The sequence below is a fragment of the Chionomys nivalis genome, chromosome 5, assembly GCF_950005125.1.
Source record: "Chionomys nivalis chromosome 5, mChiNiv1.1, whole genome shotgun sequence".
Classification (NCBI taxonomy): domain Eukaryota; kingdom Metazoa; phylum Chordata; class Mammalia; order Rodentia; family Cricetidae; genus Chionomys; species Chionomys nivalis.
This window is the reverse complement of record NC_080090.1, coordinates 8,927,256-8,999,344: the sequence shown is the minus strand read 5'-3', so window position 1 is coordinate 8,999,344 and position 72,089 is coordinate 8,927,256. Positions and strand designations below refer to the sequence as shown.

The 72,089-nt window shown below is 40.9% G+C and overlaps 1 protein-coding gene across 1 annotated transcript; it reads left to right on the top strand.

Moving 5' to 3' along the window:
- The first annotated feature begins 14,030 nt into the window (after positions 1 to 14,030).
- Cenpf (centromere protein F) lies at positions 14,031 to 61,027 on the top strand. Its single transcript, XM_057770857.1, has 18 exons — positions 14,031 to 14,090; positions 15,961 to 16,153; positions 17,127 to 17,323; positions 18,386 to 18,507; positions 18,880 to 18,971; positions 20,988 to 21,279; positions 22,337 to 22,539; positions 29,402 to 29,527; positions 30,811 to 30,939; positions 33,252 to 33,374; positions 39,619 to 39,754; positions 41,481 to 44,866; positions 46,483 to 49,317; positions 50,222 to 50,374; positions 50,764 to 50,923; positions 52,174 to 52,644; positions 54,172 to 54,353; positions 60,283 to 61,027. The coding sequence occupies exons 2-18, from the start codon at positions 15,992 to 15,994 to the stop codon at positions 60,481 to 60,483; spliced, it is 8,970 nt and encodes a 2,989-aa protein (XP_057626840.1). The 5' UTR covers positions 14,031 to 14,090; positions 15,961 to 15,991; the 3' UTR covers positions 60,484 to 61,027.
- The last annotated feature ends 11,062 nt before the right edge of the window (positions 61,028 to 72,089 follow it).

Here is a 72,089-nt window from a genome sequence, read left to right as displayed (position 1 = left end):
CTGATCCTTCCTATTCCCATCCCCACTCGCCCCCAGTTCGCCCTCGAAATCTATTCTATTTTCCCTTCCCAGGGGAATCCATGCCTTCCACCTTGAGTCCCCATTGTTACCTAGCCTCTCTGGGTCTGTGGATTGTAGCACGATCATCCTTTACTTTACAGGAAATATCTGGTTATGAGTGAGTACATACCATGTTTGACTTTCTGGTTCTGGGTTACCTCACTCAGGATGATCTTTTTTAGTTCCATCCATTTGCCTGCCAATTGCATGATGCTATTTTTTTAAAAGATTTATTTATTTATTAAGTATACAGTGGTCTGCCTGCATATGTCCCTGCAGGCCAGAAGAGGGCAGTATATTTCATTACAGATGATTGTGAGCCACCATGTGGTTGCTGGGAATTGAACTCAGGACCTTTGGAAGTGAAGCCAGTTCTCTTAACCTCTGAGCCATCTCTCCAGCCCCATGATGCTATTTTTTTTAAACAGCTGCATAATACATCATTGTGTAAATATACCACATTTTCTTTATCCATTTTTTCAGTTGAGGGAATTCAGGTTGTTTCCAGTTGGTGCTATGAACATAACTAAGCAAGCGTATTTGTGGTAGGATGGAGCATCCTTTGGGTATATGCCCAGGAGAGGCATAGCTGGGTTTTAAGGTAGGTCAATTCTCAATTTTCTGAGAAACCACAATATTGATTTTCAAAGTGGCTGTACTAAATGCAAGTTTGCATTCTCATCAGCAACGAGGGAGTGCTTCCTTTGTTTCACATCCTCACCAGCATGAGCTGTCACTGGGGTTTTTGTTTTGTTTTGTTTTGTTTGAGACAGGGTTTTTCTGTAGCTTTGGAGCCTGTCCTAGAACTCGCTCTGCAGACCAAGCTAGCCTCGAACTCACAGAGATCCACCTGTCACTGCCTCCTGAGTGCTAGAATTAAAGGTGTGCGCAACCACCGCCTGGTCGCTTGTGTTTTTGATCTTAGCTGTTCTGATAGGTATAAGATGGAATCTCAAAGTCATTTTGTTTTGCGTTTCCCTGATGGCTAAGGATAAACATTTCTTAAAATGTTTTTGTGAGGAGTTTTCTAGATTAGGATGATTGAAATAAGAATACTGTTGTGAATGTGGGTGACATAATTTCATGAGTTGGGGTCTTGGACCGAATACAAAGGAGAGTACACTAAGCACCAGCACCCACCTCTCTCCGCTTCCTGACATTGCTTCCTGTGTCACATCTGTCCAAGAAAACCAAGTAACAACTCTGGAGTTTGGTTAGCCAAGTACACCTTCTCCATTTTGTGACTACAGACCTCACGGAGGACGGAGATGCTGCTGTTCACGTCACACATCCTGCATGCTCTTCATCTGCTTTACTGAGATGTCGAAACATGTGCTTAATGTTTTGGTGAATTTTTAATTTTGTTTCTTTTTGTTTTTCTCCTCAGAAGGTTGCTCTCTGAAAAAACTTTGACAAGCATTACTAAAAAGTAAATAGCTGTAGGTTTACCCTACCCCATGTGTGATAGAACTAGAACAGATGCTTGAGCCACACTTAGACACACATCTTCCACATTCACTAAACCTCTGGTTTCTCACATTTAACACTGATGCCACCTCCAGGCGCGCTGGCAGCCTGCAGGTTCTTTGTCTTCCGCCTCAGCGGTGGCAGCTCACCACTGTTTGATACACTAGATGGCCAGTAGCGGCAGCAGCGGCAGTACTTATCCTACATCCCCGGGGACCAGTCTTGCCCTGTCTAAGCTGACTGTAGGTAGTTCCATTTCATCAGCCAACAAGGCGGCATAGGATCCTTAAAATGTAGGAGCCCTGACGAGATGGCTCAGTGGGTAAAGTGCTCATGCCTGGGATCCCGAGTTGGGATCCCCAGTGCCTATAAAAAAATCCGAGCAGGGCAGCCCCAGAGCCGCATTGGAGACAGTAGGGTCTTGGAGCCCACTCACTAGCAAATCAGTCTAGCCAGTAAGTGAACTCCAGGCTCAGCCAGAGAAACAAAATGGAGCATGATAAAGGAAGATACACGGATACACAAACACACATGCAGGGACACACACAGGGGTGCACATGTACACACAGACACAGAGATCACAGGCACACACAAAGAGACACAGAGAGACACACGGGCACACACAGGGGTGCACATGTACACACAGACACAGAGAGATCACAGACACACACAAAGAGACACAGAGAGACACAGGCACACACACTGACACAGAGACACACACAGGAACACATACAGACATACAGGGGCACACACATAGGCACAGAGACACACACAGGCCTCCCCCCCACACCAATCATGCATATGCATAATATAAAATATTTAAAAAGAAAAAGGAAGTGTGAGTTGCCTAAGGACAGTCTGAAGAGGTAACCACTTGTTTGATGTGGAACTCTGCGACCATGTATGTATTCCACACTACCAAAGCTGTGGGAGGGTGCAGAAAGATTAACGTGATTTATTAAGTATACCCTGGCTCTTCTATTCCAGCTAATAATAATGTCATTCATGTTTAACTGGAGAGATGATAGGAAATTTGGGTAAACTGATAAACTAGCCTGCCTCCATCTTTGGCTTGGAAGGCATCGTATAAAGACAAACTAGGTTCATTCCTATCTGTGTTTAAACCTCTGTCTTGAGGATCGGGCTATGCCCCATCTGTAACCTTAACTACAAATGGTTCTGTACAGCCTGTTACAGGAAACAGCAATCATGCCTTTGTTTCAAAAAATTGTTATGGCTGGGCAATGGTGGTGCATGCCTTTAATCCCAGCACTCGGGAGGCAGAGGCAGGCAGAGTTCTGTGAGTTTGAGGCCAGCCTGATCTATAAGAGCTAGTTCCAGGACAAACCCTGTCAAAAAAAAAAAAAAGTGCTATGACCACTTTGCAGCCATGCCTTTGCCTCAGGAGGTTGTTGTGACTGACTTGTTACACTTATGCTCTGTTTCTGTAATGCCGTTTATTCGCCTTACAACCCCCCCCCATTTGGAAACCCCCTACTCCTGAGCTACAAAAACCCTGTTCTTCCTCATGTTCTATGCTGATCTCTTGAAACCTGAGTTAGGGAGAGACACCCTGTGTACGTGAATATAAAAGCTATATTCAATTTATTTGGCCACGATTTAGGTTTGTGGTCTGTCTCCTCACATCTGTAGGGTTTGACAAAACAGTCAGGAACATAGATCTGCTCTGCGAACCTTACAGACACTTCATGCATCTCAGTACTCCAAAACAATCTGAAGCCATAACTCACTATAGACTTAATCATTTTAGAAGTATGTTTTCCAGCCAGGACTGGGCTTCCCTGTAATCCCAGGATCTGGGTGTGTGAGGTAGGAAAATGGCAGTAAGTTAGAAGTCAGCCAGGACTATAGATCAAAAACAAGACAAAAGCTTTCTACCCCATTCCTTGGGACTCTGAGGTCACTGCTGGTTCAGAGAAGTCCTTCGCCTTTTACTCCAAGCTGTTTAACCACGTGGGCACAGTGGTTGAGGAAATAGTGTGCTTTAGACATGATGTTTACTGAAACGAGCCATCCACAAATTGACGTTTAGCTCAGCCATGTGATGACAGACCGTCCTGAGCACGCCTATCTGTCCAGTGTGAACATGTCATTGTCCTTTAGAAAAGCTGGACTTGTAGAGATCACTTCCTTTGAGGTACAGGTTTCCAAGTAACAAAGAAAATAACATAAAACATAATTTCTAAAGTCCTGTCTTAAATTTAAAACTTTTCAAAGACAGAGGCACTAGGCAAACTCTTTTCCCTTCAAAATTCTACTAAAATGTTTTAGTTAGAAATACTCTTTATATGGTGATGGGGGTCAAACAGGGATTGTATATGCTTTAGGGCATGCATTACTTGTGAGGCGCCCCATCAAGCCATGACATTTTAAAATACAAATTATTTTACTCTATAGAAAATACTATTGTAAGAGTCATGTGTTAAGAATTTCTGTGATTCTTTAATGGTGATATTTTTTAAGGGATTTTACTTCTTTATTTCCAGCTAATATTTCTTTAGGGACAAGCTTTAAGTAGCCATCAGGACTACAGGTTGCTGCCTTTTCTATCCCTTCCTTTGAACCAGCGAGTGTTATTGTAGAAAGAGGACGGACAGGAGGAAGGAGGGACATGGACAAGGAAGGAGATGCTGCAGGTGCCAAGGAGACCAGGCTGTTGGCCGAGACTTTCTGTGTGACAGAGCCACCTAGTGGTGAGAAGAAAAGAGGGGTCTCCCAAGTTTGGTTCCCTTTTCAAGGACTTCACATCTGAGTGGTGCTTTGCTGTTTGTGACCAATTCACCCAACACATATGGAGTGGTGAGTATTTACTTTGTAGTAAGATGTAATTAAATCACATACCTCTGTTGCATATTTAATATTTATTCCTAAGCCCCTCTATCCTGCAGGGGCTCAAAAGATTTTTAATTAATCTGGTCTTGAAAATAGTTTCTTGCCATGAAGTGCTTGGCCTCCCCGTGGAAGCTTAGGTATGATGGCGACAAGCCTGAGCCCTAACGTGAAAGAGGACAAATCCGAGGAAGCCCCTCAGTGACTGTGCTTCTGGCTTCCCAGAGAAGGCCGCTGAGGCTCCGATCCACGGCAGGAGTGGTTTGGCGGCATCGTGGAGGCGACCCCCTTTCCTACATGTGAAAACCGAAAGCTTTCTGTTTGCTCTGTGTTCTCCAAACAGAACAAGACAGACTTGGGTGCCGGAAGTTTCTTTCGTGATAATCCAGGAAGCAAAGTGCTGAGGAGGAAAAGGAAGATCCTGGAAAAGCCCACGGAAGGGTCACTGTCACTGCTGGTGCAGTGAGTGTCCGGGCTTGGTTCTTCTTGCTCTGCCACCATGCGTGTGAGAAGGGCACCCACCTGTTGGCTCCCAAGTCCACTTGCTGAGGACGGCCTCAGGAAGTCACAGCTGCTCCTCGCTTCCAGGCTGCGCTTGGTGCTGGTATCCAAGAACGTTCCGGAGACACCCAGAGCCCTATGGCTTGCACGTGAATGCTTGCGGTCTGACCCCGCTGGTCTCTGTTCTCTGACGTGATACAGCGTTACTATCTTCACCCACCTGGAGAGCCTCACAAGAGCGGTCTTCCTAGCATGTCCTCACAGGGGACGGGAGGGGCCATCAGGAGACCCACCTGAGATACAGCCACTCTTCAGCTCTAACAGCACGCACTCCCCCTAGTGGCACGCAGACCTGTGAGGGCAGTGGGTCTAGAATATGTGGAAGTTGAAAAGTGGACTAGGGTGGGAATTCTAGAGATAATAGCTTTCTGAGTCCACATCCGTGTTGGGGTGGGGTTGTTCATTGATGCAACTGTCCAGGTCACCCATGCTCTTGTAAACAATCCCTCATCTGAGGTCCTTAAGCCAGTAAACCAAGAAACTCATTGGTTCAGTAAGTTGGACTCACAATGAGACCTCTCTTTGGTCCGTCAGTGTCCTATCTGGGGTGGACACACATTTCTGTGGCTCTCCCGGGGAAAGTCATGCAATACTTCCACACGGCAGCAGGACACATCTTTGGCTAACACCACAATGGGCCGTGAGGATGCCGCAAAAATGATTGGCTGTGGTCTACCTTAACCTGTTCAGATCCATTTTCCTCTGGCACTGTATTGATGGCGGTTGCTGTAAGCCAAGGAAGACTTGGTTGAAGGGAGTGGATGGGGCTGGGAGGTTGGCTGAGTGCCTGCCACTCGGCCTGACAACCTGAGCCCTGTAACAGGCATCAGGAGCCTGACTGGTGGCGCACACCTGCAATCCAAGATATCTTCCAGAAATTCAGAAGGCAGAGATAGGAGAATCATCTAGAAGCTCACAGGCCAGAGAACCTGGAGAGCACAGCCAGGCAGAAACAAGAGAGACCTACCTCAAGAAGGCAGACAGTGAGAGTGGACACATATACTGTGGCAAGCAATGCTCCTTCCCCAACAAAATGTTTTAAATAAAATAGTAAAAAATAAAAGTGAGAGAGAGCGAGCTGGTATAAGAAGCGTGCCTCTGCCGCACAGCTGTTTATGAGGTCATGGCTGACACACCAATTCTTGCAGCTCCCACCCACACTAGACCTCCCTGCCCATGACCAGTGTCTGTCTCATTGGCTCCTCCACAAGGGATTCTGTCATACCCTCCCCTCAGGGCTGGCTTTTGGTTGCTTTTTTCTTTGAACCATACTGTTTGTAAAAGCTTTTTCACAAGATACAAAGCTTCAGACCTATTTTCTCTGGTGGCATCTGTCACAGAGAGAGTCGCTTAGGACAAGTCAGGGCTGACAAACCTCACGCTACCGTTATAGCTCCTTTCTCTGCTGTTTGCATGCATGAGGTAGCAACACGTGTTTTGGAACCCTTTCGTGGTCTGTCATTAGATGCCTCCCCCGACTCCACAGCTTACTCAGTAGAGCCTGAAGTAGGGTTATCTAGGTGACAGTGAAAGCAGCCAAGCCTCCACTGCTGGCCCCAGGCTTGTACTTCCCAGCTTCCAGGATGAGGCTGGAGGTGCTGACAGCACACAGTTGGGAGGGAGGGCTGCTCTCTGCTCTAGAGGGTGCCATCCTGAACTGGTGCCTTTGCTGGGCCTTTTGCTACTGTAGTTTGGCAGATGATTCCAACTTGGTTTCCATATTAATTTCACAGAGATACTAAATCAAAGCACCCAAATCATTGCAACTCGGAAGAACAGATACTGTCTCACAGTTCTGGAAGGAAGAAACCCAAGATCAAAGTGTTGGCAGGACTGGCTCCTGATGAAGCCAGCAAGAGAGACACCTTCCATGGTTCCTGCCCAGCTTCTGCTATTCTATAAGCCTTTCGGTATCCCCAAAACTATAATTATTTTACATGCTTTCTGCATTTCTGACTTTGAGTTTAAAAGTCCTACTAGATATTAAATATAATTTAATTAACTATAATAATAAGTATATTAATATTTAATCTCTGTGTTGGTTATTTGGGAACAGGCAGGTGGAGAGAAAAGTCCACTTACATGCTTGAAACCCCATAAATAGAAGGATAAGGGGAGAAGAGGTGTCAGAATTTGGGGGAAGCTGAGAAAGGTAAGATACACATGACACAGGAGCAGAGAAGCAGTAACGCAGAGATCCTGGGCTGAGAATGTAGCTCAGCAATAGACGCACTTTCCCGACATGATCAAGACCCGAGGTGCTGCAAATCCACCACAGATGCACAGGAACAAACATAAAACAGAAATTCCAGACCTCAAATAGCTAAATCTTGGATCTCTGATTCTGGCCACGCACCACTTGGTGTGTTTGCAGGGTAAAGAATGGCATCGAGGGAGAGGACAATCCCGAGACCGAGAGAGAGAGAGAGAGAGAGAGAGAGAGAGAGAGAGAGAGAGAGGGAGGGAGAGAGGGAGGGAGGGAGGGAGGGAGGGAGAGAGGGAGAGAGAGAGATATCCCTGAATGACAGTTCTCAAAGCTCACTCAGGCTGTGTGATTTCTGTACATTTGCAATCTCAGCATATGGGAGGCAGAAGCAGGAGGACTTCTCTGCAAGTCTCAGGTCAGCAAGGACATGGAGCTTCTGTCTCAAGAAACAAAAAACCAAACCAAAACAAAAAAAAACCCACTGTTCTAGTCTGCTTCCTGTTGCTGTGATAAACACCACGATCAAAAGCATGTTGGGTGTTGTGATGAGGTCGCTTGTTGGTTCCTGGCTGCTCAACCACAAAATAACCACACAGAAACAGTATTATTTAAAACACTGCTTGGCTCAATAGCTCTAGCTTTTTATTTGCTATCTCTTACATCTTAATTTAACCCATATTCATTAATCTGTGTATCGCCACGTGGCAGTGGCTTACCAGGTAAAGTTCCCAGCACCTGTCTCTGGCAGCGGCTCCATGGCTTCTCCCTGACTCTACCCTTCTTTCTCTCAGCATTCCATTTAGTTTTCCCTGCCTAGCTCTGTTCCCCTATAGCTCTGGTACAGGGCCAACACAGTTTCTTTATTAACCAATGGTAATCACAGCATATAGAGGAAAATATCAAATCACCTCCCCTTTTCTGTTTAAATAAAAAGGAAGGTTTTAACTTTAACATAGTAAAATTACATACAACAAAACAGGCATCAAGCAAGAAATACAGTTATAATATTTATATCTACTTTATCTTTTATCATATCTAAGGAAAACTGTAACTATAACTATTTATTCTTTAACTCCATCAAAGACTCCAGAAGGATATAATAGTAAACAGGAAGTGCATTGTAAGCAACTTCCAAAACTCTAGAATTGACAGAGACATCTTGCTGCCTGAACAGTCACCCAAAGTTCTTCTGTACTGTTAGGGCAACCATCTTTAGTCTACAGACCCATCATATCCAGCAGACTTTTCCATAAAGAAGAAAATTTCAAAGACAGTTCCACCTATATTGGTAGCTTGTCAGTCACTTTCTTCTGTGTTGTGCAGAATGTCTGGCGGAGTCTTTCATGAAGCAGGAACCCCAAAGGATTGTCTTACACTTTGGCAAGGTCAGCAGTAATTTCTCTGTGGGTCCTGCATGTCCAGTTCATCAAGCAGTCGAGGCAAGAGAATTTCTTGCCCAAATGGCTAACCAACTCCATGAGGAGCCTCTTCAATGCCCATCTTCTTCTTGAAGTAATCGGTACTGCCAGGAGCAGATGTGTCCCATAGTCATGAAAAATCCTGTTTTTAAAACAATTTAAATGCCATATTCTGAAGGTCTCTGAAAGATTTGAAGAATACCTATCTAACTGAAATAAATCTCTATATATCTAGAAAACCCAACCAACATGACTATAAGGTTGACTATTATAGATGATTATCTTTTAACCTATATTTCTTGATTATACATTAACTTCTTAAATGAGCCGCACAAACACAATACCTTAATCAAGAACAAATACACACACACACACACACACACAGTATAACAAAATTGACCTTAAATTTGTATCACATCTCTATACCCTTTTAAATGTAAAGAAACATTTATAAACAATATTTTGGAGTATGGGCATAGTTTTCTTCAAACTGCTTCCTGCTGTTTATTGGGCAAAGTAATTTTTTGAGGGGTGTTCAAGGCAACCGTTCAGGGGGTCTTGATCCATCAAATCACATTAGCCTGGAATGAATCCACAGGTTTTCATTCTCTGTGGAAACAAAAGAAGAACCTCTTTTTCAAAGCAACATATCCTTAGACCCAAATTCTGAAATCAAGATACCTTTATAATATACATGCTGGTTTAGCTTAGCAGCCCATACTTCCTCCAAACAAGGCCTACCTATTCCAACAAGGACACTCCTTGTGTTTTCATGTGGGTGCTGGAGATCAAATACAGGTCCCCAGTCTCACTAGGCAGGTATTTATGGACTGAGCCAACCCATTAAATGCCGTTTCTGGTTTCTGAGACTCTTCTCTTCCCAGTGAAGCCCAGGATGGCTCTACGTAGCTCAGGTTGCCCTCACTTTCCTTGCCTCAACTTCTAAATGTGAGGATTACAGGCACCCACCACTATACTCAGCTATACAAAAATGATTCTTAAAAAGGTCAATAAAATTAAAGCTGTGCTGAAGGAAGACTAGGTAACAAGAACATAGGCTCACAGAGAATCGCAACATGTTCATTAAAGCCATTCAAAGGATGATAACAGTAAAATTTGAAAAGTTATGCATCAATAATTTTGATGACTTAAGGCAACTAGAAAAACAAATAGAAAAGTTTCTTTTAAGAAACAAATTATCAGACTAAACTAAAACTAAAAAATAAGGGAGTATTTACCAAAACAAATTTAATTCCTAATTTAAAGCAGCCCCAGAAAAAACTACAGGCCTAAGTATTAAGGCATAAATAATAGAAATCCTACACAAACCCAGAGATGAGCAGAAAAATATTTCTCAACTAATTTTACCAGGTAGATTATGTGAATATGATGAGGCAAAGACTTGAACATAAAAGTTCCAGGAACTTCTTAAAATGGTTTTCAATCAGAAACAACGAAGTGTCTCATGAACGGATAGACTGTTTTTATGTCCATGCAAAGCAACAATACTGAGAAATAAAAGAAACCCCAAAGTGGTAACAATAATGATGTCTGTGTAAGATGCTGAAAGAAACGGACTTCAAACAGTGCATCTTGTGTAATTCCAGTCTCCCGAAACCAAAGGAAACAGCAATGTCCTGTAAATTGTTACTTACTGACCACGGAGTCAGTGACTGTCTGATTCTGCGAAGTGGGGGCTAGACAGCTGGGGAAGGGACACTGTCATGTCAAAAAATGTTTGCACTGTGACTTTAAAAATGTTGAAAGAAGTGTATACACTTGTTAAAATTCATTGTACCTCATAGATAAAATATGTGTGTTTTGTGTAAATTTATTATGATAAAAGATCTTGATGTATAAAAGGGGTATAGTACAATAAAATAATGTGTTGTTATAATAGAAACAACTAAAACATATGGACACATAGAAGTTGGAATTGAGATGGAAAAATATATTCTACCCAATACCAACAATTGGTTCTAAATAAAACCCAAATAAGCAAACCAAAATCACCACACTATCACCCAGCTGGGTGGCGTTCTTGGGACATTGACAGTAGTGGGAGAGAGAATCTCATAATTATTTGGGCAAAAGTGTTCACTATGAAATGCCTTGAGTCTTCAAATAGATAAAACTATGAGATTAAAAAAAATAAGATGTTGCTGAAATAAACCATATTATCCCCATGATTCAGAGAGACACATCTTTATATAAAAGTGCTTTTGACTAGAACGTGTGTAACAGTTATCCTAATGATTCTCTGAAGAAATGCAATGTAAGCAGAAACACCGCCATCACAGAAGCGGAAGGTGGAACAGAGAGGACAGGTGCATGCGTGTTTCGTCTGCATGTATGCCTGTGCATCCCCGCTGCCTGTGGAGTCAGAAGAGGCTGTGAGCTACCAGCTGGGTGCTACTGAACCCAGGTTTTCTGCAAGAGCAGTAAGTGTGCTCAACTGCTCAGCCACCTCTCCAATTCAAAAATATTTCCTTTTAAAGGGAAATATTTAGGCATTCTAGGAAAGTGGAAGTAGTTAAGATCATTTGGAAGGCATCATCAAGAAGGGGAACTCCGGAGAAAAGTGTGCTACCTAACTCAGTTGAACCTGGCAAAATAGAAATGTTTCCCTTGGTTGTTTGGGTGACAGGAAATTCTGTGTGTGATATCTTAAATTCCCTGTGAGCTATGAGATGAGTTCCACTCTGGAGGGTGAGCATGAAGGTAGAGTTAAACGAGGTTGGAAAAATTCTAAGAGGTGGAACAATCTCTGGGGAGTAACATGGAGGCTGAGTTATTAGTCACGTTCCACGAGTATCCACAGTCTTAGGAGTCTTTTCCCTCCCTGTCCACACAGTAGCGCTCCCAAGAAACACGAGAGCAACTGCACAGATGCATGCACACATCTGGGAGGTGGAACCGGGCAATGGGGTTGGTTTTGGTGACAAATGCTGCAGTTTAAGCTGGAGAAGAAAAGACGGGAGGGCTGGTCATAGAAAGCAAGTGGTGGATGAGTGGTTCACAGATGGCAACTTGGATCTCTGAGACGGGACTGGCAATGATAAAAGCTAGGAGGCAAAAGCTGGTTGTCTAAGGACATATTGTTAACTGGGTGGGGCCCATCTTTAAACTTCCAGCACCCCAAATACCTGAACAACTGAAGACAAGAAATATTATAGAGCTTCTAGAATAAATTTCCTCGTATCAGAAAATTTTAATTGCTTACTATAAAACAATGCAGCACAAGACTCGGCTATCCAGTGGTAGGTAGACAGTCATCTGCTAATTAATGCAGAGTTTGCACCCAAACTTAAAAACCCTGTATTGCTTTTCTAGTTCTGTTTCCTGAGTTGAATAATAAACAACAGAGTGATTATCGTGAGTACCAGTGGAACAGTACCTGGTGTTGTGGTCACATTGATTCAAATCCCAGAGCTAGCAGAAAGCAATCGGATGGCAGCAATGCCCCTCAAAGGCTTCCTTTCTGGCTGTTTTCTTCTACTTGAGGATTCAGGGAAGGCAGAGAATCAGCCCCAACCCCAGATTGCAGTTTTAACTCCAAAGTTGATCTGGTTTACAAACTACGATGTGCAAAGGCACAAGGGAGTTTTCACTGGGGTGGCAAAGATGAATTGGATTTTATTCTAAAGGAACTTTTGAGTCTGATCTGGAGGAACAAAATCTAAGACATGGAAAACCCCTAAAAGTGAAAGTTTAAAACTAAGCTATGAGAAAGATCTAGAAAACAAATAAGAGTGGTTGGGAATAGGGTGGCTATCTTAGTCTGGGTGACTATTGCTGCGATGAAGAAACGTCACCAAAGCAACCTGGGAAGGAAAGGGGTTATTTAGCTTACACTTCATGATTACTGTTTATCACTGAAGGAGTCAGGACAGGAACTCAAGCAGGGCAGGATCCTGGAAACAGGAGCCGAGGCCATGTATAGGTGCGCCTTATTGGCTTGCTCAGCCTGCTTTCTTACAGAACCCTGGACCACCAGCCCAGGGATGGCCCCTCCTACCATGGGCTGGACTCTCCCCCATCAATCACTAGTTAAGAAAATGCCTTAAACCTGGGCCTTACAGAGTCATTTTTTTTCTCAATTGAAGCTCCCTCTTTTCAGATGACTCTAGCTTGTTTCAGGTTGACATGAGACTAGCCAACAGGAGGGTTTCTGAAGAAAGCTGCCTTTGAACTGGGTACTGAAGGATCAGGACAATTTCAGGGAAAGGGGACACAGATGCAGGCTGAGCTGCAGGGATAGTCCAATGGAAGGTAAAGGGGACAGAGGGAGTTTGGAATTTATGGAGGGGAACGTGTCAGCTGCAGTTTCTAGTTTGTTCCACCTGTAGAGGCTTATCTGTTGGGGAAGGGCTTACGGATCTCACCTGTCACGGAGAACTTAACAGATAAAGGCTGATGAGGGAAGACTAGTCAGAAACAAAACTTGAGTTTACCCACGCTCCTGTAAGCAACCCGAATGAATTTCAAGGACACACACACAGACACACACACACAGGGTGAGGGAGGGGGAATCGAGCTGGAAAGACTAGGTTTTAGGGGAGAGGAGACATACGTTATTCATGAAAATGCCATGAGGGAGAAACACTAAGAAACTGTGTATAAACATTAAAGGATGCTCATTTTTGAATATGGAAACACACACACACAAACCTAGGCTTCATAAAAGGGTTGGAGTACATTCAGTTTTAAGGGTCTTGTGAATATCCGAGTCTGATGGAAAGTCTTCCCCTCAATTCTCAGCCAGCTAATGATTCATATTCATTTTGAAAATATGAGTGAGAGGTAAGCAGTTAAGTGAGATTTTGGATGCACGTCTAGATTCATTTTCAGATTATTTTGTTATTCTGCGCCTCAGTACAGCTATTTATTTTATTTTTGACAAGGACCGTGTATATATCCCAGGCTGTCCTGTAATGCGCAGATCAGGCTGTCCTCCGAACATCCTCAAGGCTGTCATGATAGGCGCGCGCCAGCTGACTTAAAACTTTCATAGTGATGCTCGCCTCAGAGAGCCGAGCCGGGGGCCCTGGCCCTACGGAGACCGTGTGAGCAGCCACCCGGCAGCAGCAGCGGCAGCAGCGCAGGCCTCATCCTCCTCCCCTGCTCGCCCAGCGGCCAGGCGATAGAACCCTGTTCCAGCCTGCGGCCGGCGGCTCAGCTCACGAGGCGCCCGTCTCTAGGCAACGCCAGCGCCTCGGACGTCTGCGCAGGCTCCGCGGCGGCCACGCTTGTTTTCAAACAGCTGTCCAAAAGAGCCAATCAGAGGCGGCTCACGGAGCTCGAGGGAGCGGATTAGTCGGAGGCGTATCCCAACGACCAATCGGCGTGGAGGGGAGCTGGGCGGGACCGGAAATGAGCGCGGGGAAGAGGGGCGGCGGCAGCGGCGGCGGGCAGTTTGAACGACGCTGAGGTGGACGGCGAGGAGCGGCGTCGTGTGAGGACGGGCGCTCGGCGGTGAGGAGCCCCGGGCTGACGGACCCCGGAGCCCCGTTCTGTGAGGGACGCAGGTGAGCAGTTCCCTCTCAACCCGGCCTCCCCGTTCGGCCCCACGCGCGGCCGCCTCCCCGGGCCGGAGACCCCCGCCCGCGGCGCGCCGCCCCTCATGGCTTCTAGAAACTTCCTCGTCACTCGGCTTAGGGTCACCCCTGGGTGCCGGGCCGGATAACTAGCGCGTGAGGAAGAACAGCCGCCGTAACCCGGCCGAGCCTCCTCGGGGGCCAGACGCGGGGCCCTCCGCGTCTTGCTCGAGTCGTGGTGACCTCCCCCGCCATCCAGAAAATTATTCCGCTGCTACTCCATAGCTGTAATTCACCGCAGGGTAAATGTCTGCCATGCGGACCCTGCGAGCCTCAGAGTTTCGTCTTACCTCCTCTCCCATTTGTTGGTTTTACTACTGTGGCTCCAGGGATAGGATTTAGATGTCTCAGACCTGGATTGTCCGCACCTCCTGGCGATTCGGCGATCGCATAGAGAAACCCTGTCTCGAAAAACCAAAAAAAAAAAAAAAAAAAAAAAGTGTACGTGTGTGACTGCAAACGTGACGTAGCTGTTTGCGAAATTTTGAGTTAGAAAAGCAGCCTGCCGGTTTCCCTTGCTTGTTTCTCGTCTCTGGGCTGTTCTCTCTTGTCTTGTTGGCGTGCACCACTTTTTGTCTGTCTGTCTGTCTGTCTGTCTTTCCGTCTTTCCTTCCCTCTCTTTTCGAGATGTAGTCCTGGCTTTCCTGAAACTAGCTCTGTAGACCAGGCTGACCTCGCACTCAGCTGACTGTCTCTGTCTCCCGACTGTTGTGGTTAAATCTTGCGCCTCCACCCCCGGATAAGGCTGTGGCGTCTGACTCTCATGATTTCGGTGACTGGCTGGATTGTTAAAACAAGTTAGTGCATGATCTTTTTGGTGCATTGTACTCTCCACTCTTAAATGGACAAGGCATCTCTTAGATCTTAGAGCAGGGTAAATTGTAAATTGTCCTTTGTTCGTTGAGTATTCCTTTCAGCAGTTCCTGTGAGATGTTTGTTCCTGTGAGATGTTTGTTCCTGTGAGATGTTTGTTGTGGAGTTACCGATGTCTTCTGAGATCTGGGACAGGACCCCCCCCTTTCTTTCCCCCCTGGGCAGGAAAAACAGTTTTCAAGGCTTGATACCCGCCCTGTCAGGGTCCTTGCTTCTCTTTATGTTTTGGATATAGTTTTTTCAGAATATTTACAGTTAGATACTGTTTGAACATTCATGCACAGAAGGGGCTCAGAAGGCAGTAATCTGCGGTTCTTTTTGTATCATAGGCGAACTGACATAATAGTTAATATGTACGAAAAATGTACTAGGAGATGCCCTTTCGATGATCTAGGATGTTGCCAACTTTTGCAAATGAGGAAACCAGGACACAAAGAATAACTGAGTGATTGGCTTAAGGTTGCGTGTTATTTAAGTGACAATGGTGCTGCTGAAATGTGCTTTGTGTCACTGTATGTTCCACTGGAGTGTACCTTTACCGCTTCTGTAGTAACCTGGCATCCACTCTTGGCTGGTATGTGTATTAATTTAACAAATACCAGCCTGGAAAGAGCTGGGCATCTTGTGAGAAACTGACTGGAAATGATGCACTGCACTGTTTAGGGATTTCAGAAAAGGCCTGCCTAGGGGTGTAAAGGATGAGTGATGGTGGCGTGAAGAAGGAAAAGAACATCTGTGAAATAATGGCGTGCTTTCCTCTCATCTAGGTAGGGGCTATTTCACCTGGAAACATTACAGCAAAACATTTGTTTAAATAAAGCACATAGCTATGTAGGAGCTTAAAACTGAAAAAATAACAAATGAAGAGAAACCAAATAAGTATGCTAGATAATCTCTGAGTTTCCTTAACTGACTTTATTCCTTTCAGTTTATTTATGAATGCTTGAGAAATAAACAGAATGAGCTGGGCATTGGAAGAATGGAAGGAAGGTCTCCCTACAAGAGCTCTTCAGAAAATTCAAGAGCTTGAAGGACAGCTGGACAAACTGAAGAAAGAAAAGCAGCAGAGGCAGTTTCAGCTTGACTCTCTGGAAGCCGCACTGCAGAAGCAGAGGCAGAAGGTATCAATCACTTTCTGAAGCAGTTTGCTGCCTTTGGATTGGTTCACTTGTAGAAAAGCGATCTTGTCATCTCCAGGTGATAATCATCTTTCCCTCAGACATTTTAGATTGCCTCTGGTTTCTTCATCTGTGGCTTTATTGCTACCCACCTGCTGATATTTAGGGTTTAATTTCATTTGAACATCTGTTTGGGAAATGGCTTTTTTGCCTTGTGCAGTAAGGTCAAGTGTCTGAACTTCAGATCTGAGCTGTTATGGTATTTTACAGTTCAGATGGAGAGAGCTCTCAGACAGTGAGCTTTTTACTTTGGTGTTTTCAACATCATCCCTTCAGGGAGTTAAATGAAAACATAAGACTTCTTTAAAAAGTCAACCTGTTAGCCAACTCTGTGGTAGTACAATTATGGCTTCTAATATAGTTTTGTTCATGGAAGGTTTTATTTTTGTTCTTTTCTTAAAATAACTGGATTCCTCAGTGAAACTTGAAAGTGAAGTGTTTAGGACAAGTTACAAGGCTTATATTAGAATTCTCTTCGTGTGTGTATGTGTTGTGTGCGCCTGATTGTATGTGCACCATGTGTGTAGTGCTTAAGGGCTCAGAAAAGGGCATCAGATCCCATAGAACTGGAGTTCTAGACAATTTTGAGCCATATCATACGAGTGCTAGGAACTGAACCCAGGTCCTTTGCAGAGCAGCAAGTTGCTCATATCCACTGAGCCATCACTCCAGCCCTTTATATTCAAATTCTTGAAGGGATGTTAAAAGATAATATAGTATGTAACTTTATAGAACTTTTCTATCTATACACTCAATGTTTTGATTATTTAAATTTGTTTCTGTAGCATCACCTCCCCCACCCCAGGGTGAGGTTTATTACTACCATGCCTCATAAAGTTAGTTTTAGAGTCAGACTTACATATAATACTTGCTAAGTACACAACAAAATTATTTTCTTGTCTACAATCTCTGTTAGGTTGAAGATGGAAAAACAGAGGGTGCAGACCTGAAAAGGGAAAATCAAAGATTGATGGAAATATGTGAAAATCTGGAGAAAACAAGGCAGAAAATTTCTCATGAACTTCAAGTTAAGGAGTCACAAATGAATTTTCAAGAAGGTCAACTGAGCTCGTGCAAAAAACAAATAGAAAAACTGGAACAGGAACTTAAGCGGTAACTGAGTAATGTTTGTGTGGACTTCAGTGCCCAGTGTCTCAGACCCCCAGCTGAGAGCCTGGCCAAAGGCTGAGTGAGGGACTAGGCTCTCACAGAGTTGTTAATACTTGCAGGGCTAAGGGTCCCAATGTACAGAAAGACAAACACTAGAGGGCATCAGTTGCCACCCCTTGCTTTTGCCAAATAGTCAGGGAAACTAAAGTTGCCAGAGGCCCTCACTTGCCTACCTATAATTTCTGTCTGGATGGAACAAAAGAGCCCCTAAATGGATGGATACCATTTCTAGCCATATTCCTTTCTTGCTGGCTATGTTGACTTAGTTTGTACATCTTTTAAAAATGTCATATATCTCTATATTAAGTCTCTAAATTTTTTATTACATTTATTTGTGTGTTCATGCACATATGTGGAAGTCATTGGACAGCTTTTGGTAGCGGGTCTGGCTTGGTGACAGATGCCTTTACCTACTGAACCATCCTGTCCACCCCAGCTCTTTTGTTTTGAAATGATATAACTAATGTCTCTGGTTTCATAATTACAACCTATGTTTTAAGAATATCACTTAACTTGTGCTTCTGAAGTTCTGAGCTCTTTTGTGTTTTTCTTTGATTTAGATGGAACATAAAATTTGCTTGGACTGCCGGGCGGTGGTGGCGCACGCTTTTAATCCCAGCACTTGGGAGGCAGAGGCAGGCAGATCTCTGTGAGTTCAAGACCAGCCTGGCCTACAAGAGCTAGTTCCAGGACAGGCTCCAAAACCACAGAGAAACCCTGTCTTGAAAAAGCAAAAAAAAAAATTTTGCTTGGACTGTATTCCCAGTCCTCTATACTTCTTTGCTGCTATAGTACTTATGATAATCGGTCCTCATAATATTTTGATGACAGGGGTACTACATTTTACATCTGGCTTAAAATTTACGTCTCACTAAATGTCTGTTGGATAAAAGGATTCTTAGAGGCAAAGTTTTGCATACGCTTTGTTCTCTGGGAATGTATAGCATTTGTGCTTTGTAGCCTTTGCTTTCATCTAGCTTATTGATCTCGGGTTCTTTTGAACAGGTGTAACTCTGACCGTGAAAGAAGCCGCCAGGCTGCACAGTCTGTAGATGTTTCTCTGAATCCGTGCAGCACACCACAGAAACTTGCTACAGTTCCACTCACACCAAGCCAGTCTTATATCGGTAAAGATTTTTATTTGGTTTTAAATTCTTCAAGAGAAATGAATTAGTCCATATTTGAATTCAGCTTTTAATTTGGTATTTCAAAAATATCCCCAGTTGCACGTTTGTTTACATGTTGAATTATGTTGAGCTGTTAGGAGTAAGCAGTAACCCTTACATTTTACCTTCTGCAGTATGTTTTAAAAGTTTCAGAATATGGAAGACACCTTAATTTTCATGTTTGAGTAATGTGATTAGGATCTTGATATGTTGTTTCAGTCTTCTGTTACATATTAAGGTACTTATTTCAAGACTTAGTGCAATCATTGCTGATGTGTTCATTCATGAAATGATTAGTTGACATAAAAATTTTATTTGATTGTCTGTGTTTAGGTTCCGCATACGAAGATCTAAAAGAAAAATATAATAAAGAAGTTGAAGAACGGAAAAGATTAGAGGCAGAGGTTAAAACTTTGCATGCTAAAGTAAGTTCATGTGGTTCCTGCAGAAGAAGATGCATCTATAGAGACCCTTTTCTGTAGCAAAGAAGAGTGATCTGCCTTGTCTAGGGCTGGTATATTTCTCTCACATTGAGAAAAACTACAGGGCTCATTGTTGGTGATTATTTTTGCTTGTTTTAAAATAGGGGTAGCAAAATGGCTCAGCAGGAAAAAGCACTTGCTTTGCGAACCTGACTATAGGTTCAATCTTTGGAACCCCATGTGGGAAGGAGAAAACTGACTCCCCAAAGTTATCCTTTGCATACATACACAAATAAATAAAGCTAGATGGGAAAAAACTGGACATTGTAGAATATGCTTGTGATCTTAGCACTGAAGAGACTGAGGCAGAAGAATCTTGAGTTCTAAGCCATCCTGACTTACATTAAGACTTTGTCTTGAAACAAAAGGTAAAGACACTAGGTGAGGTTAGTTTTATCTACAAATATTAAATGTTCATGGGGCACCAATTCTTTATTAACCCTGAGAATAAGGACTGTATTTGGAGAGAGAAGAACTAGGGAATTATTCTTTTGTCCTGATACTTGCTGGCTTACTCCTCTGATGGAAGGCAGTTACTATAAGAACTGTGAGTTTATTGGTAAAATTCTCACTTCAGAGGAGAATGTTGGCAACACAGTGTCCCGTTTCATTTAGATAGTTGCCAGTAGGTTTTTTGTTTGTTTTGTGTTTTGAGACAGTCTCCTGTCTTAGACTGGCCTCAAACTTACCATGTTGCTGAGGAGGATTGCCTTGAAGTTCTGAACCACCTTCCTTATTCGCACAGTATTGGGATCACAGGTGTATGCCACTAAACTTGCTTTATGCTGTGTCGTGAATGGAATCTCAGGCTTCATGTATGCTGGCACAATACCCACTCTGCTGTGTCGTGGATGGAATCTAGGGTTTCATGTATGCTGGCACATAGTCACTCTGCTGTACCCTTAGGTATAAACTCTAGTTTTGAGATGGGTCACTAAGCAGAGAAGTGGGTGAAAATGTAGGATTTCAAAACCTGTGCTACTTTAGAGGCCACCTTCACATCTGATCTGGAAGACTCCTTCACCAGTGCTGTGCATGTTACGTCATTTTCTAAAACAGTAACAACAATAGAAGCCTCCCAAAACAGCTTAGTTTGGTATCAGTGGTACATTACTGCCAAACAGAAATTTGGTGAGATGACACAATTCAAATAGCTTAAGGTAGAATTTATAAGTATGTAACTAAATATTGAGGATCAAAAGGTACCTGTTTCTTTACACATCCTTAAACCTTGCTTTGAGGTCACCAGGACTGTTGTACCAAAGGCACTATTTACCAAGATAAATAAAAGTAAGATTCTTCAACTTGTTCTAGAGACATGTGCTTTATCATTTGGTGCTTGTTCTGCTCTATAAGGAATGTGAATCCTATAATCATTGAACGTCTCCAGTGTTCAGAAAAGTGCTTGCTATAGAATTACCACAACATGCAAGTGTTGATTATAAAACATCCACATGATGTTTCTGGACTGCATTACCAGATAATGAAATGTGAGATTTGTGACAGTTCTGTAGGTTGATACTTAGTGTAAAAGTACCTGGGCAAAGGAAATCCAATTTTAGAATTTAAGATGAAGGTGAATAATGGTACGTAGTACCAAGATTTAACCCTTATGAATTGATGGCACCTCAGTTGGTATTTATTGCTTGTTCTTCAGTGATGAGAAGTCTGACTGTTAAGACATTGTACTACTGGGTCTTGGGATTTATGATGCCCTACACCTGGTTAGCATTCAATATTAGTATGCTGTTCAAGCATCATCGTCATGGAGTTGTGGTTTTGTGTTTTGTCTGAAAAGAAATAGCCCTAAATATTGAGATTTCTAGGTTGGGGGATATAGGTCTACAGTACTGTGATTACCGATCATGCTCAGGGCCCTGGGTTTGATCCCTATCACTGGGGGGTAAAAAGATAAATTAAAAAGAAAATTGAGATTTTAAAGGACTTTTATTTTTACAGAAAGTGAGCCAGCCTGTTCCCCAAGCCACCATGAATCACCGGGACATTGCAAGACATCAGGCTTCTTCATCAGTATTTTCTTGGCAACAGGAAAAGACCCCGAGTCACTTTTCATCTAGCTCTCTGAAGACCCCGCTTAAGAGAGATGCCTCTGCTTCTCACTTCTGGGGGGAAGAAGAAGTGACTCCTGACAGATCAAATCTGCAGATAGAGAAGATAGGGAAAAGAGATTGCAGCAGCAGTGACAATCCCAATACTCAGCTTCTGGAGCAGGTTAAGGCCCAGAATCAAGGTAACTTTCTGACATAAATTTAGTTTAAATGGAGGTTTTCCTAGATCATTTCAGTTTGGGATGTGCATTGTATATTTTGTTAGACACATTGGTAGTTCACTTTCCAGACTCATGTTGTGAAACTTTCCATTTCTGTAATGACAAATGACATGACAGTTTTGGAATGAACTTGTATTTATATTGAAAACATGGCACTGTGAGCTGTTAAAGTAGTCTGAGAGGCGTTGACTTATTTTCTCACAAGCAAAGTGAGTAGGTTGGTTACAAGTCTGCACTCTTCATGTTTCTCACCTGGCTCTGTTGAGACACTTAGAATGGGCCTGTGGTCTGAGCAGCCTTGGCCAGAGGTGTGGCATGCCAGGCTGTCCATATGGGAGCAAACCTGTAACCTTGGCTGATTTACCATGCTACAGCTAACAGCCAAGCATACCAGGTGGTGTTTTGGAATCTACTCTTTGGACTATGATGATTTCCAGGGCTGTGATGTATTGAGAGTCATCATCAGTGCTTGCTGGTGAGAGCTGTCACACTGCCAATGCCATTGGAGCCAGGACTATGTGTGCAGGGAAAGGGAGGAATATGGTTGTTAATTTGGCAGTATAAGAGGTTTGCACTGTCTTGATCTTCAGTGGAGGCAAAGCTCCCAGGTACTGTAGGAAGGTGAGCATCTCTCTGCCTAGCACAAGTTTGCATTGACATAGGCATAAAGCAAATAATAATGTCTAGTGTCTAAAGTCAAGTGATAACTTTACACAGGGCATTGCTTTTGGTAAGCACTACACCTCCATAAGGTGCTGCTTGCTCTGCTCCTCCGTGAAGACACAAGAAGATGTATTTCTCTGCTTTCAATAGGGTAGTTAAATATACATGTCAATGGGAATGCCGACTGTTGAAGTTAAATCCAATTAATGTAGTTTCTACATTAAATCTAATTTAATGTACATTAGAGTTATCTCACCAAAGATTTAAGAGTAGGTAAAATAAATAAGTTGTGAACATTTTGTGAGTATATGTATGTCTTTGTGTATCTAAATTGGAATGTTTTTTGTGCTTTTAGACCTAAAAAGCAAGATGAATGAGTTGGAACTACGCCTGCAAGGACAAGAAAAGGAAATGAAAGGCCAAGCGAATAAATTTCAAGAGTTACAACTACAGCTCGAGAAAACGAAAGTGGAATTAATTGAAAAAGAGAAACTTTTGAACGAAACCAGGGATGAACTAGTGAGAACCACAGCACAGTATGACCAGGCAGCAACTAAGGTACTTGACTTTCCAAGAATGATTGAGAAATTGTCATCTTTTATGCCTAAATTTATAAAGTAACTGTTTGTAAAGGTCTTTGAAAGCGCATGCTGCACGCTGGCTGATGTAGGCGAGCTAGTAGGCTGTCTGTGGTTGGGTAGATAAGGGGACCTGTCTTGCTAGTGTCTTTCCAGCTGAGTGACACTGAGCAAGTCACACAAATGGAATCGGAGGAATACTGAAGCTGTAGGATAGTTTCTGGACACAGGATGGGATTTCTTTCCATGATCTGCTCTGGGACTCAGTAGATGCATGCTAACAAAGACTTTTCTTAAGGCTTTGAGTGAGGTCATTATTTGAGGATCTGTTACTTTATCTCAAACCAACCTCTGGTCTGTTTTTTTCTCTTATTTATTAGCACTAATAACACTAAGTTATTTATTGAGTGCTGCTGTATGTTCAGTATTATTCTAGTCTTGGGATGTGTAGAGCAGTAAAAGTTACTGCCCTGCAGAGACAGAGTATAACAGCAATGAAATAAATCTAGAGACGAGTAGTATAATAATATTTTAAAAAATAATAAACACACTGCTATGTAGTAACATGGAGAAATGAATTACCTTTCAAAACCAACTATGATGGATTTGGTGCTTTCTGGGCCCAATCTCTCTTGTCATTCTATTTGAAATACCCACTTTCCTGTGATTCATGTGTTTTCTTGCCATCTACTCTCTTCTGGCATCTTCCTCAGGGCTCTTTTAGTGTCATCATTTATGTTCTTGGCTTATGGCTCTTTCATTTGACTATTAAGAGTTACAGAGAAGCCTGAAAAACCATGTCTGAGGTATCCCTATGGATTTCTTTTTCCTTGCTAAAGGAAAAAGTAATATTTCTGAGTTTATAGGTGAAAATTACTTCCGTAGACCTGGGTCTCTTTGCTTTCCCTGGGCAGGTTCCTTTTTCTTCCCTAATTACAATTTTGTTTTAAGATAATTGAAGGTTCATATTTAAGTTATATGAGGTAGTAACTTACAAATGTGGCAGATTATACTGATTGGTTTTCAGATATTTGAATGAACCTTATGTCTTAGGAAAAGTCCCACATGATTATGACATGTAACTTCTACATAGATGTGAATTTTATCTCCCAATGACTTTTTAAGGATTTGAGTATCTAACTTTGATGAGAGATATTTATTGTTTGACATTTTCTTTTTTCCTTCCATCTTTATAAGATACTTGTTAACAGGATAATCTTAGATGCATAAAATGAACTAGGAACTGTTCTGTTTTCTGCAAGAAAATGCCATTGATATATTTTTCTTCATGGATTGAGTAGAATTCCTCAGTGAAATCAACCAGGCCTAGAGGTTTCTTACATACAAATTTTAATATTTTAATTTCTTCAGTAATTAATGGAATTATGTTTTTTCTACTGAGGGAATTACAGTGATTGCAATTTTTATCTCAGTGGTCAAATTTCTGTCCTATTTTCATTCTAGCTATGTTGTCTTCTTTGAAGTATGTTATGCATACAATTAGGTCATGCTTTTTTGGTTCACTGTTTAATTGGTGAATTTAGCTCATTTATATTTAATGTAACCATTTGCCATGACTTAAACCTGTGATTTTCATTTTGCTTTTCCTTTTCTGCTTCTGTTTTTTATTGCTGTGTTTCTTAACCTTTCAGTGGATTACATAAATTTTTACAGGCTTCATAGGTTATTGTGTGCTCATTTTGCTAGCTTTGATATGACACATTTGCCTCCCTTGTTTTTTTCCTCCTCCATTTATAGTAGTCTTAAATGTCTTTTTAGCTTACACTTAGAACTAATGTTTTACAACAATTGTTAGACATTTAAAAATGTCAGAGATTAGTGCTTTCTTGTGTTTTCTTCTTTTCTAAGTTCTTCCAGGGTTCCATTTTTGATCTTTACCTTTCTGCTTAAAGTGCTTCCTGTTCCATTGTTAGGATATGTGTGCTCTCCACAAGCTCCTAGTTTCCCTTTATTTAAAGATGTTTTGATTCTTCTTCATTCCTGAAGGGTATTTCTGGTTGAGGTTTGTTTTGTTTTCTCCCCAGTACTGTTACGCTTATGGACTCTTAAACTCTCTTTTATTTTGCTTCTGCCTTCCCACTCATAAGTTTATTTCAAACTAATGTTCAGAAGCAGTATTTTTGCTGTGAGGTAAGAACATGTCTACTCTTTTTTCTTTTTATTTGAAGTATTATTACTGATAACAATACTTTTGTTCTATGATATTTGCCTCGTTTTTGGTGAGAAAGGTTCTTTGTGCTACCTGTCATATTTGGTGAAGTCTCTAATCAGATTATTAGTTGTTTTGACTTGGAGAGTGCTGAGACTCTGACTCTGGCTTTCATCTTATTACTATTCCTCCAGGTCCTTAATATTCAGTTTTATTTTAGTGCCTTTTGGATTCCCTTTTCTCCCCAAGTCAGTTTCAAGTCTACCCAACTGAAAATTCAGTTCAACTTTTTCTTTTTGTGCCTAATATGACTTTATTAAAGTTGTGCTGACACCACATTATGTTGTGTGTCATTAGAATTGCTTATTAAATAAAGCAGAGCTAATATACTCTTCTTGTGCTCTCAAGTGATTGAATGTTGTTTGGGTCTTTTTCCAACTAGTTACAAACTATAGTTGAAGGCTGGAAGGAGTTTTAGGCTGACAGCTGCTAACTTGGAACCTAGCACTCATACTTTACAATTGAAAAAGCTGAAAAGAGTGCTCAGGATCATAAACTACATAGTTGCAGGAACTTGAGCTCTGTGTACTTAGGAGCAGTGATTTTCAACTGGAAGATTACAACCTGTAGCCTGAAATTTCTGTCCTGCCTGGTCCCGCAGCCATTTAGTCCCAAAGAAACATACAGAGGCTTATATTAATTATAAACAGTTTGGCCTATTAGCTCAAGCTTACTATTAACTAGCTCTTACAACTTAACCCATAATTCTTAACTATGTTTAGCTACGTGTCTTGGTACCTTGGCTCAGTGCTACATTTTCATCCTGCTTCCTCTGTGTCTGGGTGGCCACTACAGACTGAGCCTTTCCTCTTCCTAGAATTCTCCTAGTCTGGTTGCCCCGCCTTTACTTCCTGCCTGGCTACTGGACAGTCAACATTTTATTAAACCAATACAAGTGACAGATCTTTACAGGGTACAAGAGCATTATCCCACAAGGACGACACCAGGGTGATGAATGAGCCTTTCACAGGAGTCACATATCAGGTATCCTGCATATCAGATATTTACAATTCATAACAGTAGCAAAATTACAGTTATGAAGTAGTAACAAAATAATTTTATGGTTGGGGTTCATCACAACATGAAGAACTGGATTAAAGGGTCACAACATTAGGAAGGTCGAGAACCACCGTGTTAGAGTATTATAGAGCATACATGACATCTAGTGGGCATTTACTTACACATGGATTGTGCATCACTGGTCCCACAGTAGGATTCAAAATATGTTTGAATGAAGCACAAATGCCTTCAAGGGTCTGTTTTAATGTCCTCATCTAAAATGAAAGGATTGTGGTCCCTTAGGAATACGCTGCACTGTGAAGGAGTGCCAGTAGAGGGTGCCAAGAGTTTGTTTACATTGGTGCTTGGTTTTCTTTTTTTTTTTTTTTCTGTTTGATATTGTCACCCATCAGATACCAGTCTTAGGTGGTTTAGTTGTTTTTCCACAGTCTAGAACAGTGGAGGACACAATGAGTTCTCAATCATTAGTTGTTAAGTTTATGTTGATTGTTAAAAATCATATAGTAGTATTCCTTGGGAATTTAAAAACTTAAATAATTATAGCAATGAAGGTATCTTAATGTCTGAGGGAGTGGGTGAATTTGATTCAATGGCTCAAGAATTTAAATGTTTACTGAGACTGGAGAAGTGAATCAGTTGGTGAAATGCTTGCTGTGGGCCTGAGTGGATTCCCAGCACCCAAGTAAAAACTGGACATTCATCTGCATACATAGAGCACACACGTGAGGCAGTTAATGTTTTTTGTATAGAAAGGGTTTCGCTGTGTAGTTCAGACTGACATCAAATGGATGATTTTCCTGTCTCAGCCTTCTGAGTGCTGAGATTATAGGTCTGTGCTACCGACACAGCTCAGGCTGTCATCTGAGTTACAGTTTTTCTAGAATCATTTAGTCACCATTGACCAATTTGGTACTGTTCATCTTTAATTAGTTAATAATTGACATTTTGTCTTCCAGCAAATATTGCATAGTGTTTTCTTCTGAATTCTCAGAGTTCTAATAAATACAGTGCTCACAGTACTGTTAAATTAGACTATGGTTGACTGAACAGATGACTTAAGTCAGTAAAGTGCTTCTCACACAAGCCTAAGACTGGAGTTTAGTCTACTCCCAACACTCAGGCTTAAACTACCTGCATACATAATATATATGCAGATAGGATCTGTGAATTGTCTCAACAGGTACAGGTAGTTGCTGCAGAAACCTGATAACCTTAGTTCAATCCCCAGAACCCATAATAGGAAGAGAAAACTGACTCCCAAAAGTTGTTCTCTGACCTGTATGCATGTGTTATGCACCCCTTGTCATATATGCACACACAACAATTAAAAAATAGCTGCTTATGGTTGCATATGCTGTAATTCTAGCACTGGCATGGGAGGGGAATAGGGTGAGGAGGGCAGTGGTGCAGAGACAGAAGGATCCCTGGTAATGGCTGGTTAGGCAGTCTAGCTGAATAGTGAACTCTTCCAATGTCATTGAGAGATTCTACCTGAAAACCTAAGGTGGAGAACCATTGATACTGATGTTGATCTCTGATCTCCATGTGCACCTGCAAATGTCTACCTTCATATACACATGCATACCCTGTGCGCACACTAACACATGTATAGGAAAATACAAGTGAAGTTTACTAAATCAGGGCACTTTAGAGTGGAGAACTGTTCCCTATTAATAACATAGGTTTTTTTCAATGATTGATTGATTGATTGATTGATTGATTTATTCTGTGTACATTGGTGTTTTGCTTGCATATATGTCTTTGAGGTTGTCAGATCCCTGGAACCGGAGTTATAGACAGTTGTGAGATACTCTGTAGGTGCTGGAAATTTAACCTGAGTCTTCTGTAAGAATAGCCAGCATTCTTAACTGCTGAGCCGTCTCTCCAGCCCCCACAAAGTTTTCTTATTACTAAAATACTGATTTTGGAGGTTCAGCCATTTTAAGGTGTAGGCAGAGTTGACAGAGGCTTAATATTACTTATAAAAGCACGACTGATAGCTCAGGTTTGTTACTAGCTCTTATACTTAAATTAACCCGTATCTCTTATCTGTGCTTTGCCATGTAACTCATGGCTTGTTACCTCATTTTCTATCCTGCTTGATCAGAGGCTGGCTTGCATCTCCCTGACTCTGCCCTTCCTCTTCCCAGTGTCCTCTGTGTCTGGCTGTCCTGCCTATACTTCCTGTCTGGATACTGGCCTGTCAGCTTTCTATTAACCAATGAAAGTAAGACATATTCACAATGTATGGAAAAATTATTTCATAACATTAAGGATTTGAACTAAAGGAATGACTTCAAGACATGCAATGAATCTCACCACTTGAAGGACTAATACAAATTTGTTTAAATTTAACTTTAGGAGAATATCCTAAGTTTTCATGTAATTAATATTTTTAAAATTAGCAGATAACTGTATATATATGTAAGAAAGCAACAACATATTCTTTCTGTTGCTTTTGAGAGCATAATTTAAAAACAGCTGTGGTTTTTCTGGGATTCTGTGAACCTTTAGAAATGCAATGGTATAATGGGAGTATTATGGAAAGAAGTAGTGTGATATTTAACGTTTCTCACAAAAATTCATTATGGGTTGGTCATGGTGGTGCCTGTCTTTAATCCAGCACAAGAAAGGTAGAGGATGGAAGATCCTGAGTTTGAGGCCACTTTGGACAATGTAAGTTTCAGGCCAGCCAGGACTACTTACTTAGACACTGACTCAAAACCCTCTGTCTCTAATAGGCTTGTAAGATGCTCTTATAGGAGGGTAGGGAGCTTGCTCTAACTGTTTGATAGTTCACAAATCACTATGTTTACTTACTGATGTTCTATGTGAAGAAGGTCAGGGGACAACTTTCAGGAGCAAGTCATCATCCTAGCTGGACCAAGAATTTCTGGGCACCTCTTATGTTTTCAACCCCATCTTGCCATGGAATTGCTGGGCTGACAAATGCAAACCATCACATTCAGCTCTTCATGTGGGATCTGGGGATTGAAGTCAAACTGTCAGCCTAGTGTGGCAAGTGCTCTGACCTACTGAGCTCTCTCAGGCCTCATGCTGTCTTTTGATGTCTGCTTGGCGTGCAGTGGTGCTGGTGCATTCTGAGACCACAGCCTCCCTGTCCCAGGGCACACATTGGGAAGTATTTTAAAATGTACTGATGCTTAACATCATTGTGCTGTTTCCTCAGTATAAATTTCATACATACTCGGTATAAATTTCAAATTTTTATTCATGCTAATAGAATCATAGTGACCACAGGATTTAGATAATGAATATAAACCTGACTTTTTAAATGAAATATAAAGATCAAAACAGTGGTAAACATGAAATAGACTTTAGGGACTGAAGTTTTCTTTTGTTTTATTTTTTTGAAATTGTGCCTTACGATGTAACCCTAGCTGGCCTGGAACTAAACTATGTAGACCATACTGATTTGAACTTGGAGATCTGTCTGGCTCTGCCTCCTCAGTGCTGGGTTTCAAGGTATGGATCATCACACTGACCTGGCCTAAAATTTATTAAAAACACAAAATTTGACTTCTTTCATTGAGTAACTTGTTTTGTGTGAAACATTTTTATCTGTTATCAGTGTACTACCTTGGAACAAAAGCTGAAAACTTTGACTGAGGAGTTGAGTTGTCAGCGACAGAATGCAGAGAGTGCCAAATATTCTCTGGAACAGAAAATTAAGGGGAAAGAAAAGGAGCTTCAAGAGGTAAGGTTAATGGGTTCATGGAGGAATTTTTCTCAGAAAGACCTGTTGACTTTGCGATTTGGAAGAACTATTTCTTATGATTGAGAACATTATGGAGTAGGCATGCTTTGTGAGCCAAAGTCACTGCATTTCCCTCATACCTGCATTTTCATACTTTTTCCATCATTTTCTTTTTATTAGCAAGGGCGCTCTCTGGAGTTGGTTTTCTTTATGGGCTTGAGATTTGGTACTGTTGTGGGAAGGGAGTGTGTCTTTGCTCTCTTGATCCATGGTGAGAGGATGGCTTTGCTCTTCTTTTGTCTTTTAAAGTTATGAGTTGGTTACTTATCTAACACAGTATCTGAGGCGGTCAGGGAACCAAAGGTGGGCTGGCAGGTATTTTGCCAGTATGGGTTGTTCAGGTGCTTCAATCTGAGCATAAATGATAATAGATATCCCCCCATTTGTCAGTCACTTAGCAGCATTTATTCCTGTTCTTTGAAATGAAGATCGTTGTAAGTGTATATGACTGATTAGTTAAGCTCCCTTCTCTTCTTTTTCTCCCCTGCCTTTGAACATGAGCTCAGTTAGCCCAGGTTTCTTGAACTCCTGATCATTTTGTTCCCTCTCCCCTGTTTTATTTTTAAGCATGTGGTCTGTATGTATGTGGGCACACGTGAGTATAGATGCACATGCTCATATATGGGCTTGACATTGATGCAGGATGTCTTTAGTTGCTCTCTACTTTTTTTTTTTTGGAGGCATGGTTTCTCAGTTGAACCCAGAGCTGGCTGATCTACTACTATAGTTAACCAGCTTGCCATGGGGATCCCCTTTCTCTCTCTCTTGGGTGCTGACATTAAAGGTGGCTGCACACCTGCCTGGCTTTTCTGGGGTTCCTGGGATCTATACTCTGGTGCTCATACTTGGATGGCAAACATTTTATCCACTAAGCCATCTTTCCAGCTCTTATGCCTAAAGTTTTGGTGTGTTTCTGTGCTGAGTTGTGTTGATTACAGCTCAGCTAGTCTTTCCTGCCCTCCCTTCTTCTAAACTGAGATGAGCTGGAAATTGGCTGACTTCCATGTGGTCAACTGGCGACTCTTTGACCTCTCCCTCTGAGACCTGGATCTGATTATCAGGACCAGTGTTGAGGGTGATTGTATTTGGCATTCAGTAGATGATTAGCATGGCTCCTTGTTGTCTCTCTCACTTTTCATGTAGCATTGCCTGTTAGGATGCTTGTGCCTGTTTCTGGAATCTTGTTTGTTAATGGTTGTTTGATCTAATGTTTTGCTTTTTAGGAGCTGTCCCGACAGCATCGATCTTTCCAAGTTCTGGACCAAGAGTACACTCAGATGAAAACCAGACTCACCCAGGAGTTACAGCAAACCAAGCATGCACTCAATGTCCTCCAGGTGGAACAGGAGAAGGTAGGGCCCTGAACTTAGTTCTCACAGTCTTACATGCATGCTCCTTCTGTATTTCAGTTGGTCTAGATTTTGTTTCACTAATAATTAAAAGTAGAAATAAAAAGTGATGTTCAATATGTATTTTTCAAAAAAATGTAATATTTCAGGTTAAATGTGTTTATCTTAAACATTTGTCATTCTTTATAGTGAACACTTTCAAAGTCCTTTGTTTCAGCATTTGTGCAGAACATAATTGCTGTGTCTGATGAGCAGTCGCAGGCCAGATTACAACCTCAGACCCATCCTTTCCTTCCTCTTGCTTTCTTCAGTCTCTGAAACTACAGTTTTCTTCCCAGTGTTCTTGGGATTGACTTTTTGCTATTCTTGGTATGGGAGTCAGTCTCAAGTCTCTGGCTCCTGTTATATGTCCTTAGTTCCCTTTCAGAGTGGAGAACACTCTTTATGACTCAGTTTCTAGAAAAGGGGTAAAATGTGTTGGGTTTTCACATCTGGATCTGAGAGGAAGTCTCTTAATATTATGGGGTATATAACAATGGAGGGGGGCTTTCCTAAATAGTTTCTTCCCCTAAATAGTTAAAGCTTGGACAGTTGTCAGCTGGATTATTTAAGGCTCTTAAGAGTGTTACCCAGGTTTCTGGCTTTGCATCCCACCTATATTATGATGGATCTTGTTTTATGTTTCCAGCTTGGAGATGTCTTCTGAATCACAAGCTGTTTGGTTTGTACTCGGCATTCTGTCTACATGGGTAGCAATAATGAGCTAATCATTGAACTTCAGCTATTGTCCTGTAGATGAGCACCTCCTCTGGTCCTTTCCATCTAACTAAATAGGATTCCATTCTTCACAGTGCTTAGGTCAATACTTGGGGTTACCCTGCAGTTTTGTCTTACATCTCAAACTAGTCCACCAAATGACTGAGTCCACCTGTGTTTGTGTACACATGTTGGTGTATATTTGTATTTTATAAAGTATGAATATTTTCCCATGTGAATGATAGTTTATATATGTTTAATTTTTTATTGAAAAATTTAAAAATAATGTAAGATATATTTTGATCATATTCACCTTATTTCTCCTCTTAATGCTTTTCAGATCTACACTTTCAACTTCATATCTCTGTTTTGTTTTTTATAACCTCTTGAGTCCAGTTTGTGCTGTTCATGTACTCATGAGTATAGGGCCATCCAAAGGAGCATGGTTGACCTATTAGGGGCCACACCCTTAAAACTGACTGTCCTTCTCCCAGCAGCCATCCGTTGTCCATAGCTTCTCCCCAGTCCATGCTGTGTTTGTTCACTTAATCTTGTGCAGGTGTTGACCATACAACCATAGCTGCTGTGAGGACGTGACTGAAGACACATTCACCCTGCTCATCTCCACCCTCTGGCTCTTACAAATGTTATAGCTTGTGGTCTTGTCCCAATTACCTAGCATAGTTTAGTTTTGTCATCTATCCCAGAAACTTGCCCATGTGCCCTTCCTAGCAGCTAAGAATAAATTTGACTTGTCTATGTTCATACACTATGTTGAATATAGCTACTTTAACCATGTCCAGTCCCCAATCCCATCTGTGTTTGTTTTCAATCAGTAGCCACAGCAAAGCTTCCATCACATAAGTCAGATCCCATAGCCCCTCTGCTCAAAACTGTGTAGTCACTTGCTGTCCCCATCACTAGACCAGACTTTGCTTGGGTGGTGGACTCAGGTGGCTTCCCTGATGCCCTCCTCTCACTTGCTTCATTTTAACCATGTGGCCCCCTGGCTTTTAGCTGGATATACTAAGTGGAGGCAACCTCAGACCTTAATTGCAGTTGAACTCCTAGGTTGCTATTTGCTCATAGACTAGGAGGCGTGTGCCTCTACTTCATTGAGTATTTCTGGTTGCTACATCTATCTCCAATCTCAAATCTCTGTCTTATTTAGTGTGTTTAATTTTTCTGTAGTGTGAACATTTGAATGTTTTCTGGCTCCTTTGTGTATTGTGTAAGTTAGGCCTATGATCTGAAAACAAAGACTTCATTTTCATGTTATTCCTAAATAGTAACTACTTACATAGCACCTATGGGTAGTATAAGGAAGATGTACAGTATTCTGTCTATAGGGAAACCCCAAAACATTCTATAGAATGAGGGTCAATGTCCGTGGAGCTTTTGGAACCATTCTGCAGATATCAAGGGTTGATGACCCATGTTCTCCCAGTCTGTCTCTTTCTCTTTTATCTCAGCTTTTTTGTTTTTGTTATTCTTTAAGAGCAGTTGTTTATTTGCAGAGAACATAAATACAGAACTTTGTTATTTTTTCTCTATTGTAGGTCACATCAGTGAAGCAGCAGTTAGAAAGGAGCTTACAAGAATTTAGGCAAAAGCTCAGCAGAACAGAACAAGCCCTTCAGGAGAGTCAGATCACAGAGAATGAACTGAGGAGAAGCAGTGAGGTATGTGAGCAGGAACAAACCCCACACAGGACAAAGTATGATAATACAAAGTGTCTTTCTTTAAAAAAAAAAATTGTATGTGTGCGTGCATGTACTATGGTCTTGCTCATGGAGGTCGGAGTAAAACTTGTAGGCTTTGTTCTTTTCCTCCTTTGCGTGGGTTCCTAGGATCAAAATCATGTTAATGTAACAGTGTTATATATGTTGAATATGCCCTTATTTTTCCTTTGAAATGATTACTCAGGCATTTAGCATGAGGAATTAAGAATATATAGTCAAGTTTTTATTTGTTGTGGATTTTTGTTTGTTTGAGACAGGGTTTCTCTGTGTAATCTTGTCTGTCATGGAATTTATTTTGTAGACAAGGCTGGCTTTGAACTCAGATATGCCTGCCTCTGCCTCCCGAGTACTGGCGTTAAAGGCGTGTGCCACCATTGCCTGACTATAAACAAATTTAAAAGTTTTTATTGTATGGGTATGTATTGTATCTGTTTATGTCTGTGCACCACATTTATGCTTGGTGTCCACAGAGGCAAGAAGAGAGAAGGTAACTGATATCCTAGAACTGGACTTGAAGATGGTTGTGAGCCTCTGTGTGCTCTGAAAGAGCAGCAGCCACTGCTCTTAAAAACCTCTGATCCATCTCTCTAGCCCCTATAACATCAAGTTTCAAAGTAGTAGTTTTCAACCTGTGGGTCATGACCTCTTTAGGGTCAAACAATCCTTTCGTCAGATACTTGCATATCAGATATTTACATCATGATTCATAACAGTAGCAAATTATGAAGTAGCAACGAAATAATTTTATGGTTGGGGGTTACCACAACATGAGGAACTGTGTTAAAGAGCCACACCATGAGTAAGATTGAGAACCATTGGCTTAAAGATTTTTTTTAGACCACTTGAGTGGTGGAATTATGGAACAAAGGAATTGCTTAGATTTAAAGGGAATAAATGAAACTGTCAGTGTGGTTTATTTAAGTTACAACTCTGCCTTCTCCCTTTTGCTTCTTTGTTCATTCATTCATCTATCTTTGTCTGTCTGTCTTTCTGTCTGTCTATCTATGTCTGCTATCTCTTTTTATTCATCCTGTCTGTCTGTCTGTCTGTCTGTCTATGAGTTGGAGTCTCACTATGTTGTCTAAGATGGCCTAAAATCTAAGTAGTTAAATTAGGCCTTACATTCTTAATCCCATGGCCCCTTCCTCTCAAGTGCTGGGATTACAGGCCTGTGCTGGCATGCCCACTTGCTCTTTGTTGTTCTGAGATACACTCCTACTGTGTGTCCCAGCCTAGTTTGGAGCCTGCCTCTTCTCTACAATGCTGGGATCTGAATCCCTTTTTGAAGGGTTAGAGTCACAGTGTTAAAAAAAAATGGAAAATCATAGTTCAGTCTCTGGCACTGCCAAAATAAATAACAAAATCATGTAATTATGAATGGTATTACTCTTTAGAAGTAAATATGGATCTTAGGATCCACTGTGCAGCCTGGTCCATGTTGCCTATAGATTGATTTCCTGTTCTGCCAGGCAATGAATGGCTTTGGGGCTAGGGTCTTATTTCTACCCGTGTCAGTTTGGCTTCTGAATTTTGTTGGTGGTCTGGAGTTTGTTTTAAAGGCATTTAAGAACAGATGATGGGCTGCAATGATTTGAATAGAACCAGAAATGAAGATAAACCAACAGAAGATCAGCAGAGGTGTCTTCTCAGATACTGCAGGAAAAAAAATGTTTTCCCGCTATTGAACTGTTCTTCATCACTTTTGGCCTGCTGCCGGTGAAAGAGAAACAGTTTTGTTCATTACGACAGTTCCTTATCTAGGTGATAAAGTCTAAATATGTTTGCCCCCATGGCATTTCACTGTAAATGAGAACACCTGTCATAGCAAAGAGGAAATTATTAAAGCAGCCAGGAACAAAGGGGGAACACTGCTGGAGATGGGGTGGGGGCATCGAACGCCTGTTCCTCGAGTGGAAGCCATTCAGTCAGATCCTGTTTTGGGTTCATCTGCAATCATTTCCAGTGTGTGTTTATTGCAGCAAAACAAATGTTTGCCTTTTGGCCAGTGGGGACCAACCAACAGATGCTTCTGCTAACATTTCCACAGGCAGACTGGCATGGAGCTCTTTCCTCTGTGAGCTTCCCTTTTAGCCAGGAACTCTCCTGCGACTCATTGGCTGCCTGTGGAAACATTTTGTAGAGCTATAGTCTGGTTCAGAGTCTAAATACCTTTTAACATGACTTACATTTTAATAGGCTGGACATTGTCTTGCAGATGTTCCTGAGGACTGACTTTATCCCCATGGGGTCTGGATTATGATACTATCTCTGATCCCAGGCCGTACTTGCATGTGTCAACCATGTTCAAATGAAGATAATCATGTTTGGAAAGTGCTCAGCTACTTAGGAATTTAACATTCATCTTAATCTATGTTTATGTTTGCCTATAAGTCTTCTTTTGGGGATAACAGTAGGAGTTGAAAGGGCTTCTCTGGCTCTTGTACTTTGAACTCTGGTTCAGAGAGCAGAGAATTGACTTGTCAGTAAGAGCGTCGATGTAGCTTGGGGATTACAGTAGTGATGGCTGTAGTGGGAGCAATCTGGATGTACACTATTGGGCTACCCATCTACAGTGTTACCTTGAGATTATCCCTTTCTAGTCTGCACACAGATGCAAATAATATTCCTCCCTTTTAAGACTGTATTCATGATTTTAAGTCCAACACTGCATATAAAGTGTTTGGCCCAGTGCCCAGCATGTAAGTGTCTAGTAAATCATGAAAGTCCACCTGCTTGTTTTTTTTCTACAAATGTTAATGACCTTTGATACTAGATTTATTTGTGGTCACATGTTGGGCACAGAAGGGTCATGGCCAAAAGACAGTGCATTTGAGAGTTTTCATATTTAAAAATCTTGCCAGTTTAATTATCTGGTGCCTTTCTGTATCTAATTATAAGTAAGCACAAACAAGTTCAACATGCTTATAGGTTTTGGATGCTGAAATAATGTGACAGTTGTACTGAAATTTTCCTTGACTATGTTTAGTAAACTAATATACTTCTTGCAATTAGAAATTATCAGTGCTGGAAATGTGATTTAATGGCCCAATCAAGGGTAAAGTTAACATTTAGTATCAAAGTGATGGGGGAGGGTAGATAAGCTGCTCACCCCGCTTCAAGTGCCAGCCTCTGTTGTACTGGGGTTTGGTGGTAAAATGCCATCACTGACAGGCAGGATGAGGGAAAGCTTGCTTGGGGACCTTTCTAGGCATAGGGACCTGTATTGTATTAGGTTCTCTAAGGAACATAGTCTGGCAGGCAGGAATGACAGTGTAGAAGGAGAAAGCACGCCTGCTGATCCATCCCATGCCCACATAGACAGCCTTCACCCAGCAGGGGACATATTAAGCTGTGCTTATGGATAGGATCATGAAATGCCACACACTAACGGCAGTTTGTTTTGTCTGGCCCTAGGAAATGATGTTTCCCCTGCTGCTGCTAAACCAAAGCTGCTTTGGGTGGGATTGCTTGCTAAGCTCAGTGCTGGCTGTGCTTACGGAGATTGCTGTGCTTTTCCAGAGTAGTGCCCAATTTTGCAAATCATACGAGGACACAAGAGATGCCTAGGAGAATATATCCTTGTATGCTTAACTCATTGTTGCTAATGAGCTACCCAATCAAGACTTAAGTGGCTGTAGCCTCATGGAAAACTAATTGCTGATGAATGACAGCCTGTGCATCCATTTTCAGATGCTTATTTTCTAAATTCTAGCCTCTTAAAATTCTTGGGTTGGTCATAAGCCTGCTGGGTCCCAGGATTGGCTGAACATTCCTTCGTTAGGAACAAATATTTACAAAGCTAATGCCAAAATGGAGAAAGACACCCTAATCTTTTCATTGAGCTTGCTATTTTCTTAAATGTCTGCAGTTATGGACTGAGACACAGAGAGGCCAACAGGCACCCAGTCATGACAGCTTCTCCCCTTTGTGGTACCTCCCCTCTTTTCCCCTCCCCATCTCCTTGTAAGCCTTTTTTTCTGTGGAGGTGCTCTCAGTTTATAATGCACTATCTTCCCAGCTTTCTTATCAAGTCCCAGATTTGATTTGATTCTTTTTGAGTAAGAATAATTTGTAAGTTAAGAAAATAGTAAGTCAACTCATGATTCACCTCTGATGATTTTGCAACTGTTATATTTGGGGAAGAAACACTAATAACAGTGCCCCAATTAACACTTGTCAAATGCTTCGAGTGTTCTATCTTTCACATCTGTGATCTCATTAGATGAGTGATTATCCTCAGCCTGAAGAACAAACAAGTGATTATATTTCTGTATATTTATTAATGCTAATTTTAATCAGTTACATTGTTTCACCTTCATGATTATTTCTTGCAAGCTTGAGTACTTACTAGTATGCAGGTTAACCTCTCAAGTCTTGATCTATTGCAGCTGCTCTTTTGTTCTCAATGATATCTTAATTGCATAGTCAATTTCCTAGTGTAAGCAGGACAGGATCAGAACACAGTAGACAGTGCAATACTGACAACAGGCTCTGTCTCATTTTAATGATGAAATGAATGTATATACATGAACACAGCAGCTGCCAGCAAGTTTTCAAGTACTTTCTAGTAGCCAGATTCTCCCTCTTCTTGAATTTGGCTTTGTTACATGGGTACCCATCTGCTGGTAGTAACCACACTGATAATTGAAGGCAGCCTTCCAACATAACATCGCCAGGGCCATCTGTTTTCCAACAGTGCAGTAGGGGTTTGGAGGATGGGTCTTAATTGTTTCTTTAAGATTTCAAAAATGTCTTCCTACTTCTCAGAAGGGTAGTTTTGAAATGTAATTAAAAAAAAAAGCCTTATGATTTCTTTCATTCCCTAAGATAAGTAGTTCTTAGTTTGTAGTGATATGCCAGTTCTTGAGGGTATGGTTTAATATAGGTAGATATACCTTTAAGGTATAAAAAAAAAATTAGTCAGAATTTCAAGTGCCTTCCCAGTGTTCTGGAGGCAGAAGCAGGTAGATCTTTTGAGTGTGAGGCCAGTCTGGTCTACACAATGAGACTGTATCCAGAAACAAAAAACAAACAAACAAACAAAAAAACCCCCAAAGGGCTGGAGAGATGGCTCAGTGAGTAAAGTTACTTAGTGGGCCAAACTTGAAGTCCTCAGTTTTGAAGTCCTCAGTTCCATTTCTGCAACCCACATGGTGGAATAAGAGAACTAACTCCCTGAAGTTGTCCTCTTGTCCACATATGTGCCATAGCATATTCCGCCTCTCCAGTGTATGCACACACACTAATAAATAATAATAATAATAATTTGAGAAACTAAAGGCAACAAGTTTCATTATGACTGGAATGTTTTTACTCCATGTTGTATCATTTTTAGGTTGTTAAGGAGTAACAGTGATGTTTCCATTTGGTGTCTACATTTGTCTGGTGTAGATCATGATTTCCCAACACAGTGGAATGAAACTACTTTTATGTATCTATTGCTTTGCTGCACAACCTTGTGTGGATGCATATTTAATCATGGATCCAAGGAACCTGTGAATGCTTAGGCTCCTTCATCCATTATGAATTCTGTGCTAGCCTGTGATGTGATATATAGATTATTCACTTTCTAGTAGTTAGCTTGTTAGGTGTGTACTGAGTGACTAGGACCACACCTTATTCCATGGAGGGTAATTTTGATGAAGGCAGAGACTCTATTTTATTTATATCTGCATTTTCATAGCACATATTCCAGTATGCATACATGACCATTGTAAGCTTTGCTGATGAAAGCATTTCTTGAAGGAAGTTTCATCTATAAGAACACTCTTATGATAGTATGCCTTAAGCTGGTTTTGCAGTGAAACAAAAATTTGATCCTGGAGCATTATGATTCAGTATCATATCATCTCTTTGCAAAGATATTTTGACTAATCAGGTTTGATAGGAATCTGCAGAACTTTTGTCTTTGATCTTATAAAAAGGCTTTTTCTTCAAAGCTAGTCCTTTAGCAACTAGAAAGTTTGAAGAAACTTATTTCCTGAAGATACAAGATAAATCTTAGGTTCGGAATCAGCTTTTATGATGTAAGTTTATTCAAATAAGATAAGCACTTTCATTAGATACTAAAAGGGAAAGTGTATTCCTGACTGAGATATAGACAGGTCTGTGAAGTACCTTTATCGAGGCAGAAGTTTTGACTTGCTTGCGCATTTGTTTAGATTAAAACAAACTGTGTTTTTAGGAAATGAAGAAGGAAAACAGTCTCATTAGGAGTCAGTCTGAGCAAAGGGCCAGAGAAGTCTGCCACCTGGAGGAAGAACTTGGTAAAGTCAAAGTGTGTTTGAGCCAGAGCCAGAATTTTGCAGAAGAGATGAGAGGTGAGTTCAGTAATGTTAGTGTTCTATACATTTTTTTTTTTTACATTTACTTATTTTGTGTGTGCGTGTGTGTGTAGGTCAGAAGGCAGTTTGATGAAAAGAATTCTTCCTTTCACCATATGACTCTTAGGTGTCAAACTCAGGTATCAGGCTAGGCACCAAGTACCTTTACCCACTGAGCCATATCAGCAGTCCAGAATTCTATTGTCTTATTCCCATGAGGAAAGATTGATGACATTAGTCAATTGGAAAACTCTGTCCTTTCTATATTCACCCCCAAAATGTTTGATGTTTTCCAGCATGATAGTTGAACTTTTAAAAGTTGGAGCTCATTGAGTCCCAAAATGTATAGTTTTTACTACTTTGAAATCAGAAGGATAAGCATTGTTACACAATACTTTATTGGCAGTGTTTTCTCACTGTAGCATGCCATTCGTATGTCTTAAGTGTGTTCAGTGCATACAGACCACTGTTCACTCATTAATGTCTCTTAGAAATGGAAAATCCTACATTAAATGTATGTGTTCCGCTTCCTTAATGCCCATTGTATTTTGATAATTTACTTGACTGAATGGCTTTATTTCCTGAGTTTACAGCCAAAGTGTTATGTTGTACACAGCAAATGAATCTATCATTTGTGCATATTATAGCATACCTTTTACATAAAATTGTCTTGAGATATTTACATGAAGAATTTATCTTTAACCTGTTGTTCTGAATGTGTGTGACACTGTTATAGTTTTGCTTTGTTTTTGTTTTTAATTTTCATTTTCTTTTTTGTTTAGATTGGGTTTGGTTACAGGCTGGGGTCAAGTAATCCTCCTGCCTCAGTTTCCCAAGTATCTAGAAATGAATCCCTGGGGCTGTTTTCCCTTTTCTGTGGCAGCTGGTAGAATTATCAGTCTAAAGCTTTTTAAAGGAAAAAAAATGTAAGAATGAGTTATGACTCATTTTTCAAGATTATCAAAAGTGTCATTGTTTGAGGCCTTCAAATGCAAAGTAGAAGGAAAATGCCTTTGGGGTGCTGTCTATGTAAGTCTTCAACTCTCATTGGGTAGGTTTGAAATTAAGGGATTAAAAATAAGTATAGTTTTTCATTTACTATTATATTATGTTACATATTATTTACTATAGAGGCTTTCAATTATTTCCTCTTTACCCCAGGCCTTTTAGTCACTGCTAGGTGAAAATATTGCCAGGTTTGGAGGGGGGGACTAAAATAAGGTCGTGATAGGAGCTTCCAAATGAATCAATCTCAGCTCCTCTTTCTACGCTTCTTACTAAGGAAGAATTGGAATGTGGGTGGCATTCTTGCTAACAAATAACATACATTTTTAAAAAAGAAATAATTCTAAATACTCTGTAAACTTCCTTGTTCTTTTTACATCATTTTTATTAAGCTATGAAGATTATTAGATACATTACAATACTAAAATGGCTGTTTTTCTCTCTGTCTTTATATAAACTTAGGTAATAGGATTACTAGGTGAATTACTTTCAAGGGCTACAGCATTAGTGTCAAATTTTACAGGACTTGAGAGTCTATTAATCTCATTGCTTTTTTCTTTTTTAGTTTAGATTTTAAAATTTTAGAAGTCATAGACTAGATATGCTAGGTAACTTCTTTCCCATTGAGTTACACCCTGATGCTAGAGTATAAAGTTCTTATAAAGTGGTATTTGTTGTAAACACTGATAACTTTGTGTTCATTTGTTTGTTTTAATAGCTAAGAATACCTCTCAGGAAATTATGTTAATAGATCTCCAGGAAAAACTAAACCAACAAGAAAACTCACTAACTTTAGAGAAACTAAAGCTTACCTTAGCTGATCTGGAAGCCCAACGAGACTGTTCTCAAGACCTGCTGAAGAAAAGGGAACATCACATTGAACAACTGAATGATAAGTTAAATAAAATAGAGAAGGAGTTTGAAGCTTTGCTGAGTGCTTTGGAGTTAAAAAAGAAAGAGTGTGAAGAATTGAAAGAAGAGAAAACTCAGTTTTCTTGTTGGAAAAGTGAAAATGAAAAACTTATCAATCAGGTAGAATCAGAAAATGAAAGTTTGCAGAGTAAAATCAAGCACTTAGATGCCAGCCTCAAGACACAACAAATAAAATGTCATGACTACAATGAAAAAGTAAGAACACTGGAAATGGAAAGAGAAAATCTTAATGTGGAGATTAGAAACCTCCGCAGTATTATAGACAGCAAGATGGTTGAGATTGAGACACAGAAACAAGCCTACTTGGAACTGCAGCAGAAAGCTGAGTTCTCAGATCAGAAGCATCAGAAAGAAGTAGAAAATATGTGCTTGAAAGCTAATGAGCTCACTGGGCAAATTGAAGGCTTGGAACATAAGCTTCAGTTACTGTCAAGTGAAGTAGTGACCAAAGACCAGCAGTACCAAGACCTGCATACTGAGTATGAAGCATTGAAGGATTTGCTCAAATCAGGAGGTTCTCTGGTGACAAATGAGGATAATCGGAGAAGTTCTTTGGCTTTTGATCAGCAGCCTGCAGTTAGTGATTCCTTTGCAAATCTAATGGGGGAACAAGGAAGCGTGCATTCAGGAAGAAATGACTGCTTTGTAGATGGGGACCAAACTGTAGAAAATGTAGCTGTCTTAAAAAATAGAGTCATTTCGCTTGAAAGTTCCCTGAAGTCTCAGACCCAGATGAACTCAGATCTGCACAAGCGGTGTGAAGAGTTGCTACAAATGAAAGGAGAAATAGAAGAAAACCTCATTAAAGTGGAGCAGATTCATCAAAATTTTGTGGATGAAACAAACCAGTGCATTAGTAAATTGCAGGAAGACTCTGCAGTTCATCAGAATATTGTTGCTGAAACTTTAGCAACCCTTGAGAGCAAGGAGAAAGAGTTGCAACTTTTGAAAGAAAAATTAGAAGCTGAGCAAAGAGAGATTCAAGAATTAAAGAAGAGTAACTGCCTTCTTGAAGACACTCTGAAGGAGCTACAACTTTTATCTGAAACCTTGAGCTCAGAGAAGAAGAAAATGAATAACATCATCTCATTAAGTAAAAAAGACATTGAAGAGCTAACCCAAGCAAATGGGGTTCTCAAGGAAGCTTATGAGGCCTTATGGCAGGAGAAAATGAATTTACTTGAGAAACATGAGGAGATTTCAAGCCGTATGGCAGAACAAGAGAGAAGCATTTCAGAGTTGTCTGATCAGTACAGGCAAGAAAGACTTCTGTTATTACAACGATGTGAAGAAACAGAAACTGTGTTGGAAGATCTCAGGGCTGACTATAAAACAGCACAAGAAAACAATGCTAAGTTAGAATGCTTACTCAGTGAATGCACTGCTGTTTGTGAGAATAGGAAAGTTGAACTGGAGCAGCTGAAGGAAGCATTTGCAAAGGAACAGCAAGATTTCTTAACAAAATTATCTTTCAGTGAAGATCAAAACAGGAAATTGATGCTGGAATTGGAGGTAGAGCAACAAGCTGTGAGGTCTGAGGCTACAGTCACCAAAAACTGTTCTAAGAGTGAGGCTGATAGCTTAAGGCAGGAGAGCTCGACTTTAAAGGAAGAACAAAATAAGAAGCAAAAGGAAGTTAATGACTTACCACATGAGAGTGAGCAACTGATGCAGTTAACTCAGACTAAACCTGAACATTATCTTGAAGTAGAATCAGATGAGAACTCTATAAAAGTAACAGAAGATGAGATATATAAGTGTAGTTCCCAGTATCAGATGGATATTGACACTAAAGTCATTTCTCCAGACAATTATAAGGCACAGTTGGTACGCCTTGAAGCTTTGATTAGAGTTATGGAAGTAAAGCTTGACCAAAGTGAGGAGGAGAAAAAAACCCTGTATCAGGAATTGCAGACAATTAGAGGAGAAGTGGGAACTGTGAGTTCACAGGACACTCAGTCACACGAAAGGATTGGCCTAAAAGACTGTGAAATAGAAGCAGAAGAAAAGTATGTGTCAGTGCTCCATGAGTTGTCCTCAAGTCAAAATGAGAATGCACGCTTGCAGTGCTCTCTACAGACAGCCCTGGATAAACTGAATGAGCTAGGGGAAATGTGCCAAGTACTGAAGGTTGAGAAGTTACAACTCCAGTCTGAGCTGAATGACTCACGGTCAGAGTGTATCACAGCTACTAGTCAAATGGCAGCAAAGGTTGAGAAGCTAGTGAATGAAGTGAAAATGCTAACCCATCAAGATGTTCTTCCACAGAGTGAACTTAAGGAAGTTGTGTCAGATGGTCTTTGTGATAAACAAAGCAATGTGTCTATGGTCTTGAGTCCTTTGGACAGTAGCAGTTTCTGTGAGCAAATAACATTGTCAGACAAAGAAGTTCGAGTGCATTTTGCTGAGTTACAGGAGAAGTTTTCTTGTTTACAAAGTGAACACAAAGTTTTACATGATCAGCATTGTGAGGTGAGCTCTAAGATGTCAGAGCTGTGTTCCTATGTTGACACATTAAAAGCTGAAAATTCTGTGTTGTCAATGAATCTGAGGAACATGCAGGATGACTTGGTAAAGGAAAGGAAACCTGGTGCTGAGGATGGACATACATTGTCACTGTCATTCTGTGGGACAGACAGCCCAAGTCTGACACATTTTGGAGAAGCTGCTTTTTACAAAAATGCTTTAGAACAAACTGGAGACACGTCTCTTCTAAGTTTAGAAGGGAATACTTCAGCAAACCCTTGCAATGTAGATGAAGTGTCTTACAGTGGTCTAGAGGAAGAGAATCTGTCTGAAAAAGAAATCCCAGCTACCTCTGTGAGGACTGTTGAGGAACTTGAAATCCTATGTCAGATGTACTTGCAGTCCCTCAAGGATCTAGAAGAGAAAATCGAGAGTCAAGAGATTATAAAAAATAAAGAAATTGAAGAGCTTGAGCAGTCACTAAGCTCTGAAAGGAAAGAGCTCGGCTGCCTTAGGAAGCAGTATTTGTCAGAAAAGGAGCAGTGGCAGCAGAAGCTGACAAGTGTGACCTTAGAAATGGAGTCTAAGTTGGCAGAAGAAAAACAGCAGACGAAGAATCTGTCCCTCGAGCTTGAGGTAGCGCGCCTTCAGTTGCAAGAGCTGGACTTAAGCTCAAGATCTTTGCTTGGGAGTGACATGGAAAATGTAAGTACCTGGAATAGACATGTTGTTTCTCTGTGTGCATGCCTAGTTAAACACTTGGTAAATTTTACTGGGTTGAGATAAATATGAAATCAAGATTGGAGTATTCTTGAGTTTCAAGGAAATGAATGAGAAACTTACCAAAAATTTTCCAGAGCCAACCAGGATTCAAAACACGAGGAAACTTTATTTGAGGAATAAATGCCCATCATGATTTAAATATTCTCTTATGAAAAATCACTAAATTTTTTTTCTTTTTTTTTTTTTTTTAAGACAAGGTTTCTCTGTGCGGTTTTGGAGCTTCTGTTGGAACTCACTCACAGACATCCACCTGCCTCTGCCTCCCAAGTGCTGGGATTAAAGTTGTGTGCCATCATAGCCCAGCATTTTTGAAGTCTGAATTGAAGTCTTTAGAATGTATACTGTCCTTAGTCACTGTTCTATTGCTATCAGACTCCATAACCACAGCAACTCTTGAAAAAAAAATTATTAGGACTGGCTTACAGTTCAGAGGTTTAAATTCATTATCAGCATAGCAGGATGCATGGAGGCACACAGGCAGACATGGTACTAGAGAGGTCTACATCCAGATTGGCTGGCAACAGGAAGAGAGCGACATTGGGCCTGGCTTGAGCATTTGAAATTCCAAAACTCATGCCCAGTGACACACTTCCTCTAACAAGGCCACACCCAATCCCTGTCAAGTAGCAACACTCACTAATGACTAAGCATTCAAATATATGAGCCTGTGGGGACTATTCCTATTCAAACCACCACATATACGTTTACTGATTAATGAGGCACGTGTAAATATTCTGAACATTGAGTGATGTGTTCAAGTAGTTTAGCCTCATGTCTTTCAGAGTGTTTTAAATATTGTAACATCAGTTATTAAGTGGGATATAAGAAATTATTTGAATGTTAATTTTCTAGCAGCTTTTAGTAGTATCAGTTATTTAAAGAAAATTACTTTATTTTTTAATTCCTTGTAGTTTGTCTTTTCTAGTTCACTAGCTTAAGTACTAATGCTGTACAGTTTGAGTTTCACTCTACTTCTGTGAGGTGAAGGTCATAGGTCATATTGTGGTGGCAGTAGCAATAATCATAATCATAGCACCTCTTTTTGTAGGTAAATTGAGACAAAACATGTACCTTTTCCAAGAAAGTCCTGACTAGGATGAGGTCTTTGGATTGAGAATCTCCTCATAAACACTGCTTTTCTTAGTAAAGAACATGAGTACTGAGGATGACACTAACCATTTTATCTGAAGTTTGTTAATCTCTTATTTGGTAATCACAAAGATATGCTACTCCTTTAATCTGCCTAAACAATTGCAAGCTGTGAAAGAAAGATGCGATTTTCATGTTAGATGTAGTTGAAATAAATGTCCTTATGGTAAATATCTTACCCAGTGCTTTGCACATAGGTAGAACCCATTGAATATTTGTGTTAACTATCTGAACAGAGAACAGAATAGAATTGAGAGCTCTTCTGTTTAGAGGGGTGTGTTTAGCAGCACCCATATGGGCAGTTTCTGTAAAGTAATAGTTAAACCACTGATTCCATTTTGATTCTTCTGAAAAATAAAATGCTTTCTTGGTTTACATTATGTTTACAGGCTGTTCGAGTCCAAAATGATAGTTATGATATAAAAGAATCAGAAGTATATGTTTCAGAGACTACAGAGAAAACACCAAAGCAGGACACTGATCAGACTTGTGATAAAGATATTCAGCAGGACCTTTGTCTAGAAACTTCAGTCACTGAGACCGAGACAGCCAGGCTCATGGGAGCGAGGTGTGAAGAGCAGTCCCCAGAGACCAATTGTGAGGCACCAGTAGAGAACAAAACCCAGGACTGTCCAGAATGTGTATCTCAGTTGTTTTCTAGTCCTAATGTATTGGTACCCATGGATGTTCTGGAAGATCAGGGATCTATCCAGACTCTCCATTTGCAAAAAGACACATCAAATGAGAATTTAAGGTTACTTCCTGTAGTAGACGACTGGGACAAAAAAGTTGAAAGTTTATTAAATGAAATAAAAGAGGCAGATTCAAAACTCAATTTACAGGAAGTACAGCTAAAGATCAAGATTGAAACATGTGTGCAATTGGAAAAAATAGTCAAGGACCTCAAGAAAGAAAAATCTGACTTAAGTGAAAAATTGGGATCCCTTCCTTGTAACCAGGAGGTACGTCAGAGAGTAGAAAGTTCAGAAGACCTTGGTTTTGACTTAGAATCGGGAACAAATGAGTTAAGTGACACTATTAAAGATAATACAGCTAACATAGAAGATGATTGGAAGGGAAAGTTTTTTGATGTGGAAAAGGAACTGACCAGGATCAAGTCTGAGAAAGCTAATATTGAACATCTCATCCTCTCTGTGGAAGCTGACTTAGAGGCGGTTCAAGCAGAGAAGCTGTGTTTAGCAAGAGACACTGAGAGTAAGCAGAAGGTTATTGTTGACCTCAAGGAGGAGCTTTTTGTAGTCATTAGTGAGAGAAACAGGCTTCGTGGAGAATTAGACACTGTGTCAAAAGAAAAAGAAGCACTTGGTCAGACATCTAAACAGATGAAAGAGAAAATAGAAGAGCTGGAGACTCACCAAAGTGAGAAACTCCGTCACATTGAGGTGGTAGAGGCTGAGGTCAAAGACAAAGCAGAACTCCTTCAGTCTTTGTCCTTTAATGTGAATGAGCTAACAAGGGACAAAGCTCATCTCCAGGAGCAGCTGCAGAATTTGCAGAATGACTCACAGGAATTATCTTTGACAGTAGGTGAGCTGGAAATTCAAATTGGAGAGCTGAAAAAAGAGAAAGAATCACTGGTCAAGGAGTCTCAGAACTTCCAGGCACAGCTGACTGAGTCAGAATGTGAAAGGCAGAACATCTCCAAGGCCTTGGAGGTAGCACTCATGGAGAAAGGTGAGTTTGCAATGCGGCTGAGCTCAACCCAAGAGGAGGTGCATCAGTTGAGACGAGGCATCGAGAAACTGAGTGTGCGCATCAAGGCAGATGAAAAGAAGTACTTAAGTACTGAGGAGAAACTGAAGGAAAGTCAGCGTGAAAATGACTCATTGAAAGATAAAGTGGAGAATCTGGAGAGGGAATTGGAAATGTCGGAAGAAAACCACGAGCTGGTGATTCTTGATGCTGAGAATTCTAAAGCAGAGGTGGAGATCCTCAAGGCACAAGTGGATGAAATGACCAAAAACCTGAGAGTTTTTGAATTAGACCTTGTTACAGTTAGGTCTGAAAAAGAAAATCTGACCAGGCAACTACAAGAGACGCAACATCAAGTGTCAGATCTGGATGAATTGTGCTCTTCCTTTAGAAGTCTGTTGGAAGAAAAGGAGCAGGCAAGAGTACAGATGGAAGAAGACTCTAAATCTACAGTGTTGATGCTTCAGACACAATTAAAGGAGTTCAGTGAGGAAGTAGCAGCCTTGTGTAATGATCAGGAAATTTTGGAGACCCAAGAACAGAGTCTAGACCAGCCAGAGGAAGAAATGCACCGCTTAAAGAGCAGCATTCAGAAGCTTAAAGTTCACATAGATGCTGATGAAAAGAAGCAGCACAACCTCCTCGGACAACTGCAGGAAAGTAAGCATTATGCAGACTTGCTTAAGGATAGAGTTGAGAACCTTGAACAAGAATTGCAGCTCTCAGAGGAAAAGAAAGAGCATGTGACTCTTGAAGCTGAGAATGCCAAAGCAGAGATACAGACTTTAAAATCAGAAATACAAGGAATGGCTCAAAACATCCAAGATTTGGAGTTAGACCTTACTAATACAAGGTCAGAAAATGAAGATCTTATGAAAGAATTAAAACAGGAACAAAAGCGAGTTTCTGAATTAGAAATAATAAATTCTTCGATTGAAAAGTTAATGAAAGAAAAAGAGCAAGAAAAGGAACAGATGAAAGAGGAATCCAAAATAGCAGTAGAGATGCTTCAAACTCAATTGCGAGAACTAAATGAGACAATGATTTCCTTGTGCAATGCCCAAGAGGCTTATAAGACCAAAGAACAGAACCTGAGTGGTCAAATACAAACTCTTGAACTTGAGAAGGCCCAGTTGCTACAGGACATTGGTGAGACCAAGAATAAATACATTGTTTTGCAGTCTTCTGTAAATGTCCTCTCTCAAGAAGTAAAAGCTGGCAAAGAGAAGCTAGAAAAGAAGGAGGGAGAGGTCAGGACACTGGAAGATCAACTTAAAGGTCAAGAGCAGCTTGCATGTAAACTTTCCCAGTTGGAAGGAGAGCAGCAACTCTGGCAGAAACAGAAACTAGAACTGGGAAATCTGAATGTGGAGCTGGAGCATAAGGTCCAAGTACTGCAATCCAAAAACACCGCTTTGCAGAGCACCTTTGAAGCCCTGCAGAATTCTCACAAGCATTTAGAAAGTGAGCTTGGATTGTTGAAGATGCAGAAAGTATCACTTATCCAAAGAGTAAGTGCCCTGATTTATTTCCATGTAGAAAGGTGGGAGGGACTTGCAGATGGTTCTGTGACTTTGTGTTTATAGTGTCTTGACTACAGGAACATTGAGTCAGCTCAAGCAGCAATGATTGCCCTGATGTACTTGTAAGAGACATTTTGTGTGTGTGTGTGTGTATGTGTGTGAATTAGATTAGGTTTTTGATGGGATCACTTCATGGAAATCTTGGGGTCATTATCTGTAGTTCGGGTTCACCGGGATGGAAACATTCCCCTATCAAGCTGAGAACCACTGTGACAAGAGTAACAGATAATGATTAGAGTCTGAAGGCAGCCCCTGCCCTTTGCACCTTAAGGAGAAAGATACCTAAAGATACTTATGTAGTTAGGACTATTGGAACATTGATGGCTTCTAGGGTGTGGCTTGAGAAAAATCAGCTTGATCAAGAAAGGGATTCCTTTGAATTAAATTTTTTTTCAACATTCAAAGGAATGTCCAGAAAATGAAGTCTATCACAACTATATTTTTCAGGATTTATATATTTATAACTTTAATCCTTGGCACGTTTTATTGGATTAGAGTAGCATGGTGCAATTAGTAGAGCTCTAAGAGCAGATAAGAATCTAAGGTACTAAATACAAAAAACTAAGGCACTCCCTCAAAACATTCTCTGATGATCTTAATTCAAATTTAAGTCTTTGTAAAGGGTCTTGAGAGTTAGAAATATTTTCTGCCTTTTCTTACTGCTGCCTTAAATCTGTGCTGAAAATGGAAACTCACTAGTAGGTTTTGAGAAAACCAGGTGAGTGGATTAGTAGGCGATTCAGCCAGGTCCATTTTCTTAAACTGTGTGTTGTAACAGTGTTTATTCACAGCAGACTACCCAGAGCAGGTGCTGATGAATATTAAATTCCAGGTCAACACAATGACTGGGAAGGAAGCGGAGCTACAGAGGGAGCTGCATGAAATGGTACACAAAACAACAAGGCAGAAAGAAGAATTCAATAAAGAGAAAAACAGGCTAACTCAAGAATTAAAAGTACCAATGGAAGAACTAAAGAACCTCAAAGTAAGAGTCCTCATGGCAGACTTGTTATGCTCTGCTAATTTGGCATGCCTACTCGTTGGTTGTCTTTGTAAGGCATTCTGCAGTGTGTCAAACTTTGTTTCAGGTTTTGGAACCCAAGCTTAGTGCTCAGATTTGTAGTGATATTTACTATCTAACACTGTCATCGGCCTAGGAGTCATGTAATGCTGGAAAAATCCCAAGCCTACACTGGCCATCAGGGAGACTCCAGCAGCTGAATAGAGAGGGGGTTTGCTTTATGAATTTTGAGATGTTATATTTTAAACATAACTCTACTGTCTGCTGCTTTAATGTGTTTTAGTTGTTTTTTCTATATACTTGTAAAATGAAATTCAAGGTTTTAAATGAAATTACATGAGCTTTATTTATAGGTAGAGCATCATAAATATGTGAATCAGCTTGAGAAGGAATTTCAGCGTGCTCAGGGGAAAATAAAATTGTTGCTCAAATCCTGTAAACAGCTGGAAGGAGAAAAGAAGATGTTGCAGAAAGAAATCTACCAACTTGAAGCTGCCCAGAAGCAGAAAACTGGTGGGTACTAGCTGTGGCATGATGGTTACCAGAGGCTGTCTTCTGGGAGTCAGCACTTTATGGGGAAAAACCTGAATTGATGTGGGATTTCCCTTTGTATACTGTGAATATCATTGGCCAATTTAAAGGAACTGCTTTGGGCCTATAGCATAGCTATAGGGTAACAGAGCTAGGTGGGGAAAACTAAAGTGAATGCTGGGAGAAGGAAGGCAGAGAGAAGAGAAGCCATGGAGCCCTGCTGGAGCTGGACAGAACTTTACCCGGTAAGCCACAGCCATGTGGCGATACACAGATTAATAGAGATGTGTTAAATTAATATGTAAGAGTTAGCCAATAAGAAGCTAGAGCTAATAGGCCAAGCAGTGATTTAAATAATACAGTTTCTGTCTGGTTATTTTGGTTCTCGGCAACCGGGACAAACAAGCCCTCCTTGGAACACTGAATGGTACCTTTGGTACATACCTCTTTCTAATGGGTATCCATAAAGAATATGCCCTTTGGGACTGTAGAGTAGTTCTGTTCTTTTCCTTCCCTTTCCTTTCCTTTTTTCCTTTTCTCCTTCCTTCCTTCCTTCCTTCCTTCCTTCCTTCCTTCCTTCCTTCCTTCCTTCCTTCCTTCCTTCCTTCCTCTTGGTAATTAACTATGCCACTTTATCCACCCACACAGTCTTCTTTTTTTATGAATAGCCAGTGGTTGGTATGTGTGGGAGGCTTCTAGACAGAGTGTGATTGGAGTATGTTTTGGAATCTGGGAGTTTTCCTCCTAAGTTGATCGCCACCCCTGGTGTCTAGAATCTGACCGAGGCCCCTGCCTTGATGTGGTTCTTCTACATTTGTACCTCCCAGTCCCTGTATTCTCTCAAAATGTTCTTATAGCCTAAAGGAACTTACATTTTTACAGGCTGGCACTTGTCCCCAAAACCATACAATATAGACATTACGATCATTATTGAATTATATCGCTTATTCAGTTGTGATAGAAAGAATGGGTGGGCAAAGGGGGAGATATAAGAAGTTAATTTGCTTGATCTCTTTTAACTAATTCTATAAGGAGGTTTAAGTTTTGATGGGTTTTATTCAACCTTATCTACTAGATTGTGCTTCATAGTCTTCAGATAGGAACAGATGTTGGTTCTTAACTCCTGGAAAAGTTCAAAAAACAGGCTTAAAGGTGACCTGCTGGGAATGATCTATAATAGTAACTGGGAGCAGCAGCAAGTTGCATGTGATGTGTCACTTTGTTTTCCACAGATTCTGATGTGGGTGATAATGTAGCTAAATTAATGACTGAAAATAAAGAACTGAAAGAGACACTTGAAGAAAAAATCAAGGAGGCAGATAAGTACTTGGATAAATACTGTTCCCTGCTTATAAGCCATGAGGAGTTAGAGAAAGCCAAGGAGATACTAGAAATACAAGTCGCTCGTCTGAATTCACAGCAATCCAAACGACATCTCCACAGTTCTCCTTTGCTGGATTCTTCAGTTTCAGTGTCTCCCACTACTTCTGTGAGTAAGAAGACAATATCTGGCCAAAATAAAACTTCAGGCAAGAGGCACAGGTCCAGCGGAATCTGTGAGAATGATTGTGGGGCAACACCCTGTACTCCAGAGACATTTTCTAAAAGAAGCAGGAAAGCAGTCAGTAGTAGCGTTCACCCTACTGAGGACAAGGAAGAGCCTAAGTTTGAGTTGGAGGGACTCCCAGACGTCGTAAAAAAAGGTGTGTACAGTTTACAGAGTCACAGGGCTGTATGTGTAGACCATGTGCTTAGCTTGCGTGTGGCTCTTTATTCAATTCCTAGCATTAAAACACAAAAGTTTGAAATTTCACATAAAAATCGGTATGTGGAAAGATAGAAACTTTTACTTTTTAGGTTTTCCAATTATCGCATAATAGCCCTAACTGCCTGGAGAGACTAGTCCATTTTTAAATTGATGATAAAATAAGTGTCTAAAATTAACATACAACATTATACAACTAAGAGACCAACACTACAAAAAGAGCTGGAAGATTTGAAAAATGACTGCTAAAAATCTGTTCGAAATTCTTTTTATAATCACCTTTTTCTTTCTTGAGTTGTGAGCTGGACAAGTCTGGTTGACACTGACTGGAAGTAAGTTTAGACTTCTCATAACTATGTAATAATTATTGCAGTCTCTAAGACATAAGCAGATTTTCCTTCCTATTATTTTTGTCTTTATTTTTAATTCTCTTTGATATTTTAAGACAGAATCTTACTGTGTAGTCCAGGCTGGTCTTGATCTTGAAGCATTTCTGTCTTAGCCTCTTTGTGCTAAGATTATAGGTAGGTGCCATCATACCCAGCTTCAGTCATTTAGTTCTAAGAAAAAAAAATTAGCCAGGTGATGGTGGTGCATGCCTTTAATCTCATCACTCAGGAGACAGAAACAGGTGGATCTTCGTGAGTTCAGGGATTGTCTACAGAGCAAGTTCCAGGACAGCCAGGGCTAAACCCTGTCAAAAAAACAAAACAAAACAAAAAAAAAAAAAAACAAAAAAACACACACACACAGCAGGTTGGATCTTTTGCCCTACTCATTGACAACAAAACTGTTTGGAGGAATTATATTCTGGTAACCGTGGTTCCATAGTATTTAGCTAACTCACTCTCTTGTAGACTTATTCGTAAGAGATTAAGAGTATTGCCTGTAGTCAGATCTGAATGCCTCTGTGGAGGGCCCTGTGATAATCTTTGTGACTAGCCTTCTTTTGTCACCATTCAGATCACTTCCTTTCCTGGAAGGAGACAGCAGAGTGAGCAAATACAAAGACACTCTTAGAAGTGAGCCTTAAAGTCACTGTCAGTTTACATTTTCCCTCTTCAGACAAGGACTGGCCTTGTTCCATCCTAGTTCAATTGTATTAAATGTCCTGCCTATCTTAAAAAGTGCAAGATAATGCAACCATGTAGAAGAAGCAAAACTTCTGTTTTTTAAAAATGTGGTTCTCCCTGATCCTTTTTCCCATCATGATGTCTTTTAAATCTTTTATCTCCCTAGTAAGGATTAACCTGTTAATTTCCTAGTTCATTTGATAACCACCAAGGCAATTATGTAGTTTAATACATTGTTTTCTATGGCTGAACAGAAACTATGTTTTCTAGTTATTTTTACCATTATTGAAACTTGGTACATACACAAGCACCTGAATTCCCATTGCTAGCACAGCTAAAACAGAAAGTCCCTAGTGAATGCCATTTCTGACAATCAGCTCTTTTGCCCTTAGGGTTTGCTGACATTCCTACAGGAAAGACAAGTCCATATATCCTGCGGAGAACAACCATGGCAACCAGAACCAGCCCCCGCCTTGCTGCACAGAAGTTAATGGAATCTTCCCCAACACTTTTGAGCAAAGAAAACATTGCAGAATCCTCAAAACCAACAGCTGGTGGCAGCAGATCACAAAAGGTAATCTGTGAATGTCATTTCCTGCCTGCCATCCTGGAAATCTGTTAGATGGCCCAGGGTTGGCTGTTGCAGTGTGAGCCAGAGTGAGCAAGTCCAAGGATATACATCCTCTACCCAAAGGCTGCTTGTAAATAGCTTCCTAGAAAGCGGTACTATTACAGGAAGCTCAGTACATTTCTAAGTTTCAAGCATGGCTTAAATAGTTGTAAGAGGTCGTTTCCCTTTGGCCCATAGCGTTGGCCATTTTGGATGTTTCTATTTATCTTCCTTTCCGGAGCATCAAAGCTTCTGGTTCTTTGTGACCTTTCTTCTCTACATTGTACAAAAGGTGGAGAGTATTTACTCAGCTGGTTTGTATTCCTGATACTGTAATTCACGCTAGCAGCCCTGTTTCTGCACACAAGTACATGTGCGTTACCTTCTTTTTAAATCCCAGGCTTGACTTGAACTCCTGATCTTTCTGCCTTCACCTCCTTGATGGAGGTGGGTCATCTTTCTATCTGTTGTTTCATTGGTTAAGTAATAAAGAAACTGCCTTGGCCCCTTTAATAGGACAGAAAATTAGGTAGGCGGAGTAGACAGAACAGAATGCTGGGAGAAAGAAGCTGAGTAAGGAGTCGCCATGATTCTCCCCCTCCAGACAGATGCAGGTTAAGATTCTCCCTGGTAAGCCAGCTCGTGGTACTACACAGAATATTAGAAATGGGTTAGATCAATATGTAAGAGCTAGCCAATAAGAGGCCGGAACTAATGGGCCAGGCAGTGTTTAAAAGAATACAGTTTCCGTGTAATTATTTCGGGGCATAAGCTAGCCATGCGGGCCGCTGGGTGCCGGGGACGCAGCCCACCCGCTCTTATTACAACACCTCCTGAGTGCTGGTATTACAGACGTGCACCACAGCTCCCTGCTGGTGCTCTGTGCACACTAACTACACTCATTATGTTACTTAACTCAGTTATACTTGCTCATCTCCTACACTGGTGTGGTAAAAGAACAAAGGAGGTGACATTCCTGAAAGATTCAAACCTCCCCAGGCTCACACTGCTCTTTTGCAACTCGTTTGTATTTCTCAAACTGGCAGCCATGGAAATATTCTTTGAAATTTCTAAAGTCACTTCAGGAAGTTTTAAAATTTTGTGATGTTATCTTGCTTACTTGTCAGAATTGAAGTATATAGTTGGATAACCTTCAACTAGCAAAAACAAAAAACAAAACAAAAAAACCCAAAGTTTTCACAAATGTGTTAAGTGATAGTTGTTAGCACAAAATCTAGAAACACTGGTGATTAGTTGTATCAAGACAGCAACACATTGCAAATTGGTTTGTTTTGATTGATGTGCAGATGCTGTATATAGGTAAGCCTTGTCATATTTTTCTCATAGTTATAAGTTAAAGTTAATTTAACAGTGATGAAGGGTGTAGGAGGAGGGCCTGCTTGTTCTTCCTGGCCGCCCGGCTAGCTTAGCCCCGAAATAACCACACAGAAACTGTACTAATTAAAACACTGCTTGGCCCATTAGCTCTAGCTTCTTATTGGCTAATTCTTATATTAATTTAACCCATTTCTATTAATCTGTGTATCGCCAAGTGGCTGTGGCTTACCTGCAAAGATTCTAACCAGCTTCTTTTTCAGGTGGAGGATCCATGGATCTCTCTGACTCTGCTTTCTTCCTCTCAGAATTCAGTTCTGTCTTCTCCGCCTACCTAAGTTCTGCCCTGTCAGGCCAAGGCAGTTTCTTTATTCATTAACCAATACAAGCAACACACAGAGGGGACTCCCACATCAGAAGGGTCTTCATATTTCCATACACTGGGGATGGAGCTGTCCACTCTTGATGCTAGAAGTAGTATATCATCCTGTACAGTTTTCTCCTTCCCCTCAATTAATGTCTCTGTTTCCCTCTGTCCCTTGTAGTCAACTGTTGGCCCTGTCAACAGTACTGGAGCTCAGTAAAGTAGACCCTGACTTCCCCGACTCATAAGGAAAGCTCTGTGAAGTAGAAGGTTCCCTGAAGGAGTGAAGCTGGGAACCTTGACTAGAGCTGTTGGCCATGGGATAGCCACAAGGGAATCAGGTTTAGAATCTGGTATAGACTGCCATTTTCTACATAGGTGATAGGGAGCTCCCCTGACCCCTCAGTTTAAAAAAAAAAATTTCGACTCCTTCCTTTCTGAGACTTATGTGATACAGATGTTTTGTGTGTTAGGCTCCCCTATCACAGGAAAACAGGCACTAAGCTTATATCTGGACTCCGTTGTCTGTTTGTAGCACTTGCTCAAATGTCTGTCTTCTGATTTACAGTATGGAACTAGTCATATCTGGTTTGTCTGTGTCATCATGTCTAGCAAAAAGTCTTGACATCTAGCAAATGTTTGTGGAATGAATGGAGCTGTGAATATTATCTTGAAGTGACTTTAGTGATGTGATTTTTATAAAGATAGGAAACTGTCCTGTGAAGTCACCACAGGGACTTTTCTTTTTTTCTTTTTTCCTTTAGAGGAATTGATGGTAAAAGCAGTTTGCATGTGGTGTTCAGATTTATTACCTAGGAGAAGAGTTTTGCACACTAGGGGGCCTGCACTCTACACTGCTGTGGAGCCTGCTGGTACTGGGCAGTAACCATGGTTTCCTGCAGATTTGTGTTCTCTGCATTAGCTACATGCAGTCTAGTTGGCACCAGCAGTTATGAATTACAAAGCAGTTTTGTGCACTTGAAGAATGGCAGGGGTCCTCTTGAAAAGAGGGTCTCCTAGACTTTATGATTAGATTCATATTTTAAAAACACAGCCTAGTCATTTTCACTTTAAGTCAGCATTTTCTGAGATGCTCTGTAAAAAGTACTTACAAGTATGTTTCATCATTTAGTTTAAAAAGCACAGAACAAGATTTTCTTTACTAAAGCAAGTGCTTTGACACTCAAAATTGTAAATTCTCACCTAAGGCCAGAGCTGAGTTCAAGGTATTGAAAAAATGGGTAAGATGCATTGGGTGTATTGTTCTGTTCATTAAGTCTTTGAGATGAGAAAGCCCAGGAAACCCTAGTCTGCTGGAAACAAAGGAGTTGCTGTTTATAGGTTTGGTTCCCTGATTGGTTCTGCTTGGTGGGCTGGCCACTAGAAATTTTAAGGCTCACATGGATGGTAGTGATGCCTTGAGCAAAGGGTCAGTTAACAGCTCTTTGAAGACATTGCATCCCCGTCCCTACCCACACCTGATGCTAGTAGGGTTCATTTCTATCAAGCCACCTATATCTCTATTCTCTCCCTATTCTGGCTGCAGACTTTGCTGGTGAGATGGGTAGTGGCAGTGTCTGAGAGATTCAGGGCCTTGCTTGGCTTTGAACCATTCAGAAAGCAGATGTCTACATGAGCACCTCACTCACACTGTACTCACAGAGTGTCACTGACTCAGTTCCATGTCAGAAAAGCCAAGGAACGTACTGTAGTCACTTCCTTAGTTCCTTATCCCTGTGAGCCCTCATTCTCCCTCGTTTCTGTTGCTGAGTGAACCTAAACACTTGTGACTAATAGATTCCAGAGACACCCTTGTCTTGGTCTCACTGTTTTTTATAAAAAGGAAAAAGAAGGGTAGAACTTTCCCTTCAACTTTTCATACGTGTTAATTTTCCACCAGCTCCTGGTCTTTGGCTGCTGGTTTGTCAGTGTCCTGTGCACCTGATCTGAGATAGAAACAGGATTTCTAATTCTCTGTTTTTTGTAATGCAAAGTATTCCAACTGCCCTTTAAAGTCATGTGCTTTTTGTAGAGGAAATATAAATGGAAAAACAATCTCCATTCTTTTTTCCTATTTCAAAATAGTACCTGAAAGTCTTTCTTAGGGAGTGTCTGTCATATAGTTATTTTGGGGACACTGCACTAAAGACCTGTTTGTACTTGCAAAATAGCCATTCTTTTAAAATTTTTATTAATTATCTTTTCCTTTTTGGAGGATGAGGAGTAGTACTGGATAGAATTGAACATAGGACTTTGTGCATTTAGGCAAATTCTCTACCACTGAGCTCCATCCCCAGCCCTCCTTTTAATTTTTAAGATAGTGTCTAGCTAAGTTACCTGACTGTCCTGAATCTACTCTTTAGCAAGCTCAAGCAGGTCTTGAAAATTGCTTATCCTCTTCCCTTAGCCTCCTGAGTATCTAGGTTGGCAGGCTTCACTAGGCCCATTAGGTGACTGGCTGGTTTTTGTTGTCAATTTTGTTTTTAGCTGCATCTCACTATTGTGCAGGCTAGTCTTGAACTGATCTCAAGTCTTTTCACCTTGCTGCTCCATTCTTCTGAAGATCTTGTATATGAAACTTCCATTCTTGCTTTTAACTTCTTTTACCTTGGTTTTTTGTATTTCCTTGTCACTTTATTTTGGGACAGGGTCTTTTTTTTGGTCTGGAGCTCGCCAAATAAAATAAGCTGTTGAGCCAGCAGTCCCTAGAGCACTGTCATGCCCAGTCCTTTTATGTGGCTCTGGGGCTGCACATAGGTCCTCAAGCATTTTATAAATAACCTCCCCAACCCTTCTATATCTTATTCTCCTAGCTTAGATTTCCTCATTATTTTATCATAAATTTTGACTCAACAACTATATCAGCATCTTCCCACTTCTTAAAGTTTTGTTTACTAGTATAATCTCTCATCTAAAAGACACATCATAGGAGATTTACTCTTTCTGGACTTTATAATTACATAACCCTTCCAAATCTAGTTGGAAACAACATCATTAAGAGAGTGATTGAGAGCCAGGCAGTAGTGGCGCACATCTTTAATCCCTGTGCTTGGGAGGTAGAGGCAGGAGAATCTCTGTGAGTTTGCCAACCTGGTTAGAGTAAGTTTCAGGTCAACCAGAGCAACACAGAAAAATCCTGTTTCGGAAAAAAAGAAAGAAAAAGAAACAAAAGAGTGTGATTGACACTTCGATAAGGTTCCTAGGTATTTGACATGTTGTAAATATGCTTTTCTTCTGAAGTCAGCTGCACGCATTTGTATTGCACTTAATGTGAATGCAGCAGGAATTTAGGATCAGTGAGGCAGGCTTTGGTTTTTAGTTTGGAATTTGCTATGTGATCAGGCACATTGTGGGTATTAACAATGAGTGTAGGTAAATAAGATGCCGTCTTTGCTTTCAGTTTGCCTTCTGTTCTGACATACCACGCTAGTGATATTTCATTTGTATTTTAATAAAGCCTGCTCGAAGATCAGAGAATAAAACAGTGCCACTGGTCAGCTTTACAGACTAGTCAGTGGTCACACACACCTTTAATCCCAGTAACCAGACTAGTTTGCCATAGAAGCCGGGCTGTAGTGATGCACACCTTTAATTCCAGTCCTAGAAAGGAATATAAGACAGGAGGAAACAGCTCTCACACACAATCTCACTCTGAGATTCCTGGAGGCAGGCTTACCATTTTAGGCTGGGGTAGAGGTAAGAGCCAGTGGCTGGCCCTTTTGCTTTTCTGACCTTCAGGTTGAACCCCAATATCTGTCTCTTTATTAATCATGCTACACCACACTTGCTTGGGAGCAGGGCTCTGGTTGTCACTGGTGTCAAGAGAAGCTTAGAACTTGTTAGAAAGGGTACTTTAGCTCCTTTTAGGTGACTTCTGCTTTCCAGGAGGAAGACAGTTTCATCTCTTGGGAGTGGGAATGTGACCAGGACTGATGGTACAGACCTCCAAGTCTACCAGCGAGGAAGGCTGAGGCAGGAGGATCACAAGTTCAAGGTCCCTCTGGCCTATAGAGTGAGTTTATTAGTCTGGGCAACTAAGGGACCCTCTATTTCAAATCCAAAGTAAAAATTATATATGCCACTTGCATGGCATATATAATGTCCTTGGTTCAGTCTCCAATAGAACAAAAAAATGACAACCACTGAAAAATGTGAATGTGATTTTGAACCTCTAACAAATTGTGTATGTTGCAGGTCAAGGTTGTTCAGCAGAGCTCGGTGGAGTCACACACTGCCTTCCCAGAACGCCCACAGAAGTCTCTCACAGCCAGTAATGTTCCTGGGAAAAACTCTGCAGAGAGCCCCAGGGAGGGCCTGAGGGTCAAGCAGGTCAACCTTGCCTCCAGCCCAGCTGCTAGGCCTGACCTAACAAACGAGAACTGCCGTGTACAGTGAGATGTCAGGGTTCCAGAAGGTGTCAGTCAAACCATTCTTCCTGTGGGGACCTGACTTGAGCTAAGAGCACTTTGTCATGGGAGAATAACTGGACCCTTATGGTCTATGTGTGGCCTTGAGGTCTCTGTATGTAAGATGGGAAAAGTCTGGAAGCACCTATTACATAGCCTTTGTTCTTAACCACGGCTGTAAATAATAGTGTATAGAGCTGGAGAATTTGCTGCAGTTAAATGGAAAGCACCACAATGATTTGTATGTGTGAATTTTACACTTAGAAAACCCTATAGTGATTTGATTTAGGATCTTCCTTGTAAAGTGTAAAATAGTTGTAGATAAGAATTTTGCTGAGTAAAATGAGAAGAACCTATGTGAATGTGGTATGTTCATTCTTTCAGTGTGTTTTATAACCTCCTGCTCATATAACCTGTAATGTGTGGGGGGCATTGGGAGTGTGTGTTTATTTCTAGTTAGTCTAATTTTTGCAGACACCTTAGAAGTGGTATAGATCATGTTTACAGTCACTGTGCTTTTCTTATTAAAGTCATCATAGTTCTTTTGGTATACATTGCTGTATCTAGTGATATATTAAAATATGTTCTCAGAAAAACCTTTTTGTAAAAATTATTTCCTAAATATAAAAGCATTGTGACTTGTGGCACCATGTCATATTAAGATGTTTGAATGATTGGCATATATCTTTGAATGCATGATACCAGTATGCTTATTGAACATGAAACATACTTTGAAATGTTGGTCATACAAGTGATATGAGAATATGGATGTGTTCAACTGTTTGATACCCTGTGCTCCTTAAATCACATAAGCAAAGGTTACAAGAGTGGAATGTTTCCATCCATTTGTTGAAAAGTTGGAGGTATTTGACCCACATCAGATAAAATCTTTGACTAAGCCTCTTTGCCTTTGAATAAGAGTAAAAAGGTTTTCAGGATTTAAATTAGTAGATAATTTGTTCTTGACTTTCAGTTCAGATTGCTTCAAAGTCATTTTAGATTTTAATAATGTCTCTAACAAGTAGTTCCATGTAGACTGACTTTTCTTTCCCACCTGCCAGTTTCCAAATAACTGATACGGAGACTTAATATTAATTATAAATACTGGGCTGATAGCTCTGGCTTATTACTAACTAGTTCTCACAATTTAAATTAACCCATTTCTATTAATTTATATGCTGCCACGTATATGAATTTATATGGCCTTTACCTGTCCTCCAGCATGTCTTGCTCCCTCTGTGTCTGTTAGCAACTCCTGACTCTACCCTCCTCCTTCCCAGCATTTTCTGTCCCTAAAATTCTGACTAGCCATTAGCCAATCAGGTTTTTATTAACAATGAGAACAGTACGTGTTTACAGTGTACAAAGATTGTTCCTTAGCAGTTCCCACTTTTTGTCTAATTGTAAAGGAAGGTTTTTAACTTTAACATAGTAAAATTATATATAACAAAAATAGTTGTCAAGTAAGAATTGCAGTTATTGTATCCAGTCCATTTGTATTTGGAAAATTTAGGAATAATATTTTATTATCTTTGTGAGTTTAAAGTTTTATACCTAAATTACCTTTTATCATAACTAAGGAAAACTTAAGTCTATTTAGTCTTTAACTCTATCAAAGACACCAGAAGGGTGAAAAGTTACCTAATGACAGGGACATATCTGGCTGCTTTGACGGTTACCCAGGTTTTCAGTAATGTTGGGGTATCCATCTTTGGCCTATAGTCTAGAATATCTGACAGACATTTTTGAGAAGCAGGGAATTTTGAAGAACTGTCCTACTTTGTCATGGCAAAGTTTGGCAGTTACTTTATTTGAGTCCTGCTGATCTGATTTGGACAGTATCCTGTGAGCAATTGAACTAAGGGCAGTCATCTTCCATCAATGGCTAACTTTTGCTATAAAGAAAACAAACTATATGTTTTTTCAATGTCCATTATCTTCTCTACAGTAGATTTGTGCTTCCAGGAGCAGACATATCTCACTGTCATGAAAAACTTATTCTGTAGGTCTTTGAAGTGTTTGACTACCGTCTATCTAAATATATCTGTGTATGATCTTGAAAACATACCTAACATGACTAAGTTTGGTAAGTTTATTAGCCTAAATAACTTTGAAGGACTAATACTTTTACATAACTAAATGAGCTGCATAGGTACAGTACATTAACAGAAATAGAAACAGTATAACAAAATTAACTTTAAATTTTTATCAATAAGCCGAAATTTGTACCATTGTAAAATATTTTTAGGTTAATATAATTTTTTTATTGGTTAAAGTAGATTCAATAATCTACCCTTTTATGTCATCATTTCTATATCATATTCCCCCCTTTTCCTTTAGAAAGAGATCTTTGAATTTAACTCCTTTTAATTTTTTTTTCTGAGTATGGCCAATAACAACTTGTAACCATCTCTGCTTATATGATAACAAACATCCATAACCCGTTTTTTCTTTTTGAGAATGTTGACTTAAAAAAGTTTGTTTTTTGTAATTGCTTCCTATTGTCTGGGGGGCATTGACATCTTTAGGGGAAACTTGGGGGAAATCAGGATAATTGTTAAGTCTTGACTGGAGTATTCTGTTATATTGGATCATCTCAACCAGCAGCCTTGAAGCTGTTTTGGATGCCGTACCATCTGGACCATTATTGGTGTCTGGTCCTCTTGCTCTGAAAATTCATAAGACTGTTAAAGGTAACATTCATATCTACATTACTAGGAATATCGACTGTGCCTGATACACAAGCCAGCCAAAGATAATTCTTATTTTATGTTTGAGCAGGTAGAATATATGTTACATGTTTTGTAGATTTTTTTTTTCCTTAGGTTTATTTATGTCTCTAGTCAGAATTTTCAGGCAGTCATCCTTGATCCGACTTGATCATCTTTGACCTGGAATAAATCCATAACCTCTTATTTTCTGTGGAAATAAATGCATAACCTTTGCCCCAAAGCAATATACCTTTTGACTTCCATTTTGAAGTCAAGATATTTTTAAAGTACATAAATTAGTTTAATCCAGTAATTTCCATAATTCAGTGTCTCTTAGCAGCTATGTCTCCTTCCTCAGCAGTCAAAAAAAAAAATCAAAGGCAATAACATACAATATCCAGACTTTGGGTGTATTTTCCAACCTTACGTGGCTTTTTTATGTTACTTTATTCCCTTTTAAAGGACTTCATTATTTTAAAATTATATTTTAGCAATGTATGTCTGCATATACTCGTCTTCTCTTTCTCACGCTCATGTATATCATTAAACACTGTAACCCATCTGGAGGCTTTTTTTTTTCTGTCTGAATCTCTCTTTACTGAGCATCTGTATTGTTTTTTTGAACAAATGAGATGAATCTAAACAGTCATGTCAGCTACCACCACTATGTGGCTTAGTTTAGTGCATGGTGGTAATGCATGGCAGTTTACTCATCCCACAGACAGCTGCCAGGAGATGGCACTGTGTACCACAGTACCACAGCCTGCGTGAGAGACACCAAACAGCTTAGCTCATGGCATGCATTCTGACAGGGCTAAGGCTGGTAGCTTAAGTCTGCAGGCAGTGGCTGGGATACACATCTCCGTATTGCAGCTAGCAGGAGAGACATGCTCGTGACTGGTATGAGAGACACGAGACTAGGAAGTTGTACCTGGCTCCATCTCTGTCTAAAACCCTTTCCTAGTCTCACGGGTTTTATGTGGATGTAGGTGCCACACATTTGGTTGCCATTTGTAAGCCGACTTTTCCATCTGCCAGTTCCCAAATAACTGACAGGGAGACTTAATTATAAATGCTCAGCCGATAGCTCAGGCTTATTACTAACTAGCTCTCACAACTTAACCCAGTCAGATATAGGGGTTAAAGCTGAAAGATCAGAGAAGCAGAGTAGTCAGCTACCAGAGAGTTTTTAACCTCTATCAATGTGTAAACAAAAGGGGCAATACTGTCTCTTCAAAATCTCAGACTGCATCCCAGACTGAATCTTCAGGCTACATCTGAGCTCCTGTCTCCTCCTGCCTTATATTTCTCTCTCCCCCTAGCCATATCACTCCTGTCTCCACCTCCCTAGTGCTGGGATTAAAGGCGTGTGATCTCAGTGATGGGATCACCCTTTTATGAGCTGTTTCTCTTAGATTCAATCTCATGTAGCCCAGAATGGCCTTGAACTCACAGAGATCCATCTGCCTCTGCCTCCTGAATGCTGGGATTAAAAGTGTGTGCCACTGCCTATCCTCTGTGGCTAACTAGTGGCTTAACTCTGCACTCTGATCTTTAGGTAAGCTTTATTTGTTAGATTACAAACAAAATATCACTACAATGTGGCTTGTGGCTTTACCTGTCCTCTAGCATGTCTTTCTCCCTTTGCTTCTCCTGATGACTCCTCTGATTCTGCCCCTCTTCCTACCATTCTCTTGACCCCTAAAATTCTGCCTAGCCACCAGCCAATCAGCTTTTTATTAACAATGAGATCAATATAGATTTACAGTGTACAAAGATTGTTCCATAGCAGCTCCACTGTTGGAAGATAAACCACCAGCATTAAGACGAATGGTGTCCATCTCCTGAAAGTGCTGGCACAGTGCCAAACCTTCCCAAGGAGCGACTGCTGGGGTCAGGCCAGCAGCTGTAAGGAATGCCTCCAGTGACTGATTCCACACAGGTGTTGCTGAATACTTCCCAGAGTCCTCTTTTTGTTGGTCCCCCATACCTGCTTTGTGACATTGAATACTTCTGTTACTGGAAGCAATGAATTCATTCTTTGGTTGAGTGTCAAACTTAGGGTAAAGAATGGTTTGTTAGTTGCAACAGGTGAGGAGCATGTTGAAGATGGTTCTTAAAGCAATATCTGAAACAAAAGCAAAAGGCTTTCATTGGCCAATGCCAGTTGTGTGTGGGCACATTCCTGAGCAAGATTGTAGTGACTGTCTCACTGTGTAGCCTGGCTGGCCTAGAATTCATCTGCTTGACTGTGTCTCTGAAGTACTGGGGTTAAATGCTTGTGCCACCATGCCTAGTCGGTCAGTACTTAAAACTTATTTATGATCCCTTTTCACATGAGACTGTACCTGGTATATAAAATAGTATTCAGATGTCTGCTGATAAAAGTTAAGTTTATTTTAGGCTGGGGATGTAACTCAGTGTTCAAGTTTGTGTAGTATGTCCAAAGAATGAAGTTGGATCCCCATGCTGCCAGCAAAGCAAAACCTAAAACCTTTTGGTGTACTTATCATTTAACCAGATTTAACCATTTTTTTTTCAAAGAGGCAAATTTGCTTCCCAATGAGATGAATGAGTATATTTTACATAAAGAATGAAGTCTTAGCTGAGCATTTGGTACTGCAGGATGTTAAGAGCATTCAGTATTTCCCTGAGTTGACTGATGCTTGTATTTTATAATCATTAGTGGGGAACACTGCTTCACATAAATATGGAATACAAGATGCCACAAAGTGCATTCAGAGCCATTTCAGAAATATGAATTCTGTCTCAGTCTGAAGCCAAAGTTCATTGGGGGGCGGGGGGGATGCTTGCTGTGGCATGTGACCCCAAACGTGTGCACATACCGAAGTAGTACAAATTTAAAATCAATCCAAAGATAACCACCAATTTGATACATGCTAAAGAATGATCATAGGAAAATACTAAGTCTGTTGTCTGCAATTGTTTTTATAAGAGCAGAAACCTTGATGGACAGTGTAAAGTCCACAGCATGTAATAGTGTTGAACCTGAGCTGTAGTGGTGTAACCTCTACCCCAGTTGAGTTACACGAATTGCCACCCCATTTTAAAAGTTGTGCTTAGGTCCCAATAACAGCTAGGTGACCCTGGTTTATGGTTCAATGTCTTTGGACTGCCTAGCCTGAACGTTACCTCACCATTTAAAGGGATAGCAGTTATTTCCCTGTGAATATGGAAGTTGGCTCCTAAAAATGGCTAACAGTTTTTATAATCAGAATTGTTCAAAGTTGGCAGCATGGGTCATGAGCTTGAGTTAGATGTGTGATGAAAACTAAGTGTGTTGGTTCCAGTGTCTTGTAAAGTGGCTGACATAGAAATAGAATGCCAGCTGACTTTACGGGGAAACAAACCAAGCTCAGAGACCTGGGAATTTCATTCTCATCTGCACCATGAAGGGCAAGGCATGGTGGAAAGACATTCTTGCTGAGCTGGAACTGAAATGGCAATTGTTAGGGCTCCCGTGGGACATCTTCAGCGAGGGAGTGACATCTGAAGTTTTAAGTGTCGCCTGATTCCTTAAGAACCCCCTCCTCAGGTGTGTTCATCTTCAAGATTCATTTGAGTCTTTCATTTGGTTCCAAATCGATCTGTCTTCTCAGTGCTGCTTAGTTTGCAGGTATTAACCTGGAAAATTCAGGGCACTCCTTTGAGTCTACAAGGGGTAATGGGTGGAGTCTGCAAATGACTTTCTAACTACTTTCAGGGGCTCAGAACATTGGTTGTTATTTTGGAATCTCCAGGTTCTTTCAAAATTACTTGAATGCCAGCAATACGTCATAAAAGTAATTTAAGTGGAAGACAGTGAACAAAGGGACCCACCAGTCCCACGTTCACAGCTCCAAGTTCTTCACAGTGCTCTTGTGGTTGAGGGTTGGGTGGGTGCTGTATTAAAGAGGACACTGGCAACCTGGAGTTGGCAGTACTAGTTGGCATTTGAGGACGTTTGAATTGTGATCTCTTAACCATGATTCGGCTAAACCATCTTCCTGTTGGAGTAAGGGGTGGAGACCTAGCGTACTGTCTAGAATAGGTCAGGGGCTTCCAGGCATGTAAAACTCGTGTCCCGTTCTACCACAATGGCCTATCTACGGCCATGAGTCACCTGAGCTGGGGCTCAACCCTTTGTTGGAAGTGAAAGTACATCTCATCTTTGTAGTTTTTTTTTTTTTTTTCTTTCTCAAGTCTTAATGTGGAGCCAATGCTTTGGGCCCCTTTTGTGATTGTGATGAAGTAGCAGGCACTGGTAGATCTCTGACTCGGAGATCTGGACCATGATGAACAGTGAACACATTTCCCATCAACCTTGTAGAATGTGGGTATTCTCGTGTGATGAAAGGTGACGTGTATTGGTTACTTCCTGTGCTACAAGAAAACACCAACAGAAACCCCCAAGGGAGGGGAGGTTTATTTTGACCCTAAATTGAGGGGCTGTAGTTTATGACAGGGAACGCATGGCAACAGGGTCATGAAGTAAGGTGACTGCCAAATGTAAGTGCAGCAACCAGAAGAGGATGTCTGATGTCTGGCTATGTGTCTTAGGCCCTTGAGACAGGGTGCCTCACTGAACATAGAGTTAGGCTGGTGACCAGCAGGCCCCAGTGATCCTCTTGTCTCTGCCCCCACTATACTGTGGTTACTGGTAGGCTCTCAAGCCCAGCTTTTTGTGTGCGTACCAGGGATTTGAACTCAGGTCCTCATTCTTGGGTAGCAAGCATGCTTACCCACTGAGCCATTTCCCCAGCCCTATCTTTTAATAACACTGAAGCTAGAATTATTAGAAAAAAATTGTGTTCCTCCAACATAATAGGTTAGTTTTATTTTTTTAAATATATTTTATTTTTTCTTTATAATTTTTTTAAATTTGTTTATTTCTTTATTAAAGATTTCTGCCTCCTCCCCGCCACCGCCTCCCATTTCCCTCCCCCTCCCCCAAACAAGTCCCCCTCCCTCGTCAGCCCTAAGAGCAATCAGGGTTCCCTGCCCTGTGGGAAGTCCAAGGACCACCCACCTCAATCCAGGTCTAGTAAGGTGAGCATCCAAACTGCCTAGGCTCCTGTTCTCCAGTCTGTATACCACTAAACCTGTGCTTTGCAAAGAAGTGTAATCACAGATTTGTATATAGCATTCAATTGCTGATCATGCAAATGAGCCATTACACTTTTTTTCATTTTTTTGTTTGACTCATTAAAAATACCCAAAGAAAACAATTACTGCAATTTTACTTACAAATGAGTTATGCTCTTTAAGTTCAAATTTAAATTGGTTGTTTAGAACTCAGAATAGATTGTCTTATAGAAACGTTGTAAATTGTACCTAAAGTGAAGTGGAAGCAAATTTAGCTCATAATATGTCAAAATGGCAATTTGATTTGTGGCAGCTGTACAAACCTTCATTCACAGTGCTGTGGAAAACAGGTTTTAAGAATGAGGGTTGCCCGAGGCTCATTTTGCTTTCCCATAATCTTTTCTGCTATGTGCCCCCACACTTCTCTTCCTTTTGTGTGTGTGTGTGTGTGTGTGTGTGTGCGCCAGTTCTCAGGAGTAGCATAATGGTCTCAAGATAGACAAATGGGATGCAGACTCATGTCTGCCACCTTGCCAGCTCAGCAGCTGCTCCCAGAAGGGAGCGATGGCCTTAATGTTGGCTCTGACATTGTAGTCAAAGGCAACCCCTAATGCTGGCATGTCCGTGGGTGTTTATGGAGGTGGTTTATTTTGTTGGTGTGATACTAGCATGTCTGCATGCACCTGGAATTGACTTACTTTGTTGGTGTGGTGCTGGTGTATATACATGCACATGGACTTGGTGATTCTATTGGTGTAAAGCTGCTGCTGCTGGTGTGTGTGTGTGCTTACGTGTGTATGTGTATTTGATGTGATGCTGGTGTGTGTGTGTGTGTGCACGTACAGAGATGTGGCTTATTCTGTTGGTGTTTTAGGAAATCATAGAGAGATATACCCCCAAGCCTTATATATTTTTGTTCACTCGTAGACTGAGTTCCAGCCCACAGAATTCCCACTAACCTGGCAGATGAATAAGGTTATTGTTTTTATTCTTCTGCCTCAGGGTTCTCTTATGGATGACCCAGAGATTAATGTGTGAAATCTTATTTGCCAAACCCTGTCCTTGCCATTTCAAATGCTTTATATCATTCATCCCCCCATGACCTGGGCTCTGTTAGGCAGATTGTTTGCTTTTAAAACAAGCCAGAGAATCTATTCTTGTCCCTCTGACCCAGAACTCTCTCCCTCTCTGTTTGATTACAACCTTCTGGCTGTAATCTGGCTGTAGTGATTGATCCTAGGCGTCCTTGTAAGCTCTCTCTTCAGAGCTACTCTCACTCTCAATCATTATTTTATTTTATTTTATTTTTAACTTTTTGGTTATTTGAAATGTGACCTCACTCTGTAATCTAGAATGGCCTGGAACTAACCTGTGTAGTTCAGGGTACGCTCAGACTCCGTGGTCCTCTTGCTCCAGTCTCCTGAGTTCTGGGATTGCCGTTGTAAATCATCAGATCTGGCCCAGGGCTTTTCATTATATGTATACCGTCTCAATAGAGAGCAAAAGCCTGCGGATGTTTAATAACCTACTTGCTTGCCTGGCAAGTTCTTTTCAGAGTTCCACCTTGAACCTGCAGGGTATCTGTTAGGGATTTACCCAGTTGGTACGGTTGAAAATGTGACATCTTGATTCCCAGCAAAAGCGTCAGTGTAGTAGGGACGGGGAATCCAGCCCACATTGATTTTCTCTGAGCCTTTTTTTTTTTTTTTTTGTATGGGGTAAAAGAATGGAGATGTGTCCCCAGTCACAGGCATTGGGCATTCTGGGGCTCTTGATGTGAACAGAATCTCCTGACTTGGAAGGGTAACTGAACTACCTAGCAGAGTTCCTGGCTGTGTTCCCTCTGCCTTCTGCTAGATCTTGAAGTCCTGGGGCAGTCCACATGAAGATGGATTGTCTTAGGTACCATCTGCTGTTGTTTTAATGGTCATCTTTTTAGAGCCAAGCCAGCAGGAAGTCATGGAAGTGCTATTCCCTGTTCCCTCTTGGGCTTGGCTGATCATGTGTAGCCTATATAGTGTGCTCACTGAGTGACCTGGTAGTCAGTTGCCTGGGACACACAGAGAAGGAGAAAAATATCTTTGTTTTGCCAGGCAAGGCGAGTGTAGACCATTTTCTTCTGAAACAGAACTCAGGGAAGAGGGATTCACACCAGAGGTCGGATGCTCAGCTGTGATGCTGATACAGACTCAGTCCGTATGGAAATACCAGTTGTGCTTGAACTTGCATCTAGCCTGTCTTCATAGTGGGACTAATATTTCCAGAATTCAAAGCAAGTTCTTACTGAGAAGATTTGCTGCAGATTGAGCCTACCAGGGTGTTGTTTTGAAAACTAGTAGCCCAAGTTTGCGTCCTTAATCTTCTTCCAGTACATGGAATGAAACAAGGGATTTTCTCCTTTAGGCTGGTCATAAACTCATTTAAGAAGAGACCATGAGGGCTTGGAAGAGTTCCACTCTGGTTTTCCAAAGTGGAGAGTGGAGTGTAGTCAGTGAGGAGGTTATCTGAGCCAAATTCTGTCAGCTTTAAAAATTACCCCCAGAGAGAACAGCCGTTGTTGCTATGGCAGAGACGGAGATTGCCCATCCAACTGTCATTTCCGCTCCCCCTGTCAGAGCAACCTGGTTTTGTTCAGATGCTTGGCATCAATTTGCTCAGGGGATGCGGGCTGTCCCCTCACCCGCATCATTAGCATAAGCCATCCCATAATAATCAACCGGGACCTGCAAATGAGGCGTTTCCAGAAACACGGAGAACACCAGATCAAAAAGACTAGAAGGACCCGGGTTCTGCATAACAGTCAGACTGCTGAGCAACACTGGGTTTCTCAGCACCTCAAAATGTTAAAACTACTTTAAAATATTTCTCTCTCTCTCTCTCTCTCTCTCTCTCTCTCTCTCTCTCTCTCTCTCTCTCTCTCTCTCTCTCTCTCTCTCTCTCGTCTGCACGTGTGTTTATGCGCATGTGTGCAAGACTTTTGGAGACCAGAAGAGGGCGTCAGATGCTATGGAACTACACTTAGGGGCAGTTGTGAGCTGGCGCTCTTTATATTCCCCCAGATGATACCCTAAAAGTATGTTTTTCAAAGCATTTTCCAGGAAGAAATTCTTTACTTCCCTCCCAGACTTGCTGATAAAGTGACCAAGCCTGTTCTCAGATTTTGTTAGTCCACACCTACTCTCTCTACAGTTGCTTTGACTTAGCCTTCACAGAGTAAGGGAGCACTCTGAAAACCCACAGTCCTTTGCAGCTTTTGGAAGCCCCGTAATCTTCCTTTCCCAGGCCTGTCAGGAAAAGCAGTTCTGCCTAGGTGCGTACAGGGAAGGTGCCTAAAGCTTAATTTTTTAATGACTCCCCCTCCTAATTTTAGGGAGGTCAAATTCTTCCCCGTAGTAAAGCCAGGCAGAGGGAGGGAAACCGCATTGGAAGTTGGACTCTGGTCATTTTCTGTGAATCCCATTTTCCCTCCTTCGAGACTCCGCTCAGTGTAAGTCCCTTGGTGTGATGGGTAAGACCTCTCTGGAGCTGACTCCTGTGTCAGCAGGGAGGAGTCTCAGCTGTAAGGATGACCGAATGTGACATTTGGACCCTGCTTTTCTGTTGGCCTCCATCTGGCTCTCTTATTTTCCTTTCCCCTGGACTGGACCCCATGAATCATCTGTTCCTGACCAGGCTGACTTATTTGTTGTTGATCTTGAGGGTGGCTTTGACTTTCTACCAAGAGAAGCAAACTAACAAAACACCAGGCTTCTCCTAAGTATAAAATTATCCATATTTGCTTCATTTTGGGCAAATTAGA

Coding starts and splice junctions, on each gene's coding strand:
- Cenpf (XM_057770857.1), top strand. CDS start 15,992: ATGAGCTGGGCATTGGAAGAATGGAAGGAAGGTCTCCCTACAAGAGCT. Junction 39,755..41,480: donor TTTTGCAGAAGAGATGAGAG/GTGAGTTCAGTA, acceptor TTGTTTTAATAG/CTAAGAATACCTCTCAGGAA. Junction 50,375..50,763: donor AAGAACTAAAGAACCTCAAA/GTAAGAGTCCTC, acceptor CTTTATTTATAG/GTAGAGCATCATAAATATGT.